This window comes from Pinus tabuliformis, chromosome 6 (genome assembly GCF_031772625.1).
Source record: "Pinus tabuliformis cultivar Carrire ecotype Pingquan chromosome 6, CPIR1, whole genome shotgun sequence".
Classification (NCBI taxonomy): domain Eukaryota; kingdom Viridiplantae; phylum Streptophyta; class Pinopsida; order Pinales; family Pinaceae; genus Pinus; species Pinus tabuliformis.
In genome coordinates, this window is record NC_142292.1 from 2,071,441,239 (window position 1) to 2,071,513,327 (window position 72,089).

General features: G+C 37.5%; 1 protein-coding gene across 1 annotated transcript; it reads left to right on the forward strand.

Moving 5' to 3' along the window:
- The first annotated feature begins 36,564 nt into the window (after positions 1 to 36,564).
- LOC149267534 (disease resistance protein UNI-like) lies at positions 36,565 to 37,977 on the forward strand. Its single transcript, XM_089412404.1, has one exon. It carries the CDS (start codon positions 36,565 to 36,567, stop codon positions 37,975 to 37,977), a length of 1,413 nt encoding a protein of 470 aa, XP_089268530.1.
- The last annotated feature ends 34,112 nt before the right edge of the window (positions 37,978 to 72,089 follow it).

The window sequence follows — 72,089 nt, forward strand, 5'->3', positions numbered from 1 at the left end:
TCATATTCGCATTATGTCTCTGCCATTCTGCACTGTTCTTCTAAGAAAAACGCCTCTGTCCATCATATTCGCATTATGTCTCTGCCATTCTGCACTGTTCTTCTAAGAAAAACGCCTCTGTCCATCATATTCGCATTATGTCTCTGCCATTCTGCATTGTTCTTCTAAGAAAAGCGCCTCTACTACCTGACAATTCACCTGATTATTCTCACCTGCAATACTGAATGTGCTTGAATGCCTCTGTCCTGCGTCTCTGCCAAGCCTGTGTTGCCTCTGTCAAGTTAGCTCTTTTTCTTACCGACGGTTACTGAAACAATAACAGCCTCTCAAATTAACTCCTCTGCAGAAGAAAAGTAAAAAAAAAAAAAACACACCGCATACCACAACGCCTCAAATTCTCAAAACCTCAACGCTTCCCGCGTAATTAGGGCGATTCCGTGCTCCTTTCTCGCTCGAATTCACTCTAAACCCTAACGCTCTCACCGGTCTGAGAGACTCCATACGCAGCTGGATTGGTGAACGCTGCCTGACAAAGAATTGTGGAGGACGCAGCTGGTATCATCGTTCTGAGTGTGCACTACATTAAAACTGGCTGGAATTGATAGTTACGCATATGTCTCTGGTTGTCCAAGAATTCTTAAATTTTCCATCTCTGGTTATAATTGAATTTTATACTTAATCTTGTCATACTCTGTTAAATTGCTCTGTTTTGAACGGTCACCCCCAATTTGGTATCAGAGCCTTGAAACGACCCTGTATAATTCTATAGACAGAACCTGAGACGAGCCAGGAGCCTTTGAAAAGCATCTTTGTTATACATTGTGCTGAGTAGATAAAAGCTCTATCAGTCAATTTCTGGAATAGAATTATATCATTCTATAATGGCCAAATTTTTAAGATCTTTCTCTACCATTGATAAAAGATCAATATCTGAAGTAGAAAATAGATCTGTTGAGTCTGAGATAAATGAACATGAACAAGTAGAAGACCCAGAAAGCTGGAACCCCCCTGCATTAGATACTAAAGAAGTCTATCCGGTTCCAATGATGTTTAAGCTTTCGAAGAAATATTATTTCAAAGAAGTCGAAGTAAAGATCAGAATTAAAGGTCCACATGTGCAGATAATAGGACTAAATGTATTCTCAGAAGAGGAAATAAAAAAGTTTAGGAAATATGTTAAGGAAGGAAGATTTGATTATTTACATTTTGGAGCTATAAGGATTGGGTTAGCTCCCCTATTTAGACATGGATTAAATACTCCCTGCATAGCAGAATTGTTTGATTCAAGGCACAATGAATATGATCATGCCAGAATAGGAACAATACTGGGAAATTTGATGTCTGGTTGTCAGTATGGAACAATTTATCCTGATTATGCTATTAGTCTGACAGACATTCATCTTAAAGAATGTTGGAAAGCCTTGATAGGAGTGCAAGGACTGTCTATGGCAGATGAGAGTGAATTCTTGTCTGTAATTGTTCAAACTTCCTTTCAGTTAACAAATACAGTACATCCTAAACTAAAACAGCCGGTGTTAAAAGACTGTGTGACAGTCGGGATAGGAAATGCACAGATTGAAGGTGTGCATTATGATAAAGAAACATTACCCGATCACTGGTACATCCAATATAAGTCTTTGGCTTCAGATAATGCAAGCAGTAAAATTAAAAGATTGGCTCTTGAAGATGGAGGGGTAAAAATCATTCCAAATCAGTCTATTTACCCTAGGATTCCCAAGCCAATAGTCTTGCCAGAGAAACATGTATTACCAGTAGAAAGTCCAGTCCAAAGTGGAAGAAGATCCTTTTACAGACAGTTGTCCATACCAGAAGAACAGTCGTCTACTTCCACAAGTACACCCCGGTCTGAAAAACAATTGTATATACCTGAAGAAAAACCATTTCTAGCTGTAAATAAAATGTTTAGAACTCATGTACATACTTATCCACCTATGGAAGAATATAGGTATGCAAATAAAAGATTTGTCAGAGGAGGAAAATGGCCACCAAAAACAAAATTCTGTGTCTCTTCATCAATGTCCAAACAGCCCGCTACAAGAGCAGATTGTGCACCTTTGCTAGAACATGATTCACAAGAGCCCAATGATTTGGAGCAAGTATATCAAGTAGGAAATTATTTGACTACTTGGTGTTCCCATGCTGAAGATGTTCTAGATAATTTAGGACAACAAGCAGAATTGATAAATGCCAATTTAAAATTGTTATATGAAGAGCAACAGGAAGAAAAAAGAGAAAGAGAGGAGAGAAGAAAGAGAAAAAGGGTAAGAAAATTCCTAAATTTCATGTAGATATGACAGCCCCAAATTACTGGGATTTAGAAGAAGAAGCACCAGAAACAAGTGATGGAGAAGGGACTTCCAGAGACACTGGAAAATTAACCAGTGGATCTTCGAGAACATTCAAAGCAGAAAAACCTTTTGAATCTAAAAAGGAAGTCATGACTTTAGAACAAGCTGCAATAAAATTTCCATCCTTTATTATGCCATCAATAAAAAATCAAAATAAAGCCCATATCCTGAAAGAAGCTGTTAAATACCCTAGAATTGAAGAAGATATGTTTGCTACAAATTCTAGTGGTTATGTGTTAGATCTCGATAACTCATCTAATCCAGGTGAGTCTATCAGAATCTGGATAGGAGCTTTATATCAGATGCAGGTCACAACAAGATTAGACAATGTGTCTATCATGATCCTAGCAGAAAAGAGGATGGCAGGAATGGTATTTGACTGGTGGATGGGAGGATCAGAAGCAGAGAGAATAGCTGTCATGGAAGCAGGATTAGCTACATTTGAAATGTTGTTGAAAACCCAGTTTATGCCAAAACCAAAAGATGAAAAGAAACAACTATTGACTGACCTTAGCCGCATGGAACTAAAAGATCTAAAATATTTAGATCAATTCGGTAAAGAATTTATGGCTAAAGTCTTTAAAGCTAATCTGTTCAATGATATTGCTCAAAAAGTTTCATTTTTGTCAAAATTACCAGGAAATTTAGGAGATCTGATCATGAAAGATCTTGAGGTTCAAATGAAAAGCTTAGAACAAGTCTATTGGGTTGATCTTCTGTTTAGAGTGTCAGAAAAGGTCAAATATTTGTGTTGGCAGAAGAAGGCACATGACATCACCCCAAGTTCAGATGTCTGTAAAACTGTATTACCATGGACGCCTTTTAAATCAAAGAAGAAGAAATACAAAAGGTATGGTAGATACAAACCCAAAAGAGTATCGAACCCGAAGAGACCTTTCAAAAAATTCAGATATTTGAAAAAGAGAACAGCCCCAAGAAACAACAATTGTTGTTTCATTTGTAAAAAGGAAGGACATTTTGCCAGAAAGTGTCTGCAGAAATCATCTAGTAAACTTAAAGCTTGTATAGATATTGAAGAGTTTCAAGATGATTGGTCTGTAGTAGAGTCAGATGAAGAAATTTCTGATGTATATATTCTTACAGAAATTTCAGAAAATGAAGAAGAAGAACCTGTACAGAAAATGAACATTTGTATGAATTGTTCTGAAGATGATTTTTCTAGTGAACAACACTATAGTGACATTCAAAGTTCTTCAACTGTTGTGTCATCAAATGAGACAGAAGATGATTCAGACTCAGAATCCAATTCTGACGAAGAATCAGAGGAAAAAGAAGAATTATCAGAGAAGCCAGATAAAGGTAAACAAATTGCATTACCTTTGCCTAAATTCAACTCTTTATGTCCATTTGAAAAGAAAATTGCACCAGCAACTAGTATACCTCTGCCAGAGATTACAAGAAATGAACAAAACACATTGCTGAAAAAGATTGTTAAAACAGAGAGCTTGATTTATATTCCAGTAGAAGTACAAGTCAGAAATGAATGGATTTCAGTAGATGCATTTGTAGACACTGGAGGATCAAATAATCTAGCTCGACCATCTTTGTTCAAACCTCTCTGGAAACCATTAAAGAATATACTAGTTTCAGAAACAATTGGAGGATCTGTCCAGCTCACACACTATGTAGACAATATTTCTTTAAAAGTTGGGGGGAGTATTGTAAAAATTTCAGCAATCCAGCACTATGACCCTTCAGCAAGTTTGATGTTAGGCATGCCGTTTATAAACTCTGTGCTTCCAGTAACTATCAGCCAAGATAAGCTGATAATAAATCTGAAGAAAAAAGCTATATCTGTGCCTAGGCTAAGTATTGCAAACTCTGAAGCTAGGCGCGAGAATAGCCAAAAGAAAGTAGGAACTAGAAGGCCGTCTAAAGATTCAAATGATTGGCAAGAGGTCCTACAAATTTATGAAGCTAGAGCAGAAAAGATAAACAAACAATCAGCATGCATTGAAGAAAATTGGTCTACAGAACAGAGAGATATATACCAGAGACTTCTAAAAAGTTGTTCGAACAACCCACAACAGTTTTGGGAAACTGAGAGTCCGATGCAGGAGATAGTCACCTTACATGACAATGGAGTAAAAGGAAAAGTGATTCCTTGCACACCATCTGATGAACAAGAAATGAGGAATCAAATTCAAGAACTACTAAAGATGCAGCTTATAGAAATCAGTGAATCTCATTATGCATGTTCTGCATTTTTAGTCAGAAACCATTCTGAGATAGTAAGAGGTAAACCACGGATGGTTATCAACTACAAACCTCTTAATGCCATTACTCAGAATTTTAATTACCCATTGCCAAGACCAGAAGTAATTATGCAAAAGATTCAGCATAGTAAGGTGTTCAGTAAATTTGATATGAAGTCAGGTTACTATCAGATACAGATTCAGCCAGAGGACAGACACAAAACAGCTTTCATATGTCCAGCAGGATTTTATCAGTGGAAAGTTGTTCCATTTGGGTTGAAGAACGCTCCAGCCTTCTTCCAAAGAAGGATGGATTATATTTTTGCTAAATATGATTTTATAGTTACATATATAGATGATATTTTGATTCATAGTCCAGATGTAAATACTCATTTGAAACATCTAGAAATTTTTCTTGAAGAAGTTAAAAAGCATGGCATAGTTTTGTCAGAAACAAAGATGTCCTTATTTCAGGATAGCATTGATTTTTTGGGGATAAATGTTGCAAATGGTTCTATTCAAATGCAACCCCATGTGTTAACAAAATTGACACAGTTTCCTGATGAACTGAAGGACAAAAAGGCAATCCAAAGGTTTATTGGAGTTCTGAATTACTTGCACAAATACATTCCAAATCTCTCAGAAAAGACAGCTCCTATAAGAAGACACAGCAGCGGAGGATGGTCAGATGAAGCTACTGAAGCAGTGAAGAAACTCAAAGAAGAATGTCAGCATTTGCCAAAGCTTCAACCACCAGGTGATGGTTTATTAATTTTACAAACTGATGCATCTCTTGATTTTTGGTCAGCTGTATTGTTAGAACAAAGAAGAAATAGTGAAGGAGAGATTGAAGAAAATTTGTGTGGATATGCTTCTGGGGAGTTTACAGCAAGTCAGAAAAACTACTTCATAGCTGAAAAGGAAACGCTAGCTATCTTCAACGGAATTCAGCGATTTGAGGTATATCTAACCCCGGTTAAGTTTTTAATCAGAACAGACTCCAAAAATTTTAAATATTTTCTGACAGCAAAGATTTCAAGACAACTCGCAAAGGGCAGAATTTTGGCCTGGCAAATCTGGTTTCAGCAATTTGAATTTGAAGTCGAGTGGATACCAGGCAACTCGAATTTCTTGACAGACGTTCTGACCAGAGACATGAGCAAAATGTTCATAACCTGTAAATATTCAGTTTTTGAGATTCCAGGTAAAGGCCCTACAGATGATAATTTTTCCACCTTTGTAGATAGATTTCGAATCTTAGAAAATTATGCAAGTTCTGTGACAGATGAAATCAAGAAAGTGGTTGGATTCAGACTAAGAAGGAATTGGTGGATCAGAAAATGCCAAGCATGGCAGTCAAAAAATCTAGGCATATCTTTAGGCCTTGATGAAAACTTGGTGAAAGTTTTTTCTTTACCAAATATGAAGGTTAAGCTTTTCTTCAGAAGCTTATCTGATTTATGGTCTAGTGTTTATACACACGAAATGATCTGGACACTCAGAGTTTTGAATTATTATCAGATCATAGGAAGTGTTGACTTTGCCCTTAGTATTTTTACAGGTGCCAAGATTTTGGATCTAGAAGAAATTCCCATAAAAGAAGAGATGGTAAAATATCTGCTTTCCTTAAGAATTCCAGATATATTTGAGGAACTAGAATCCTCTTTCCTTCAAAGGATTGATGAGAATTATGCAAATACTGATACTTTCCCTCAGTATGAAATATTTGAGAAATTTGCAGATTGGAGAATTCAAGAAGGAAAATGCAGAAAAATCCAAGTTACCAGGGTATCTCAATGCATACAAAGATCCCTCCAGTATTTGAAGACATATGCTTATCAGTGGGATTTTCATAGTCTAAGAATGAGAGACAGTATAGAACCAAATCCTTTTTCTCAAGTGTTCAGCCATGAAAGGATTGGTAATTCTGAAACTGGTAACAATCAAGAGTTAATCAAACAGCATGCTGAATGGTTCCATGAGTTTGGAAATTTGAGATTGGTAGAAAAAATTCAAATTCTTAATAAAATGGATAGCCTGCAAGGACAACCAAAAGCTTTAAAATTTGCAATTAATCAAAAGGCATTAATCACCATCTCAATTATATCTCCAAATTGGAACAATAATGTCATCCACATTATTAGTTTGATGATATCCAAAAGAATATGCACGTCAATGATTTTTGAGTTAGGATGGCAGCATAGAGACTGTTTGAGTGAAAACTGCAGATTATGGGTTCAACACTCTATTGAAAGTTCCACCAATATGTTTCAGATATTCAAATGGGAATCATTAGATGGAATAGAATTGGCAGTACAAAGATCACCAGCAGCACGAAATGCATTTAAAGATTCTTTTCTGGATATTGAAATAAGTGCTCTTCCTTTTTTGAACAAGTGGGAAAAACAGGAGTTGATGCATACACCACTACAACCAGGACTTCACAGAATCAAAACAAATATCATAAAGGGAGAATCGTCATCTGCAGCATCTCACCGTATGACAAGATCGCCAAAAGAAAAAGGAGAAATGACAGATGCACAAGATCCAAATGAAGGAATCGAAGAACAGTATGACCGACTTATGAATAGATACCATCGACAACTCATCGATGAGTACGAACCATCCGCTGGATCGTCAGAAGAAGATTTATGGGAGACTAGGAGTCCGATGGGACCATGGTAAAAGAGAATCTTATCAGCAATGTAATAATGTTGGTTACATGTTGTGACGAGAATCTTTTGTACAAAAGAAATATTGAGTAGACACCGTCGGTGGAAAAAGATACCGATGAAGTTTATTATCGTTGTTTGAGATTATACCGGCGCCAGAGACTTTGGAACGGTTTGTATGAGATTTTACATCCTGGTATTACTATGAGTGCGTGGACAAAAGGACTACGGTTTTGCATTTATGAGGATTTGAAGCTTACGGTGGTTAGCTTCTGCGTTAAGGTTGAAGCTTGAAGCACATGCAAAGCAGTGCTATAACAGGCGTATACATATATATCAATTGGTCAGCGTAGAAGGTGGATATGTGTAGCGGTCAGTCCATGAGGGAGCTGCGCCTTTGTGCATGGTAACGCTGGTCCATAACCATCGCCATATCAAAGTAAAGACGAAGGAAGCCTCTGTCTCTGCCCTCATTTATACAGGCTTGATTTTACACGTCAGAGATTGTGTGATAGGGGAGTCATAGCGTAACAGGGCCGAGGTCTGGACTCAGAAGCCGAACGATATAAACTGTGGGTTCGTTGGGTGATAACCGTTCACATCTATCGGTCTTGAAGGAAGCCACAACGTAACAAGGCGAGGTGAAAGGATATAAATTACTGTATATATATATATATATATATATTGCTGAGTCCGAGGATTCGGAAGACAGCGGATCTTTGGTTGGCGATTGCGACTTATACTTATGTTGACCGAACAGTATAAGGACCGGAGATGTATAGCTATCTATCCATAATAGTCTTTGTCATGATAAATCTACGCCTGTAACCATAGCCGGGGCGATTTATATATATAAATACGAGCCTGTCTATGATAAGTCAGTGCCATATATACATACGAGCCTTTGTTTAGAATAAAGGCCAGCCTATAACCAGCGCGATAGCAAAGAGGAAGAGAAATATATATTGTGGCATATATAATATGGATATACATATATATTGTTTGCGTAAGTCCACCAATTATATGTTTCTATAAAGAATTCCATGAAAAGCACCGTGTGTTAACAAATATGGTTTTTATAGCACTGTGTGATAGACAAGCTCGGGTTCTTTTTAAATCATGAGATTACAACGCCATGAAACAAGCTTTTATATGCATGGTGGTTGGAGGATCCTGGTAGGAGCGGCCTGGGCTGCATCAGATGGTGAAGTTAACAACATGAATTGTGCATTATGTAAGTGAGCTGAACTCATTCTTCACTAGCGTGCTGGTTCTACCTTCAGGAGTGCTCGAACTGTTTGTACTTCAACTGCAGATTGTGGAAGACATTCATTTTTTCTTGCAAAGGAGTGTTGTTTATGCATGAAAGAAATCAACCAGAAATGTGGCTTCATCCGTAATCTGCTCAACAACGAATAATACCATTTTTATGGGTATTCTCGGCTATATATTTATATAGAGGCTGATGTATATTTGTCTACTGAAAATTTATTCAATGCCCCGAGCGTTCGTTGGAAAGGTCGTTTCTTTTTGTGATGATTATTGCTCTTAATATGTGCACTGTATGTGCTGGACATTAAGTCTCTATTGCAGAGAAAGAAATCAGTTTTGTATATCGCTCATTGATTTATTTGTGTGCTGACCTAGAGTTGTATTGAATGCAACGAAAACTGTGATTTAAGCTGCCTGAATATGTTATGATGCTGCCTGAAATACGTTGAAGCTGTTGTTTTAAATAAGTATGTATGAGGCCTAAATGGTATACAATCCAATGGTATGGTGATTGGTTTCAAATACACTTTGAATAGTTCGAATTCCATTTGCAACCGAGATTCTGTGCTTCTGTTCCTATAGTTGGATCCAATTTGATTGCTGGTGCCATTCATATGTTTAATGCTTTGCTGAGGTTGACCGCTGTAAATTACAGTTCAAAGAATGCCCATGACATGGTGTTATAATTATTGAAGTTTTGATAACCATCATTTCTGAAGGAGTACTTGAAGGATCCAAACAAGTTTGCAGTTGCTGCTGCCCCAATTGTGGCATTGTATTTAAAACTCATTATAGTGCATTGATTCCTTGATTCCACTACTGCATAAAGATTTTGGTGAACTGATTGTAATCTTTTATATTGCACACTAATCATTTGCTGACATTTATAAAGGATATTGCTGTGTACTGTGAGTAGATATTACTTTTCTGCATTGAGTAGTAGTTGTGATCAGTTTTTTAAGGTGTAAATCAGACATTGAAGAAAAAATGGCCAGAACCAGTGAAGTATTACAGTTCCTTAAAACTCTGATATTATCTACTGTTGATGACACATTACAAATCAGCAAAGGATCTCTCTCAGAAATTCAGAAATGTCTACAAAATGCACAGGAAAAGATCGATTTTTTGCAGCTTGAATCACAGCTACAGTAAGAAGAGCTACATCAAAATAGACACCATTTTGAACTTGTTTTTGTTCAGAACAATGAAACAGACTCCCATAAACAGCGAGACAATATTGTTGAAGTTCATTCAGATCCAGTTCCCAATAAAGTAGGAGATGTACATGCAGATGCAGAAATTCAGTCTGCACCTCCCAAGCCCATCATCAGACCTTGGGAACAGCTTGTCCACAACAAGCACAGAACTGGTCTTGGATATCACAAGGACTTGTCCTTTCATATTCCAGAATACTCAAAGCCCATTCAATTTCAGAGTGTCGGATTCATTCATGACAGTTCACCTGCTCCTCATGACAGTTCAGCTTCAGCTGTTCCAGATTTTGCCCCTCTTCCACAACAACAACAACAGATTGTGAAATGCCAACACTGTGATCGAGTTGGCCATCTGAAAGATCATTGTTTTGATCTTCATCCATGTAAGCACTGTCATAAAACTAGCCATTCTTCACACAGATGCTTCAAAAACAAACGTCATGCAAGAACAAAGATTCTTCTTGGATGAATCGCTTCTTGGCAATGGGCATCAACAGCCAAGAATATATTCCAAACACATGTCAGAACTTGTTCCAGAATATTAAACAGTCTTGCAGTTGATTTTTCTCCATCTTCTCACCTTGTACCTGACAGGGGGGGAAATGATGGTCATCTACAAGCTTCAAAGCCACATCAAGCGAGCCTGAGCCACAACCTGCCACACCAGTTTCAGAGTTGTAGCCAGAGACAAAGATGCCTGAACATGCCTTCAGTTGGCAATCTGGGACACTTCCTCTAGCAGAAGACTTCAGCTTCTTGCCAGTTTTGGAAGAGTTCCGGGAACACAATTGAGAACACTTCCTCTAGCAGAAGACTCCAGCTTCTTACCAGTTTTGGAAGAGTTCCAGGAATTGCATTAAGCATTCCAGAGTTGTTGGTTATCCTTAAACCATCACAGGTTGAGACTTCCCTTTTCAGGTTGAAGTTTTACCTTTTATGCGAGGTGAGACCTCCCTTTTATGGTTGAAGGTTTCCCTCTTTAAAACAATAGGATCACTTCCTCTAGCAGAAAACTTTAGTTTCTTGCCAGTTTTGGAAGAGTTCCGGGAACTGCACTAAGCATTCCAGTGTTGGTGGTCATCCTTAAACCACCACCCTTTATACCAACATTTTATAGAGCACATTCAGCCTAGTGCTGCCATGCATTTTTTGCACATTTTGTATTACAGCTCTCTTCTTGGACTCATACATAACCCTTCGGATTAAGGGGGGGAATATTAGACACCTAATCCTCAATGGGTTAGTGTGGAAGTCGAATGGACAAAAGCAGTCCAAGAGACCTTGGGATCTGAAACCCAAGAGTCACATAATGTACTATAAATGTATATCTCATGTTAATAAAAAAAATGAATTGCATGTTTTATCTTTCATATCTCTCTTGCTGTCCATGTGAGTTTAACAACGATCATAAATTTGTTGGCTATGCATGTAAGACATTTCTCATTTTGGGAAGCTCGATCTACTGGATTTAAGTCCATTATTGATCTAGATTTAAACAAGAATGCAAAAAATTATAGATATAACCATACATATAGAGATGCAGCAGAAATAATACTTCATTTCATTACTCTAAAATAATGAAATTTGCTTACAAACATAAATGGAAATAAACTAGCTAGGGCGATGGTAGCTTATATCTGAGAAGAGATGTGGCGGCTACATGCCTTTGAACTGTGTTACAATGAGGCTTTAAGGCCTATTTATTGTTGAGAAATAATGGAAAACCCCACACCTCCAAAAACCTAACCCTAGAAGATGAAACGCCAAACTGTGGGCTCGTTTGGGTAAACTGGTACATCAACTTCCGGGGTCGTAACTTTGGTATACGATCTCTGTTTGAAACACACAATATCTCGTTAGAAATATCTATCTGAGAACTACACATTTGGGAAGAGCAACATCGGTCCATTGACCCATGTTTCTCCCATTTTTCCCAAAAAACATTGTTTAGGGCCTCAAAATGGCTCCAAAAGTTCACGACCCGAAAAACTGCTAAAAATAGTAAATTATGATACAATTAAGGAAACTGAAAAGCTGAAAGAAACAATGGTGGGGGTCCAAGTGGACTTGGCAAGTGCCCACCAATATCCACCTGGATCAATTGTTGAGCGGTCTTCTCTATCCTTTGATCTGCGATGTGATCCTCTATGTTGTGTTGTTCCTTCCTAATATCTCTACCTAAAAAAATCCTCATTGTTGTTCCCCTAAACTTGTTAGAATGATGCCAATAATCCTTCTTGTTGTATGAATGCAGATTCACCTTCCCTTTGATATAGCACTAGCCTGCTAGCTTAAAACGAAACAAAAAGCAGTGGAAAATAATTCTTGCAGCAAAGACAACGGAAAAGGAGGGGATAATGAAGATGCTAGGGGTGAGAGAAGAAATGTGCATACAGCCAAATGGAGAATAGAGAAAATAAGTTAAGCTAACAGGAGGATTGTGGGCAAGAGGAAAGCAGTGATCGATTGACTGCGTGCTTGGATATGGCTTGGGATCACATAGAGGGGAGAGAGAAGGTGATTAAGAGAGGAAAATGAGCTGCGAAGTAGGGAGGGGGCAACAAAGGAACATGGAGCTCGATAGGAAGAGATTTCAACAGGAAGAGTGATGGGAAATATTTGAGTGAAAATATGAGAGGGAGGCCCGAAATATAAACGAGAGAGGATTGCGAAAGGAGATCCAAATTGAAATGCATACATGGAGGAATGCAATTGGATGCAAATTGAAAATCTTAGATCTGGTGGAGTAGCTAATTATGTGCAGAGAGGTTCATGTGGAGTCACGGGACCTCCATGTTATGTTAGTTGAAAACAAATCATTTCATAGATATGTATTGATGTTGTATATCTCCATTGTATTGAAACACAGAGTATCATAGGGAGAAGATATTTTTGTCATGATTTTCATACAGAGTCAATAGGACTAAGGAATAGATGTGTGGAACACATCCTCAAATTCTCTTGTTTCCCCTTCATACCTGGACACTACCAAATTTTCATGGTGGTCTACGAAACTATTGTTTTCCCGCAATATATGTTTAAAACTGACATTTCCCAGACCTTCCAAATTTTTCCTTATTCTTTTGAAGATTCAATGCATGGCAGTGTTTGGAGGATTTCTTCTACTGACCATAGCTTCAATTATAATTGTTGAATCTCCCATTATTATTGGGTCCCTGATTTCCTTTTTTTTTATCTTAGTTCCCATTAGCAGGCTATAAGCCTCTACCTTGTTATTGGAGGTTTCCCCCAACCCCCACTCATAAGTCACTGGATTATTCCCCCTTGGCTCGAGGAGGATCCCTATGACAATGCCTATTCAAATTTCCATTCCATGTTATGAATTATTCCTTATTTAATCTAATTTTCCAGTTTTGAGTTGGAGGTCTTTTATTGGGACTGATATTCTAGTTACTTCTGATAGTTTCCTGGCTGATCCAATTCCTTTCTTCTTGTTGGAGGTTGCTACTGTCTATTGCTTTTAAACCTTTCATGTTTATAAATTTTGAATTGATTCCCCAAGTTTTTGACAGAACTCTTCCAATCTTTGGGACTTGGCCTTTGAAGATTCTTTTATTTCTTGATAGCCAAATCTGCCAACAAAGAAATGCGAGAGACTTTCCAAAAACCTTTTAATGGTTTCCTTGTTCTTCATTGAGTAAGGGTAATTTTTTTTCCATTCATTAAAGAAGTCATTAAAGGTTATGGAGAAGTTGAGTTCCGTTTCCAGAGGACTAGTAAGTTGCTTCTAGCACTCTCTAGTAAATGGGAAATCCAATAAGAGGTGTTGGATGGATTCTTCTTCATTTAGGCACATTGAGCACCATGAGGGGCCGGAAAATCCCTTTCTTTTAAGGTTATCAATAGTAAGGCTTATTCCTTTTAGGAGAGTCGAACTAAATATTTTAACATTTGGGAGGCTTTTTGTTTTCCATATAGATTTCCATGGAGCCCAATCTTGTTCATCTTGCTTATCCTAGAGAGAGTTATATCCAGAGTTAACTAAGTAGGTACCCCCACTAGGATCCTAGATGATTATGTCTTCATCCTCCAAATTTGTTGGGGCTGATCCTTTGAGATGGAGGACTAAGAGATTCCATTGGATTTTTAAATTTGGAGGAAGATTTGGAATGTGCCAGTCTTTCCATTTTCTATTTTCCCAATTAGAGATAGGATGTAGGGAGGTTAGCCTCTTCGCTTGCATCCATTATTTTATCTCTTGGAATCTTGGGTGAGATGATAAAGGTTCCTTCCCCATGATTCCATCTCCCCATACCTTGATACTTTTATCATTTCCAGGCATTTTTGAAGTGTACTTGATGATAGTAGGTATCATTTTTTTAACTAGCTTCCATACTTGCGAGCATGGCCTTATTGGGACATTTTCATCTAGCAAGTGAGTTCTTTGATGGTTCATATACTATAAAGCCAAAAAAAATTTCCACCAGTTGTCCTTTCCAATTATAATTCTCCATGTAATTTTGGCCCCTAGGGAAGAATTCATCAGTCTAGGCAGCCTTATAGATAAGCCTCCCTGCTCATATGGAAAAATTACTTGTTCCCATTTTACCAAGCTGAATTTTTTGGTCTCATTTTTCCCTCCCCACCATAGAAAACCTCTGATTATTAATTCCATTTGTTTGTGGATGCTTCCTGGAGCCAGAATAGTGGCACATTGGTAAAATTGGAAACACAGTGAACATGGCTTTGATTAGAGTCACCCTGATCGCAATGTTCAGCCACAATATTCCCCAACTTTGGATTTTTTCCTTCATATTTTCAGTTTGTGTGCTCCATAACTCAGCCTTTAGATTTTCTTTAGATATGGGAAGTCCAAGGTAAAAGAAGTGATTCCAATTTTCTTGTATGGGAATCTCAAGAATCTGAGATAGTCTTTGCATGGTGCGAGAGGGAGTGTTCCAACCATATATTATACATTTTTCATTATTTAAGAGACCACCAGAAACCTCCATGAAGTTATCAAGGATTTTTTTGAATCTTTGGGCAATAATGCATGAAGCTTCACCCATCAACAGAGTGTCATCTGCAAACAAGGAATGATTTATGCTTCTTACACCATGAGAGATGTGCAAACCAGTTAGTGTTTTTTCTCTCATTCTCTTTTCCAAAGCTCTACTTAACGAGTCTGCCATTATTTTATATAAGAAAGGTGAGAGAGGGAAGCCCTACCTCAACCCTCTAGAACTTTGAAAGAACTCGCTCGGTCTTCCATTTATCAATGGGGCTATCCATGGTCCCATAATGCAGGCACTGATTACCTCAATGTTTTCGTTTGAGAAACAAAATTTCATTAAGGCAACAATGAGGTAAGGAAGACTTACCCAGTCAAAGGCATTGGCCATATCCAATTTTATGATGAATCCCTATTCTTTTTTCAACATGCTTGAGTGTAGAGCTTCCTATACCACCAACACACTGTCTATAATATGTCTATTTGGAACAAAGCCTCCTTGGTTTCCCGAGATAATATTAGGGAGAAATTTCCTTAGTCGGTTGGCTATGGTCTTGATTATTATTTTATAAGAAGAGTTGCACAATGAAATTGGACGAAATGTGTTAAAAGTGGAAGGTATAGCATCTTTTGGAATTAATGCCAGATAGGAGGATTTGGTAAAACCTCCCATTTTTTTTTAATAAACACATTCCTTATCATTCTTACTAAATCTTTTTTTATTATCTGCCAGTGCTGCTTGTAAAATGAAATTGTGAATCCATCCGGACTCGGTGCCTTATCCGGATGAAGGCTCCAAACAACTACCTCTATTTCTTCTTCTGTGATTTCTTGCATAATTTCTGCATTTTTCTCATCATTTATCTTGTTTTGTACATGCTACAAGAAGGTATCGTAATCCGTTATTTCTCCATTTGCTATTAAGAGGTGTTTGAAATGTTTATGAGCTTCTTTTTTTAATTCAACTTCTCCTCTAATTTCCTATCCCTCTACTTGGATTTTGTCAATCTAATTTCTAGCTCTTTTGATTTTCATAGTATTATGAAAAAATGTTGTGTTTTTATCCCCTGCTTTTAACCAAAGGCTTCTTGACTTTAGTCTCACCACTTCCTCTTCTTTCCGGTTTTCTCTATATATTTCCCAAAAGAGGCCCTTTTCCTAGAGATGGTTCTCTTTATCCGACTCCTTGTTTTCTTTTGCCTCTTGAAGTTTCTCCATATTTTTTAGTAACTCAGCCTTTCTTTTCTTTGTTTTCTTTTCATTTTCTATGGCCCATATTTTCAGTTCCTTTCTCAAGTTTTTTAGCTTGGTTTCCCACACATAATAGGGGGACTGCAAGACCTTTGGAGACCACATTTCCACACTTCAATTTTTGAATTCTACGTTGCTGTTCCATATTAGGCAATATCTGAATGGTATTGGACCTTGATTTTCCATCAACCCCATAGTAATTACCATTGACTTGTGATTTGATGTCGTTGTATGAATTATTCTTGATCTTGCTGAATTATAGTTGGAGAAGATGTTGTCCTGAACCAAAATCCGATCTAATATTTCCTTTATATTGTTGCTTCCTACCCTTTTGTTGTTCCACATATACTTACCATTGTTGGGAGAGATGTCTATTAGATTTTTTTTTTTTTCCATAATGTTTTCAATGGCATCCCTTGAAGGGTCTGCATGGTAAATCCCTCCAAATTTCTCCTCTACATTTAGGACAAGATTGAGGTCCCCTCCTAAGATTATTTTTCTATTATGAGTTTCATTTAAGGTCTCTTGAACCATATTCCAACATTGTTCTTTTTCCCTGAAGTAGTTGGGGGCGTATATGTTGACAATGCAAAATTTCTCATTGGTGGTTATCTCTTTTAGATTTGTTCTAATCCAATGTTGTTCCTTTTTTGTTGTAGCAACTCCCATTTCCTTTTCCTCCATAATATGAAAATCCCCCCTAAGGCCCCTATAGCTTGTTGAGTTGTTCCCTCATAATGTTTTAGATTTTTGATCATTTTTTCTGAGTCCTAGCAACTAGTTTTGGTCCCATGAAGCATAAGAATATATGGGTTTTACTTTACTAAAATATATTTTGCTGCATTTACTTTAAATGGTGTCCCCAAACCATGACAATTCCAGGAGACCACAATCATTATTTATTTAGTTGATGGCTTGAGGGTCCTTTCCCTCTTTGATGATTTTGATTTTTCTCATTGTTCCTAGATCTTTTCCCAAAGAAGGAGTCCATGGGATGTTGCGTTCCTAAAGCCATCTCTTTTGCTACCACTTCATCTCTAAGATCTTTGTTACATTTTCTTCTTGCTTTCTTTTTTGTGATCTAAGATTTGAAGAGATTCCTTAGATTTATTTCTTGTCAAAATTCTATCAACTGGGGGGGAGGAGGGTTGCAAGGAGTAATAGGAACTAAGGGGGTGAGGATATGGGATGGGGAGAGATGAGGGGGGGCGGGGGCGATGAGGGAGGTATAGGAGGATTATCAAGAGGTTCAAAGGGGTTTGGATTGATGAAAGATGAGGAGATTAGGGGGGATTGGCTGAGGGGGGGATGATGGAGAAGGATCGGGGGAGGGGGAGCCCGGGGATGGCTTGAGGAGGAGAGGGGTTGTTTGTTTTCTGATTTTTTCTTTTTAATTTGTTCCCATTTTGCTTCGAACTCTTCTAAATTTTCACTTTCTTGTTTTTCTGGACATCTATTTGAAAAATGGTCGTATTCATGACATACCTTGCATTTGAACGGTATCTACTCATAGTCCAACTATTGTATGTGCATTGTTTGATCTACTTTGATATTTACTGCCTCCGAAAGGCCCTTCCCTAGGTCCACTTCGACACATATCCTTGCACATGCATGCATGTTCTCTTTTGGTTTGCATTTGTCAATATACTTCCCCACAACATTCCCGATGGCCTTGACAGATTCATCGCCCCAGCAATGTAGAGGAAGGTGAGGAAGTCTTACCCATACCGACACAGCATTGGGAACATCCATTTTAGGATCGAATTCAGGGGTCCATCTGTTTAGGTATAGGCCTCGCATGTCCATGAAGTATGGGCCGTTTTTGAAGATAAAATCTTGATCTTCCTTTGTTTCGAAATGAAAGGTATAATACCCTCTTCCAAAAAACTTATGGAGATTTTTCCACTTATTGAAGAGGACCAGTTCCTTACAACCCATTTCTGCACCAAACGAGGTGATGGCCATATTCTTGTAAACTGGCCAACCAATCCCCTTTCTACTAGAGACAGCACTGCCCTGCGGGGGAGAGACGAAGGTAAAGAGATCTCTGGGATGTCTTCGAGTTTATTCACAAACTTGGATATTAACAGTCTGGTTTTTGGAGGGCCAATGGCTGAGATCAAAGATGCAAAGGCATATGCATTTTGTTCTTTCTCATAGGACTATTTTCCTAGAGGAGGATCTCCATCCTTCGGTGGATCTGGTGGTTCCGTGAACGCAACAGGAGGCTGCTATTGTCTGTTCAAAATTCAAGGAAACGAAGGTCCTCAGGGCGCACCAGGGAGGAGCTCATGGGAGCGCACACAGCTCACATGGGTTAACTATGAAGAGCCCCGGATAATTTTATATCAAACTTTATATAAAGAAAAATAAAGTAATTAAAATTTTTTTCCTCTATTTTCATTTCCCTTGTGATGAATATTTGTAATTTATTTAATTTTTAAGATGCATTTAATATATATCATTTAAAAAATATTAATAATAGACAACAATTTAATTGAGTTATAAATCAAATATTTGGATATTCAGGTGGTTGAGTCTCTCTCTCTCTCTCTCTCTCTCTCTCTCTCTCTCTCTCTCTCTATATATATATATATATATATATATATATATATATATATATATATATATATATATATAGATATAGAGAGAGAGAGAGAGAGAGAGAGAGAGAGAGAGAGTTTTAATTCAAAGTATAACAGAGATTTCAATATTCAAGATGGAGTTGATATGTAACACACACACATATAGAGAGAGAGATGTTTTCTATTTCTAAATATGAGGGGACATGTACCAAAATTTTAATATGGAGGTTGTGAATCATAAATAAAATATTCAATGTGAACTATATATATATTATATAAAACAAGTGAAAATAAAAAAAAAAATCTTATTGTTAAAATTTTTTAGTAGTGTGTTGGTTAAAACCAACATAGATCCATCTTGTTAAAAACAATTTTGATGGAAGAAATGAGTATTGAGGATTTGTTTTAGTAAAAAAATTGAAAGAAGTATCAAAGAAACCATATTAATTCACTAATGGTGAGCCAAAATGGATCCAAAAAACCCTCTAAGTCTTCAAACATCAAAAACTATCATAAAGGATGAACCTTTAAAATGGTGAATTACACTATCAGGCCTGAAAAACATGAAGAAATAGTGAAAAACAGAGCTATCAGAGGCTTGAACAGCGATGCATAGGAGCCGTCGGATCTGGCCGATCAACGGTCTAGATCCGATTAGCATATTGCAATCGGCGATGGCAGGCGGAGGCTATCGGAGGCTACTATATGAACGTTGCAACAACGATCAACGCGAATCAATGAGGATCATCGATCAAGTGCACAGATCGACAACCCAGATTAATTCGCAATATCGCATCAGAGCGATACAAAGGAGTGGGGCCAATATAAATGCTTTTACGATAGCTGGACCCGATTGGGTTATAGATGAAATTTAATATATTTTGAGTTCCGAAAAACGGGTTTTTCTATGTATTTCGCATTTTCGTTAAATAAAGGAAATACAAAGGAAATGCACCTGATGCGATGAATCCGAACCCGAAAGGGTTTATAGATATAGCTGTATATTATTTGAAGTCCACCATAAAGCCATTTGTTGGTATTTTCAGTGTTTTAATGTATTTTGCAAATACAAAGGAAACCACGGTACATGGGCACTTGTGATTTGTGATAGCGATCAAAGGCGAACCTGATAGGAATCTAGGGTGGATTCAATTGTTTTTGAAGTCCGATAGAAAGAGTTTTTACAGGTTTTTTAGAGTTTTTAGTGTATTTCTCTGTGTAAACAAATAAAAACTATTTTGGGGATTTCAAAGGCGTCAATGGTCCCTTCCATTGCAAAACAGGTGGCCACCATCCTTGAAGATGTTTAGCAATGATTGCTTAACGCTCAGAGGGGATTTGAGTAGACAAAGGCTGGGAGCTAGAGAGCCCAAAAGAGGAAACGAACAGATAGCGTCGATTGGCTTAAAATCCATAGAATGACATAGACAGAGGCAAGCAGTGCTAAGACAGAGCAAAGACATAGACAGAGAGCGAGCGGGAGAGTCTGTGTACTCAGAGAGACTTTAGGGATTCAAGTGAACTCCTGCTATTTTGTATCTGTTGTGTTGAGACTCAAATTGAGCTCACTTTTAAAACTCTGCTTTTGAAGACATAATAGAGAGGTCACCACCGAAGGCTGGACCAGGATACGTAGCCCAAGAGATTTTGGTGAACTCCATATTAAACTTGTTGTGTTATGTGTTTTTGTCTGTTATGTTTCTCTAATTGCTCACTGTCTATATTATTGGCAATCTTATCGATCTGTTGCACTAAGTGATATAGGAAAATCCATGCACATGAGTCTATAATACCTTAAAATTAATCTAAGATCTCATCTTCAGATCAAGTGGCATCATAGCTTTTGGTTTTTAGTTTGTTAAGGTTAGACAAGCTTGCATTGGACCTTTTTGAATGCTAACTAGGTCAAAGCTCAAACTGGGAAAAGGAGAACTTGTTGAGGCCAACCCAGAAATTGGAAGAGTTTATCCTAGGAGGAGCATGGCAGAAGAAATTTCATTGGAATCAGAATCTCAGTTCATGGACAGTTTTATGGCCATGAGGGCCATGGAGGAAGAGATGTATCAGGAATTTAGGAAGGGTTGAGGTGAAAGCACCTCAACACCCAAACAAGACAAAGGAGTTAATGAAAATTTTCTAGATGCACCTTGAGAGGGCAAAGGGAAATGGGAAAAGCATCCTCCATCATCTCCTCAACCATCACCTTCATCATCCTCATCTCCTAGCCCTGATAAGAAAAAGAAGAAAACTTCTTTGATTAAATTAGGTGTAAAGTTTTATTGCCAATATATGATGGAGAATTAAATGCATAAAAGCTAGATAATTGGATTAGATAGATTGATGTATATTGCAGGGTGCAGAACATCGATTCAGAAAGGGTAAAGATTTAGCTGGCTAGCCTTCGCCTTGGAGGAACTACCCTAGTGTGGTGGGAAGGCAGGACACAAGCTGATTTGAAGAAGCATGGTAAAATTCTTTCTACCTGGAATGAATTTGTTTCTGCCATTAAAAAACAATTCTATCCACTAGCTTATATGCAGCAAGCAATGATGAGTTGGCAAACTCTTCACCAATTAAAGGGCCAAAGTGTACAAAGCTATACCTAGGAATTTAGAAAAAGAGCTTTAACTCTAGGCATTTCTCTAGACTCACCTGAAACTTTGTTGAAGTATATAGGTGGTCTGCATAGCTATTTGAGGCACACCATTCTCATGTTTAACCCCACTAGCCTAGATGATGTATCAGTTCAGGCTACACATCTAGAGGCTAGAGGCAAGAATGTGAACCCAGAGATTGGGGGATCATCAAAACCCTCTGCAAGCAAGAACAAGGAAAAGAAGAAGCTAAAATGGAAGGAGAGGAAGACAAACATTGTACAGAAAGACAAACCTTCATGCACTCACTGCAAGAAGGATGGGCACGATGATGAACACTGCTGGTCTTTGCATCCGGAGCTGAAACCCAAAAATTTTGGTGGTAAGAAGAAGAAGACTGCTACTACAATTCAGAAAGATTTGGGATCAGACTCGGGTGATGAAACAACAGTCACAGCCACAGGTATAAAAGGAAAAAATTTTGAAGCATCTACAAGTAATTATGGACAATCTATTGATAATGAAGAAAATGAGAGGAAAATACATGAGCTTTTTCATATTAGAGTTATTTCCAAGCACCAAAAGATTGATACTTTATTGATAGTGGATCACAAGCAAACTTGATTTCTTAAGCAATTGTAAAGAAGTTGGGACTACTAACCACACCTCACAAGAAGCCATATCCATTAGGTTGGGTATGTGATAAAGCAAAGCTACAATTGACTAGATAATGTAAAATTAGGTTTGCTATTGGGTCAACATTTGTAGATGAGGTTGAGTTAGATATAGTTCCCTTGGATATATGTGGTATTGTTTTAGGAAGTCCTTACTTGTATGATAGAAAAACCATTTTCTATAGAGCTGAAAATAAATATCAACTCACTAAAGATGGAATATAATATATTGTAAGATCTCATAAACTCAAAAATAACTATTCTCTCATAAACTCGAGGCAGATGAAAAGAATTGTAAGTTCATGCAAGCAATTTTTACTAATGGTTGTAAAGGAAAATAACCCTGATAAAACCAATGTATTTGAAGGCTGTGATGCTAAATAGAAAATCTGATTTAAATAAAGTTGTTTCAGAATATGATATCCTATTTCAAGAACCTAAAAGTCTGCCACCCAAAAGGGAAATAGTACATGATATTCATTTGCAACAAGATGCTCCATTGCCTAACATCGGAATGTACATGTTATCCACTTTAGAGAATGCAGAGATCAAGAAGCAGGTACAAGAGCTACTCGATAAAGGGTTCATAAGACCAAGCACATCACCATGCAGATCTCCAATCATGTTGGTGAGGAAGAAATATGGTTCGTGGAGGATGTGAATTGATTATAGAGCACTGAATAAAATAAAGATCAAGAATCATTATCCTCTTCCTCGCATTGATGATCTATTAGATCAGCTGAAAGAAGCAGTTTACTTTTCCAAGTTAGACTTGTGTAGTGGCTATCATCAAGTCAGAGTAGCAGAACAAGATGCATGGAAGACTGCTTTCAAAACAAAGCAAGGGTTGTATGAATGGCTAGTTATGCCTTTTGGCTTGACTAATGCTCTTGTCACTTTCATGAGTGTAGGTTTTAACCCCGTACAGAAATTACCTGCATACGATTTCTAAACCATAGAAAATAAATAAATGCGAGAGCATAACACATAAGATACATATACACAGAGATTTCCCCTGGATCCCAAAACCGGGTTTACCAGCTTGATTTTTCATTATATTCCTTTCAACAATACATATTTATACATGTCGAAGCATCCAATATGATGGACCGAAAACCATCACGTCCGAAACCATGGACCAAAAACCATCGCGTCCAAAACCATGTGTGAAAATCATGCACAAAATCATAGGTAGGTCCGCCCAACCTAACATAGGGTCCAAAACCAAAATTTTCCAGGGCGCTGTGCCAGACCCCATAGAGTGGGGTTACCTGCACCCCTCAAACCCCCTATGACTCCCCCCACTATGCAATCGATGCAACGAAAGGGGGCTCCACCCGCCTTCTAACCCCCCGGTTAACTACGTGGGCTAGTTGTGGAAAGAATATAACACAACCCAACAATGATTGTCATGAATGATGTACTCAGGCCTTTTATTGATGAATTTGTAATTGTATATTTAAATGACATTCTTGTTTTCAGTAAAACATGGGAAGAACATTTGAAGCATGTAAAGCAGACTTTAGATGTTTTGAAAAGAGAAAATCTCTATGTGAAGTTATCAAAATGTGAATTTGGCAAAACATCTTTAAATTATTTGGGTCATATTCTAGGGGGTTATGAATTGAAGATAAATCCCTCTAAGGTTGAAGTCATTGTGAACTGGCCTAAACCCAAATCTAATATAGAAGTTAGGAGTTTCCTAGGAGTAGCACAATATTGGAGAAAGTTTAGTTCTAACTTTTCCTTGATTGCAACTCCCTTACATGCTTTAACAGGATTGAACAAGGTGTTTCAATGGGAAGGAAAACAACAGAAAGCCTTCGACACCTTTAAAGAAAAAATTAGTACATACCAATACTAGCACTGATAGATCTTCAATGACCATTTGAGATTGAAACAGATGCCAGTGACTATGCCATGGGAGCTGTGTTGATGCAACATGGTAAACCCATATGCTATCATTCTAAGACATTTAATTCTATAGCAGTTAATTATCCTGCATATGATAAATAATTGTATGCTTTAGTACAGAGTGTGAAAAAGTGGAAACATTACTTAATGAGCAAAGAAACAATCATCCATATAGATCATCAACCACTTCAATATTTGCACTCACAAACCAAATTGCAGCAATCAAAACACTATAGGTGGATGGGTTTTCTACAGCAGTTTCATCTTATCATCAGATATAAGAAAGGCATACACAATAAGGTTGCAGATATGTTATCTAGACCAATCATAAATGCATCTACTATACTTAAGCATAACTCAGTAATGCATGAAAGCTACATTGAAAAATATGCTCAAGATGTAGATTTTAAAGATGTATATGAAACCTTAATTCATGGCAAACAAGTAGAAGAATTGGATTATTATGTTAAGGACCAACTCTTGTATCATTTGGGAAAGTTATGCATTCCACAAACTGAAAGAGTTAACATAATCCGAGAAGCACATACTTCTCTTATATCAGGTCATTTTGGTGTAAGTAAAACAACTGCACAGCTGCAAAGGTTCTATTATTGGCCAAGAATGCATGAAACAATTTCTAGATATATTAAAGGGTGTACCATGTGTGCTAAAATCAAGCCCAACAATAGAAAATTAGGCTTGTACGCTCCACTTCCAGTTCCTTCTCGTCCTTGGGAAAGTGTTTCCATGGACTTTGTTGGGGGATTGCCAAAATCTAGAAAAGTTCATCATTATTTATATGTTATTGTGGATAGGTTCAGCAAAATGTGTATTTTAATACCTTGTAACAAGCAGATTACAGTTGAACAAACAACGAAGTTGTTCTTTCAACATGTCTTGGTTCATTTTGGGTTACCCACTTCCATTGTATCTGATCGAGATTCCTGATTTGTTGGGAAATTTTGGTCAAGTCTGTGGGAATTGATGGATACCAGATTGACGAAGAGCACAACCTTTCATCCACAAACAGATGGCCAAACATAGGTGGTCAACAGGACAATGATCCAGTTGCTCGAGGGCTATTGCAGCAAGCATCCCAAGCTTTGGGATGAACATTTGTGTTATGTGCAACATGCTTACAACTGTGCCAAGCACTCTTCTACACAGAGATCTCCTTTTGAGACTTGTTTTGGTTTTACACCAAATTCTCCTTTGGATTTTGTCTTTGGTAAAGACATAGCAGTTGATGGACACAATGATGTGGACAAAGAAACCAAGTTCATTGAACAGATCCAAGAAATTCACCAGGCAGTGCAGGAACAGCTGGAAAGAAGCCAGACCAAGTACAAGGAAAGACATGGCAAGCATAATTGAACATAGCTTCCACGTTGGTGATCAAGTCTGGCTGTACATCAAAAAAGACAAAATGCAAGGTGAGGGTAAGAAGCTGAAGCCAATAAGGTATGGGCCTTTCAAGATACTTGAGAAAATTGGTGAAAACACTTTTCGCCTTGATTTTCCAGCTTACATGCATATGTATTCAGTTGTTAATGCAGAAAACTTGAGACTATTTGAACCTTCATTAATTGAAGATCCCGAAGAGCAAAGTCAGTTGCCTTCTATTGATGATCTACTATCTGAGTACCTCAATGAGTTGTAGGAAGACACAGCTCTGGACAGGAAGGTGAGAACTACGTGCGGAGGGGATGTTGAGTACCTCAGAATCAAACTCAAAGGTTCAAAACCAAGCAGTGCATGATGGATAGAGATTGGACAAGTGAGGAAGTTGTCTCTTCACTTAATTGATGCTTAAAAACCAACTTTTGGTGGTCCAAAAGATTTTTCAATGGGAAGGCGTGATCCAAAATGGATCCAAAAAACCCTCTAAGTCTTCAAACATCAAAAACTATCATAAAGGATGAACCTTTAAAAATTGTGGATTACGCTACCGAGCCTTAAAAACATGAAGAAACAGTGAAAAACATAGCTATCAGAGGCTTGAACAACGATGCACAGGAGCCATCGGATTTGGCTGATCAATGGTCCAGATTTGATCGGCATATCACAATCGGCAAAGGTGGGTGGAGGCTATTGGAGGCTACCATATGAACGTTGCGACAACGATCAGCGTGAGTCAACGAGGACCGTCGATCAAGCGCACAGATCGACGGCCCAGGTTAACTCGCAATATCGCATCGAAGCAATACAAAGGAGCGGAGCTGATACAAATGCAACTGCGATAGCCGGACCCGATGGGGTTATAGATGAAATTTAATATATTTTGAGTTCCGGAAAACAAGTTTTTATGTGTATTTCACATTTTCGTTAAATAAATGAAATACAAAGGAAATGCGCCCAATGCGATGAATTCGGACCCGAAAGGGTTTATAGATGCAACTGTATATTATTTGAAGTTCGCCATAAAGCCATTTGTCAGTATTTTCAGTGTTTTAATGTATTTTTCAAATACAAAGGAAACCATGGCACATGGGCACTTGCGATTTGCGATAGCAATCAAAGGTGGACCCGATAGGAATCTAGGGCAAATTCAATGATTTTTGAAGTCCGATAGAAAGAGTTTTTACGGGTTTTTTCAGAGTTTTTAGTGTATATCTCTCTGTAAACAAAGAACAATTATTTTGGGAATTTCAAAGGCATCGATGGTCCCTTCCGTTGCAAAACAGGTGGCCACCATCCCTAACGACATTTAGCAATGATTGCTTAACGCTTAGAGGGGATTTGAGCGGATAGAGGCCAGGAGCCAGAGAGCCCAGAAGAGGAAACGAACAGACAATACCAATTGGATTAAAAGCCAAAAAATGACAGAGACAAAGACAAGCAGTGCTGAGATAGAGCAAAGACAAAGACAAAGAGCGAGAGGGAGAGTCTATGTACTCAGAGAGACTTGAGGGATTCAAGTGAACTCCTGTTGTTTTGTATCTATTGTGTTGAGACTCAAATTGAGCTCACTTTTGTAAAAATCTACTCTTAAAGACATAATAGAGAGGTCACCACTAAAGGTTGGACCAGGAGACGTAGCCCAAGAGATTTGGGTGAACTCCATATTAAACTTGTTGTGTTATGTGTGTTTGTCTATTATGTTTCTCTAACTGCTCACTGTCTATATTATTTGCAGTCTTATCGATCCATTACACTAAGTGATATGGGAAAATCCATGAACATGAGTCTGTAATACCTTAAAAGTAATCTAATATCTCATTTTTAGATCAATTGGTTATCCTAAGATTGGGTATGGAATGTTAGGTAGGAATCTATTTTACAATCTTTAGGCATCTCCTCCCCTTATCAAATTCAATTTGCTAAACCAAACCAATCAAAAGGCTCCAATACAAACCATTAGAAATCTCCCCCACAAGGATTCATAAAATTCGAATTTTAATGATGCTTCCAAAGGAAATCTAGGACCTGCAAGTTTTGGGGTGTTTTTAGAGATCATAGGGGATCAATCCTTCATATTTATGATGGTTCATTAGGGATTGAGAACAATAATGCAACAAACACTTTGCCTTAAAATATGGATTATATGTAGTCATTAAATAAAACTATTTCAATTTCATCATAGAAGGGAACTCACAACTCATTATAGAAATGGTCAAAATATTGCGAATGGTTCCTCCTCATCCAAGGTTTCAATTAGATGGAGGCTGGAAAATGTATTGGAAAGAACAAAATATTTTCTTCTAGAATTACTAATAGAAATTTTGGGGCATGTTAGGTATATAAGGAACATGTTAGCTAATAGGATTTCCAATGAGGGGAGCAATTTCTAAAATCTTCCCCTTGATTCCCATTGGAATGATAGTATTGATGAGCGTCTTAAACTAAAATTCATCAACATAGCATTGCAGGACCTATCTCCCCATGACAGGTGATGATGGATTGCACTCAAGGATATTTTAAGGGATGGGATGTCCAGGATTTTGGGGAACATGTTCTAACCCCCACTTGGTGTCGAACTTTAAATCATCATGTGACATGCAATCAACTTTGGAGAGAAATGAAAATTGTAGTGTGGTGGCATCAGATGAAAAATGGTTTAGTACCAAGCCATAATTGCAAATGAGTAATGTAGCACTTGGGTACCCTCATGGCTAATCGTGCGAAGCGTATGAGAAAAAATGGAACTATTTGGAAGCTCCTAATGTGGAGACTTCTTGGGTTCTTAATCATTGGCTTCCTACACTTATGTTTTTGCAAGCATGAAAACATAGAAAATTCCTTGAGTTATCAACTCCATTTGTGTATTCAACTCATGTGGATCTTCCAGTCTGATAGACTTCTTAGCTCTAAGGATCAAATATCTAGTCATCAACCAAACCTTTGGTTGATGTTTTACTCCCACAAAACGATTTTGCGTTCATCTCATTTGGTGGACTATATATATAAAGTTTTCATCTATTACGTGTTGGCTTGAAGTTTGTATGTGATAAAAGAGCCATCCTTGGAGCTTCAAGTCCTAAGTTGGTCATTACACTTTTCTCCTTATTCCTGTAAATCATGCTATAGAAATTTTTACTTGTAAAAGTGGAATTTTCCATTCGTCTTAGAAGGGCTAAGGTTTTTAATTTTGTAGGACCTCTTCCTTTTACATTGATATTTTTTCCTCATAGGTTACTGCTTATTTCATTTCCCTTAGTTGTTTCCCATGTTAGTGTTGGGTTTGTGCCTCTCCTTGGAAGGTGGTCTCAGGATAAGAGCACCTCTTCTCTAATTGATCTTGTCTCTGCATCTTCATTTCTCTTGTCCCTCCCTTATATAAGATTGATTACTTTGTGTCTTTTATTTTGTTGGAGGTCTTCGATTTCTATTCAGAGACTATCCATGTTTCATTTATGCTATCGATTCAATTTGTCCCTAACAATAGGCTAGAACAAGTCTCCCTGGAGGTTCTATGGATAGAATAAACCACTACCTCCCCTCAATCTCAAGAGTTCAATGCTTCATATAGTGTTCTATTGTTGTTTATGTTAATTCAAATCCTCTAGAGATCATAACAGAAATTAGGGATGTTGAGAGAGAAGCACGGATAGAATGATTGTTTAAATCACTAATGCAAACATGGAAGTAGAAGGAGGGGGTAAAGTCCCTAACAAGGTAAATACTAGAACCTGACAAACTAGATACATGCAAATCATATATATATATATATTGGAAATTAAAATTATCATGGACAAAGTTCTACTGAAGTGCTTTGAAACTCAATAGGAAATTTTACATTGCATATGCAATCTAAGATGTTTCAAAAGGTACATAGAGAAAGGCTAATTACCTTTTCATCTTTGTTTTAAAGTTTAAATAGTTGTATGGACAAAGGATTTATTATTATTTTACTAGTATGGTTTCTCTAGTGGTGAACCAATGGAAACATCTATTTTTGTGTATTTTCATTTGTAAAGTAAGGTAAATATTACACTATTTACTAAAAAAAAAAAACATGAAAGACATGCTATAATTACAATTAAAGAATCTAGGAGAGCAATAATAATAACAGTAATAATGTAATATATAATAGCTTGGCTTAAAACATAATGTGTTGGAAGTCATATTATAGTATAATCATAATACAAAAATAAAAAATACCTATAACTTTTATATACACAATGGGAAACCTACTTATCAAAGCAGCAATAAGGACAACCATCTTTGGTTGCTTTCACCATTATTCAAGGAAAACCATGCCACCTAGAATTATCGTTGGTGATTAGTAGTGAGATAAAGTAGTTTTAAGACATACTCTGTGCCTCTTATATATTAATAATGTATATTACAATTTTGTACAATAAATATTAAAATTTGTATTATAACTTGAATTTAAAGCATTTAAATAAAACAAAAATTAATATTTTGATAGATTTAATTTTAAAATCCATAAAATTAAATCTTATAATAAATTAATTTAAATAACAACGAAAAATGAAAAAATCCATAGATTTAGAAATTCGAATCTTTCTGTTTTTCATTTAGAATAGAATTTAGAAAACTTTAATGATGCTAATTTAAAATAGAAAATTATTATTTTAATTGAAGTCATTTATTTTGTGGAATTTGCAAAAATGCAAATGATTCTCCGCGGAACCTTGATGGAAAAGAAAAGTATATGAACACTATTTTCATTATTTTGTGGAATTTGAAAAGGAAAAGAAAAGTATATGAACACCGCCATTGTTTTATAGTTTGGAAAAACGCAAAAGGAGAATGGATAATTATGAATTTTTCTTTTTATGGAAAAGAAGAATGGATAATTACGAATTTTTTTATAATATTATATAAACGAATAATCTTTTTAATGCATGGATTTTCCTCTCTAACATCATTGCACTGTATATCAGAATGAAGAATTTTTCGATAGCAGAACTTTCTCGTAATTTGTGAACAAATACTGAAACCTGATCGGGCCTTTTCCAGCTCTTGGGCTAAGCCGGCGGTCCACTTCGCCTGCAAAAAGGAAGGCAAACGTACCATGCAGAAACCTGATCGGGCCTTTTCCAGCTATTGGGCTAAGCCAGGCCCACTTCGCTTGCAAAAAGGAAGGCAAACGTACCATGCAGATTGGATAGAAGGCCATCTTTACTTTTCTGATTTCACCCATAATTAACATCAACATTCTTACGTTTTTATATAATTTTGTTAACACTTAATCATAGAGATTAGATGAATCACTGTAAATAGTGTAAATGAATAATAGAGAAAATGGAGAGTCATCGGGAGATGAAATTCAATCTCTCAATCCTTCATGTATATAATAATAAACAAACTAAATGAATAATATAATCTCATTTGAGGAGTTACCTCGGTATCAGAGCCAATTCTAATTTTAGTTTTCCTCCCTTTGTAACTCCCTCATGTTCTGCCTATTTTTGTACAACTGTCACCTTCTCTGCATCCTGTACACCTGTGCTGGTGATTTCTCTGTCTTATCCCTGCAAGATTCTGTGCATTATTGAATTCACTAGTTTAAATGTAGTGGGAGTGTTGAAGGGTCGATTTGTTGCATTAATGCATTGCTTTACCTACTGTGAACACTGGAGCTAGTTGCTGCGTGGAATGGTCATGTGATGCGAGGAAGTGTTGTCACTGTGTGCTGGAAGGGTGGCACAACTAGAAGCGTGGTGTTATGGCCAATACTGTGACTGCAACTGCATTTGAGTCTATTATTCCCTGGAGCATGGTGTTGGACTGAGTATGCTCTGAGTTTGGTAAAAGATCAAACGACCCTCCATTATATCAATATTTGGACACTGCTGGAAAACACTGCATACTGCTAGTACAAATTATTTATTTGCATTGAATGATTGTGTCGCTGGTCTGATATCAAAACGCTGTATACACTCATATTTCAATATGAATATTTTGAAAGTCTGCATATAAATTCCTGTTCCTCAGCTCCACTCCCATAGCTCCCGTTGTCACAGCATCAAAGACTGTTGGGGTATTTTTCAAACTAGTTGCAAATTCATTGCTACAGTTCCGCACACAAAAGTTCGAGGTGGGGTGTATGTATATGGTTTGAAGTGCATTCAACTCCTTTGAAAATGGCGGTAGTATTAAAATTCGTTGAGATTTTTGAATGGTGATAATAGAATGGGAATTTTGGATGGTATTTTTTTCGGATATATATTATATGGTTTATATGTTGAAACCATCATATAATATATTTGTGAGTGGAGGAATATATGCTACATTAAAAAGTATTAATATAGTGAATTCTCTTCCACCTAAACAGATGATATCCAGAAAGGTTGTGTTTATTTTGGAATTCAAAAGCAGATATTTTTTTTTTTTGGGAATGCATTCACTAATATATATTGTTGGAGAAGTTCTCTCTGGGAAAGAAAACTATCCATAATGGTCAAGAAAAATTAAACACACTCTCATTTTTAATGAGCTGTGGAAAGGAGTGTGTGTCGGAGATAGAGACAAAGAACCAGAACAACCTACCTCAGACAAGGAATTCTCCATTTGGAAAAATAAGAACAACAAGGCTTATGCATTGATTGCAACATCAGTAAATGAAGAGGTGATTCGTCATATTTCGTCATTTTCAAATGCTTTCGAAGCCTTACAGAAACTGAAGGAACACTATGACTCACACTCTGCACTTGAAGCTGTTCAACTCACGATTAAATTGTTCAACCTTGAGTTAAAAAATGAGTATCCTCTTGCTCTTGCATCAGAAGTAAAATCTATTATGCATGATATCAAAGTCACTAATGTTAACTAGACATTCCTCTGATAGCTTTTCTCAAGGCACTTTATCCCACCTACTCAAATTATCTTGAATCATTGCAAACAAATGGAAACCTCAAAGATATTACCTTTGACTCCCTTGTGAAAAAATTTGTTGAAACAGAGAAAGCTTTTGGGAAGAAGACAACTCCTTAGTCTTCTAAAGAGGTTATGTGTCTTGCACATAGAGAGAAGAATCTTGCTCAAGATTCTTTCAAAGGAAGAGGTGGTTGAAGAGGAAGAAGAAGAAGAAATTTTAGAGGCAGGGGGGGCAGACACTCTCAAGGAGAAAATTCAAATTTACATTGCATACGTTGCAAAAGAGATGGATCACATGATGCATCCACATGCAAGTTGTCTTGGGACAAAATTGAGCAGGAAAGAAACCAACCCAAAGGTAAAACTAATGACAAAGAGAAAGGTAAAGCATCTGAATTCGCTCACTATGTTGTGGCACACTATAATATTGGAATAAATGAAGACTTATTAAATGTTTCACTTACTTCTTAGAAAAATGATTGGTTGCTTGATTCAGGAATAGCTTGCCACATGAGTTTTAGAATAGATTTTTTTGAAGAATTTACTGACAATGTTGATGGAGCAGTATACTTTGCAGACAAATCAAAACACAGGCCATCAGGGCTTGGCACAATCAGGCTTAAATTGCCTAGTTTTTTAGACTTTCTTCTACATCATATTTTATATCCGCCACAACTGAGGAGAAACTTGTTGTCCTTAGTCCACATCCGCCAGCAAGGACACTCCATTCACATGTTTGATGGCAAGGTTGAGGTAAGAAAAGCATCAGACCACTCACTTTTCATGACAGGGATAGAAGAAGAAAGGTTTCCTCAAGCTGCAGGGTACCTCTTCTCGTGCACAAAATTCTTATAAATTATCATTATGATGAAGGTACATTTCCATCAAGTTTATTATGGCATGCTATATTTGGACACTTGAACTATGACAACCTCTTCTTGTTGTAGAAAATGATTTTACTGGTTTGCCTATAATTCCTAGGAAACTTAAGCAATGTGATGCTTGCATTCTAGGAAAGCATAGCAAACAGTCTTTTCATGATTCACATTCTAGAGCACATAGAAAACTTGAACTCATTCATTCAGATTTATGTGGTCCAATGCCTATTCCTTCTGCAAATGGAAATAAATATATGATGACATTTATTGATGACTACACCAGAATGTGTTGGGTTTATTTATTGAAGAACAAATCTGATGCTTTTCAAACATTCAAGAACTTTCATACATGGATTGAAAATGATGCACAATCTCATATTGGCTCTATTCGCACTGATAATGGAAAATAATACACTTCAAATGAATTTGAAAACTATCTTTACCAACATGGGATTAAACATCAAACAATTGTGCCTTGTAATCCCCAACGGAACAGAGTAGCTAAAAGAATGAATAGGACAATCTTAAATATAGTGCGCTCCATGATGTTTTTCAAAAATGTAAAATTAATGTTTTGGGCTGATGCAGTTCTATGTGCTATATATGTAAAGAATAGATGTCCATCTAATGCTATTAGAAACAAGACTCCTTATGAAATGTGGTATGTACACATTCCTTCGGTAAAGCATCTTAGGGTCTTTGGTTCCACAAGTTATGCTTTGATACCAAAGGTACATAGAAACAAACTTGGTGTAAGAAGTCGTAAGTGTATCTTCCTGGGGTATTCAAACACCTCCAAAGCATACCGTCTCTATGATTAAGTCAATAAAAAATTTGTCGTATCTAGAGATGTAATCTTTCTTGAATCATCCAAAACTGACAATGTTGTTGAGCGGCAATGTGATCGCTTGGATAGATTCACAAATGAAAAATCATTTCAAGAATTTGATAATCAGATTCCACATCTTGAAGGGGGGATTCCTATACTAGATCAATCTGTGGAATCTTCTTCTGAAGCACTCCCTCCCCCGCCTGAAACTCCAACAATGGATGATACTTTGAGTGATGTGATTGACAGAATTGAGAGACACAACCTTGATTCAGTCCCAACTCAATCAACTGAGCAACCTAGACCATCTCAGAAAGGTCCCCCAAAGTGGCTGACAAAGACACTTGAAAGTGTTCATCCTAATGAGGTTGGAAATACAGGAACTACAAATTCAACCCGTTAAAATGGAGGTGATGTAGATGACTCTGATTCACCTGTTGATATGGATGTTTCTTATGATTGTGAATTGAATTTGTCCACAGATTTTGAACCAACTTCCTTCAAAGAAGCTGCTTCTCATGATGAATGGAAAGAAGCAATGCAAAAGGAGTATGATGCCTTGATAAAGAATGGCACTTGGAAGCTGGTTGATCCTCCATTTGGGAACCAAACCAATTGGTTGCAAGTGGGTCTACAAGAACAAGTATAAAGTTCATGGCTCACTTGACAAGCACAAAGCCAGGCTTGTGAAAAAAGGATTTGCACAGAAGGAAGGGGTCGATTATGAGGAGACTTTTCCCCCCACAGCAAAATGGGCTACCATCCGGAAACTCTTTGCCCTAGCAGCTCAAAATGGTTGGAAATTCCATCAAATGGATGTAAAACCTGCTTTCTTGAATGGAAATCTAAAAGATAATGTTTTTATGTCCCAACCTGAAGGATTTGTTGTGAAAGGACATGAACATAAAGTATGCAAACTTGTGAAATCCTTGGATGGCCTCAACAAGTACCGTGAGTCTAGTATGAAAAACTAACTGAGCATCTTCTGAAACTCACTTTCAAACATTATGATCTTGATGATGCAACTTTGTTTGTCAAGAAAGTTGGCAAAACAGTTGTATATCTTGTGGTATATGTAGATGATATTTTGATGACAGGGAACAATGAGAGCTACATTGCATCCATAAAGAAGGAATTCAGAAAAGGTTTTGAAATGATGGATTTGGGCTATGTTCATTTCTATCTTGGTATTGAAGTAACTCAACATCCAAAGTCCATATTACTTTCTCAAAAGAAGTACATTGGAGATTTGTTAAACAGGTTTGGCATGGCTGAATGAAATTCTCTTATTACTCTAATGGAACAAAACTTAAAGCTCACATCCTTCGAAGGAAAGGAATTTGAGGATGCAACAAAGTATAGACAGCTTGTAGGAAGTCTCAACTACCTGACTACTACTAGACCAGACATTTCGTTTGTTGTTGGAATCCTCTCCAAGTTTATGCAAAAGCCTTGTGAGGGACATTGGTATGTTGCAAAAAGATTTCTAAAGTACTTGAAGGGAACTCAAGACTTTGGACTCAAGTATATACAGGTGGGCAACTTCAGCTTGATTGGATACTTGGATTCAGACTTCGATGGAGACAAAGAAACTGGGGTATCTACTTCTGTTTATTCTATGAGTCTTGGATCAAGTGTTGTCTCGTGGAGATCATGCAAACAATTAGTTCCAGCAGATTCCACAACAAAGGTAGAATATGTGGCAACAGCTGAGGCAACAAAAGAAATTTTGTGGCTCAGAAAAATTCTGGAAGATTTGCAAGTAAAACAAGTACATTCGACTCCACTCATGATTGACAATACCTCGGCAATAAAGTTGGCCAAGAACCCAAAGTTCCATGATCGAACGAAGCACATCAATACAAAATATCATTTGATTCGACATCATTTTGAGGCCAAAACAATCCATCTTTGCCATTGTTCTACTAATGAGCAGATTGCAGACATCTTCACCAAAGCACTTGGAAGAGAAAAGCTTGAAAGATTCAGAACAATGCTTGGCCTCACCAACATCCCTTGAGATTGGGGTGGATGTTGACACCTAATCATAAGGATTGGGTGAACAACTATAAATAGTGTAAATAATAATAGAAAAAATGGAGAGTCATCAGGAGATGAAACTCAACAGTAACTCCCTCATGTATATAATAATGAACAGCCTAAATGAATAATATAATCTCATTTGAGGAGTTACCTCCTAGCTTGATAAATTTGTATCTGTAGGTCACATTCCCCACAATTAATCCCCATTCTTGCTTCCCTCCCTCCTATTTTTTATTCATTTTCTTCATTGTTCGTTGTTTTCATTTTCTCCTCCACTCCGAACAACGACAATGGCACTCGATTTTGTGAGAGGAATCACAGAAAATGCCATAAACACCCTCATTATTTCTCCTCTCATGCAACAAATAGATTATGTGATTCACTTGGATCACAACCGTTGCCTCCTCCAACAACAGTTAAGGCATATGAAGGGCCTCTTGCGCGATGTTAGCTATCAATTGGAAAATCAGCAATAGAGTCCCCCTCACTTGCTTAGAAGCTGCGTGGAAAGGATGGAAGGTGAAGTTAAAAAGGCTAGAGAATTGATCGAAAGTTCACAACGTCCACATCAGTGCCTTCGTATTGACTGTGCCTTTATTTTCAATTTTAGACTCTCTACACAAATCAGAGAGTGAACAACTTTTAGTGGACTCTTTGATGAGATACACACAAATTTTTTAGTGCTCTGCAGTGCTCAACAAATTGCCTCCTTTACACCACGATAGGTAGAGGTGCAGATTGAAAGGTGGTTCACAGAAGCTCCCCACGTTCGAAGAATCAGTGTGTACGACACCAATGGCATTGGAAAAACAACATTGCTCAGAAAAATCTACAGTGTATAGTGCCCACAAAGAGGTTAGTGGCATTTTTGATGTTGTCATTTGGGTTACCGTCGCTCAATTTCCAATTCTCGAGTTGCAGAATACTATTGCCTCTAAAGTCAATCTAGACCTAGCCGGCACAGATGTTGATGCGTGGAAGATGCAATTGTCTGCACATTTGAATACCAAGAATTTTTTTATAGTTTTAGAGGACATGTGGAGCAGACTGGATCTGGAGCTACTGGGCGTGGAATTTAATGATGACAGAGCCAACAAACTCATATTCTCTACTCACAATAGAAGTCTGGTTGAAGAAATTAAGGCGGAAGAGTGCTTGAAATTAGAAGCCATGCCCATCAACAAAACATGGGATTTGTTTTCCAAAGTGGATTTCAAAGAAGCAAGAGACCATAATATTTCTAAGGGGTTAGAGAATATTGCCAAACAAGTATCCAGCGAGTGTAAAGGCTTACCCCTCCTCATTAATGTAATAGCCTCATCCATGATTGTTAAGAGCAATGTAAATGAGTGGAGGCATGCTCTGAGGAAGATGCAGAGTCTAGATTTCGTTTCTCCAATTGCTCATCATCCTCGAATTGATCAAGATCTGTTTCAGATATTGAGATGGAGTTATGACTATTTTCCAAATGCCAATTTGAAGAAATGTTCTCTGTATTGTGCCATGTTTCCTCAAGATACTACTTTTCAAGTGAATCCACTCGTGCATATGTGGATTGCAGAAAGTCTCATTAAGTCCAAAGACACCGGGCATAGGTATGTTAAGTTTCTTGAAGATCATTGCTTATTTCAAGTGAAACATCAAGAAAATGTAATTACAGTTCACGATGTTGTGCGGGATATGGCAATACACATTGGAGAAACTGAGGAGAACTTTGTGTTTAGGGCAGGCCAAATGCTTCAACGATTCCCTGACACAGGGATTGACAATTGCAAAAGAATATCAGTTCTGGGCAATGGTATTAACTCTCTCCCCACACAGGAATTGAGATGTCAAAAATTGGTGACCTTATTCCTAGGAAAATTGGAATTGAAAGAAATCCCGGAATTGAAAGAAATTCTTGAAAAATTTCTACACAGTCTCACTTTTCTTAAGGAATTAAAATCATTTCCATTATCATTATGGGAGCTGAGACAGCTCAAATTCATCAATCTAAGTTGGATTGAAATTGCAAATCTTCATGAAGGTATAGGTAATCTTTCTTCTCTTCAATTTTTGAACATTAATCATTGTATCAAGCTAAAATTGTTGCCCTCTCAAATAGGAAAACTTGGAAACATGAAATATTTCAATTTTAGCAATTGTTATAACCTAAAGGTCATTCCCAAAGAGATTACAAAGCTTCCAAACTATGAAATTGTCCAATAATGAATGAATTCAACCAGGCTTTCAACGAAATCTACCATGTCTATTCTTTCCGTCATTTAATCTTGAGCATGTTATTCAGATCATTTGATCATCATGTTAGAAAAATTTACAAAATTTACGCAGAGAGAATTTTCATGGAGGGCAGAGGGCTATGACTCTCGTGAAGCTACTTTCGCGCAGCTCACCTTTGTGCACCGTGGAGGTAATTTCGTAGAGGTATATGACATTCACAAAGCTGATTTTACGGACTTGGATTTCGCGAAGCTATTACATAGAATTAAAAAAAAAATTATTCATGGCAAACACAAAGGGTAAAAGGATGTAATGTTGGAGCAACACTAAAACTTAGGATTAACTTCTAAATCTTGAAAATACATTCACATGAGACTGCGGCTCATTCACAAGGAAAAACAAAAGTTTACAATGATTTATATTCACGCCGAATAACACACAGTAGAACACAGTAACTGTTGTTTTTCACGCGCCCACCAAAATTTGCTCCACCATTTTCTCCTCAGAGACTTGCGCTCTCTTTTTTTCCAACTCTCTTACTCTCTAACATATCAAAATGAATTTTTACATTCATATTTAACTCAACATACAATTTTACATTTAATTCATGATAGAGCAAAATAATTAATATGATGTTGTTGTTGAGTGTAATCAGAATCGCGCAGGTGTTTGTCGAGTGTGGGCAATAGTCGCTGAATGAATGCTTGCCCATATCTATTTACCAAAGTACATTAGATTCTTTAAATTCCTTGTTTTGTTTCGGAATGGTTCATGCTTGGCTTCAGTCCTTCCATCTTCAAATAGAGACGCAACCTGCAAAAATACGTCTGACAAGTATGGCTGCTATCAAGCTGTTTATTGCAGTGGTTGGGATTATTATTTCCAACACTCCCCCTTAATCAAAATTGTTGCCATTGACAATTCACAAATATTTTCTGAGATAAACAAAACTTTCACCTGCTAATGGTTTTGTGAAAATATCATCAAATTGTTCCTATGACCTGCAGTGTTGCAACACAATTTCAACATGGTTAATCAAATCTACAATAAAATGATATTTAGCATCAATATGCTTGGTCCTTTTGTGGAAGACAAAATTCTTTGACAATGAAATTGATGAGGTGTTGTCACAGAAAGTAGTTGTCGCTCCCTCTTGGTCATGACGAAGATCCCTCAACATCCTTCTCATCTAAACTACCTGACACGCTGTTGTTGTTGCTGTGACATATTCAGCTTCTGCGGTTGACAGTGACACTATTCATTGCTTCTTGGAGGCCCATGAAATGACTCTGGAACCCAAATGAAAAACATATCCTGATGTGCTCTTTCTGTCATCGACATTGCCTACCCAATCACTGTTAGTGTAACCAACCAACCTGAAATCACTTGTTGCTGTGTACAAAACACCATACTGTTTTGTCCCATTGACATACCTTAGAATCCTTTTCGTTGCTTACCAATGTGTCTCCTTAGGTATCTCCATGAACCTTGACACCAAACTTACTGCATACATTATATCCAGCCTAGTGGTGGTCAAATACATCAAGCTGCCTATCATGCTTTTGTATAATGTCAGATTGACATTTCTTCTACAATCTTCTTTTCTCAACTTCAATCCTATGACAGTTGGAGTTGGTGCGGACTTGTTGTTCTGCATTTTAAACCTCTCCAAAATGTCTGCCACATACTTTTCTTGAGAGATAAACTATTTTAAAAACCCTAAGTTAGTCATTTCAAATTCACTCTTCATGACTTGTTTGAGATCAGCAATGAGGAAATCATCACCGCCTGTAAAAATCAAATCATCTACATATAATATGACAATGAAAATCTTACTTTCACTCTCTTTGATGTAGAGAGTAAGCTCACCGTCACATTTTTCGAAATCATTGTCCAACAAGTAGGCATCTATCCTGCTATACCATGCGCACGGTGCTTGTTTCAATCCATAAAGAGCTTTCCTCAACCGATACACTTTGTCTTCTTGGTATTCAACCTCATAATGAGGTGTTTGTGCAACATAAACTTCCGCTTTCAGCACTCCATTCAAGAACGTTGATTTTACATCCATCTGATACATTGTCCATTTATGTTGCACGACAATTTCTACAACTGCGCGCATTATCTCCATCCGCGCAACTAGCGCGAACGTCTCTGTGTAATCTATTCCATATTGTTTCTTGTATCCTTTGACAACTAGTCTTACTTTGTGCCTTTCAATCTTTCCCTCAATGTTGCTTTTGGTCTTATAGACCCATTTCACTCCAATGACATATTTTCCTTTTGGAAGGCTCACTAACTCCCATGTGTCATTCCTTTCTATTGCTTCTATTTCTTCCTCCATTGTCGCAACCCACGTTTCTTCTTTGATTGCATCTTCAAAGTGGATTGGGTCATCTACATGACAAAATAATGCAAATAATGAATTCAGACCTGCGCTAGTATCAACTTCATCTTGCTCATAAATTTCATTTAAATTTCTGAACTTTGGTCTTCTTGTGCTTGCTGAAGATGGGCTTGACATGTCACTTGGTGTCGCGCTTCCTGATGTGCTTAGAGAAGCACTTGCTTGGCTGCGCGAAACTACCCTATTGTTTGTTGATGGCATTGCTCGCTGCCTACTTTGTTGCGCTTGAATAGGAGTAGAGGGAGTCACTATTGAGGAATTACTTGCTTCTGTTAATTCCTCTTTGTCCTCATGTGGTATGCATGCTTTGACATTAACTATCTTTTCTAAATTTCTATCCCATGCTTCCTCTTCTATGAATTGCACATCTCTGTTGATTATGACCTTCTTGGTTAATGGGTTGTAGAGTTTATATGCCTTGGATTCATCACTGTATCCAACAAATATACATTTCTCCCCCTTGATGTCCAACTTCTTCCTCAACTCATCCGAGACATGTGCATAAGCTACACATCCAAAAACTCTCATGTGAGTGACACTATGCTTTCTTCCACTCCATACCTCTTCAAGAACTATGTTCTGGACACTTTTGGTTGCACATCTATTCAAGATATACGCTGCACAAGCGACAACTTCAACCCAATAGTCATTTGGCAAATGCTTTGCCTTCAACATACTCCTTGCCATTTCCATAATGGTCCTATTCTTTATTTCTGCCACACTTTTTTGCTGCGGTGTATATCTTGTTGTAAATTACTTGTGAATTTCATGCTCCCTGCAAAATCGAAAGAAGTCATTTGAGATATATTTGCCACCTCAAATTTGCTTCTCAATAAGAGCCTTGTATTGGCGAAAGCACTCAAACACTTAGGAGATAGACCCATGTTTTCCTTGTGTAGTCATCTATGAAGGTCAATACATAGTGGTTGCCACCAATTGATGGTGTCTGCATTGGTCCACATAAATCTGAGTGAACAATCTCCAAAGGTGCCTTTGCCCTTACTAATTTTCCTGCTGGAAATGTCTCTCTATGTTGCTTGCCCAAGATACATTTTTCACATATGTTGTTTGGTTTTTCTATGAGTGGTAAACCCTTCACCATGTCTTTCATATGCAATGAATTCAAACCTCCAAAGTTGAGATGTCCAAATCTCAAGTGCCATAACCAGTTTTCATGTTTTACCTTTGCTTGAAAGTTTATTTGTGTGACAACTGCCTCTTTTCTTCCATCTTCTTGTGAGTTCATAGATAGTTGTGCATGTGCACGTTCTTTCTGCAAATCTGATATTATTTTTAGGGGAAACATTCTAGTGTTTGTCATTTGAACCTTTGCAATTAGTTGTCTGCTTGGAGGCCTATCCAAAATTGTGCACACATCATTTTTGAAAAAGACATTGTAGCCTTTCTGCATAAGTTGTCCAACGCTCATGAGATTATGTTTCAGATCAGGGACAAAGTAAACATTTGAGATGTATTTATTCTCCCCCTTCTTTGTTAGGATATTAACTCTTCTGTTTCCCATGATAGAGACTTTGCTATCAATCCCTAATCTCACTTCAGATTTCACACTCTCATCTAGATTAGAAAAAATTTCTATGTTTCCTGACATGTGGTTGCTACACCCTGAATTTGGTGCCAACAGTGGCATGCATGCATCCTACCCATTCCTCAGCTGCTAGATCTCCGTTTGAAACAAATTTTTGGCCCTCCAAAACTTCTACAGGAAGTTTCCTGTAGACACAGAGCTTCCTGTAGAAAGTTCGGCCTTCCTGTAGAAAGTCTGCACTTTCCTGTAGAAAATCCGCGTCTTCCTGTAGAAAGACTGTGCCTTCCTGTAGAAAGACTGTGCCTTCCTGTAGAAAGACAGCAGCTTCCTGTAGAAGATTCAAACCATGATAAAATTGCACATACCTTGAAAAACATGGGTGCTCTTGGAGGAGGTACTGATGAGGTTCCTTGACAGCATGATAAGGACCCTTGGCTGTGATTGGAGAGGCTTCTTCTCCTCCATAGAACATCTGCAACCTGCATGCAATTTTCATATTGTGCTTATTATTTTTTCTCTTTTTTTTTCTTCTCTTTTTTTTTGGAAAGATAACAGGGGCGCCCCCAAAGAGGTTTTCACCCTTGCTACCTGCCCTGAGCGCCTCAGAGAGGTTTTCACTCAAGGATCTTTTTCAACCTTTTCTCTCTTTTTTTTTTTTTTTTTGAAAAAGCAATAGGAGCGCCTCAATGAGGTTTTCACCCCTACTACCTGCCTTGGGCGCCTCAGAGAGGTTTTCACCCAAGGATCTTTATTTTTTCTTTTTTTTTTCTCTTTTTTTTTTTTTTTGATCTTCTTTCAGGGTGTGCCAGAGGCAGAGGCAGAACCCTTCTCTATGACCAATACAGATTTCTCCATAGTTTTGATAAACTCTTGTCTTGAGAGAGGTCTCATGTAGATCTTCAATCGATGCCCATTGACAAGCATGGGAATGGCTTCCTCATCAATGGTTCGAATGAGGACAGATCCATTGTCATGGCATTTCTCCACTGTATATGGTCCTAGCCATCTGGTTCTCAGCTTCCCCTTGAAATCTTTGTATCTGGAATCATACAACAAAGCCCAATCTCCCGGCTGAAATTGCTTGTCATGGAGATGTTGGTCATGCCACACCTTCCTCTGAAGTTGAACCACTTCTGAGTGAAGGAGGGCCTGCATGCGGTGCTCGTCCAGGCCATTCAGCTGCAGCAGCCTTTCTTGTTGTGCATGGCTGAGATCTAGGTCCAGCTGAGCTGCCATCCTCAAAGTGTTATACTCAAACTCAATGGACAGCAAAGCTTTCTTCCCATAGACCAGCTCATATGGTGTGAAACCGGTGGTGGTCTTCCAAGTGGTGTTGTAGGCCCATGTGGCCTCAACTAGGCGATCTGCCCAATCTTTTCTTCTACTGCTCACCACTTTGGTCAAGATCCCTTCTAATGCTCTGTTGGTGACTTCCACCTGCCCATTTGCTTGAGGATGATAGGGAGTGGAAGTCCTATGCTTGATCTTGTGATGAGCTAGGAGATCTTCAACCAAGTTGGATGTGAACTGGCTCCCTTGATCGGTGACCAGCTCTCTTGGGTAGCCAAACTTATAGAAGATGTTCTCTCTTAGGAACTCGACCACCTTCTCTTCTGTTGCTGCTTTGATTGCTTTGGTCTCTGCCCACTTTGTCAAATAGTCAGTACACACAATGATGTAGGATCTTTGCCTCGAAGAGGGATTGATTGGACCCACAAAGTCCATGCCCCACTTCTCAAATGGCTCAAGAGTCACTTGAGGTTGGAGAGGCATCTCATCCTTTTGGGCCGGTTTCCCCATTCTTTGGCATTGGTCACACTGACTGACATATCTTCTGACATCTTGATGAAGTGTGGGCCAATAGTAGCCTGCCTGCAGGATCTTGAAGGCAGTTCTCTTTGCTGCAAAATGCCCTCCACAAGGCCCATCATGACAAGTGAGGAGGATATCAAAGACTTCCTCCTCCCTTACACAACACCTTAGGATCTGATCGGGGCCAAGCTTGAACAGGTTGCCCCCGATCCAAGTAAATGAGGCACTTTTTCTGATGATTCTGCTCTTCCCTTTTGAAGAGAGGTGCGGAGGGAACTGTGATGAAACAAGATAGTTTTCTATATTAGCAAACCATGGAGAGAGTACTGAGATAGCAAACAGATGCTCATCAGGCATCTGGTCATCCACCGTCCCATCTTCATCTGTAGACAAATCCAATCTAGACAAGAAGTCAGCAACAACATTTTCTCTACCTGGTTTATCAACAATGGTTAGATCAAACTGCTGCAATAAAAGTAACCATCTAATGATACGAGCATTCACATCTGGTTTATTCATTAAATATCTAATAGCTGCATGGTCAGTATGTACAAAGGTCTGGTAACCAGTAATATAATGTCGGAACTTGTTCAATGCATGGACCACAGCCAAGAATTCCTTCTCGGTTACAGTGTAATTCAGCTCAACTTTGGACAAGTTTTTGCTAACAAAGTAAATGGCATATGGAAGTTTCTGCTCAACTTGTCCTAAAGCTGCACCTATGGCTTTGTTCGAGGCATCAGTGTGGATGTGGAAAGGTAGGGCCCAGTTTGGACCTCTCAAGATTGGTGCTGACACCAACTTGTCCTTCAACTCATTTAAAGCCCTCTGACAATCGTCAGTCCATTTAAACTCCACATCTTTTGCCAACAAACCAAACAATGGCGAGGCTAGCTTGCTGAAATCTTTAATGAATCTCCGGTAGTATCCTGCTAATCCCAAGAAACTCCGGACATCCCTTACCTTTTGAGGAGGTGGAACCCTCTTGATGAGAGCAATTTTGTTAGGATCCACCTGCAATCCTTGGGAAGAAATGGTATGGCCTAGCACGGTCCCTTCAGTCATCAGGAATTCACATTTTTCAGGACTGAGGGACAGGTTCATCTCGGTGCATTTGGTGAGGACTTTCCCTAGGTTGGACAATGCTTCCTGGAAGTTGGCCCCATATGGAGTAAAGTCATCCATGTATATTTCCACTGCATCATGGACCAGCTCCGAGAAGATGCTTAAGACAGCTCTCTGAAAGGTAGCAGGAGCATTGCATAGCCCAAAGGGAAGGACTCGATAGGCAAAGGTACCCCAAGGACAAGTGAAGGTGGTCTTATCTTGGTCTTTCGGGCTGATTTGGATTTGATTGTACCCACTAAACCCATCCAGGAAAGCAGGGAAAATTTTAAGAACCCCCCCTAAATTTATAAATATAATAAATGGGCGAATCTCCATGGTATATAGGAAAAATGGAAGGCGATTTTATCAATAATATAATATGTATATATAATTTTTTGGCGAATCTCTCACCAGGCATGGCGAATATTTTACTCAATTATAAAATCTTGTAAGATCTTGGCGAGTCTTTCACTAAATAATAAACTTTGTAAAGTCCTAGTGAATCTTAGCTACATGCTGGTTTAATTCCCCTATTTAAATAGACTACATTCTAGGTGAATACCATGGGTCAATACCATGTGTCATTTTGGTGAATACCATGGGTCAATACCATGTGCCATTTTTATTTTTATTAATTCTAATATTAGGGTTAATAATGGTTTTTTGCATGGTATTAATAACAATCTAGTCCATGGTATTTGTCCCATAGTATTTTGGCCATAGGTTTCACCTAAATATAACCCAGTTTTTGAGTGTTCGTAAATATAAGGTGACTTATGGAGTAAATATAAAAAAATGTTTTATTTGTTTACCATACCTCTCTTTTATTTATATTTTTAATAATTTACCATACCTCTTTTACAAATATGGTATTTGGCCCATAGGATTCACTTAAATAAAACCTCTTTCTTGAGCCTTCATAAATAGAACGAGGGTTATGGACTAAATAAAAAAGAGGTTTTATTTATTTACGATACGTTTAGTTTATTTATATTTTTATTTATTTACCATACCTTTTGAGTAAGTATAAAAAGACGTTTTATTTATTTACCATACCTCCACTTTACTTATATTTTTATTTGTTTACACCCTTACATGTATATAAGGTGACTTATGGAGTAAATATAAAAAATGTTATATTTATTTACCATACCTCTCATTTATTTATATTTTTATTAACTTACCATACCTCTTTTATAAATATGGTATTTGGCCCATAGGATTCGCTTAAATAAAACCTATTCTTGAAAATGGGCGAATGGATTCACTTAAATAAAACCTATTCTTGAAAATGGGCGAATGGAAGGTTGTAAGTCCTAATTTCAAGGGCTAAATTTACCTTTTTTACCCTCTCCCTTAAAATAAGGTGGGCTATTTGAGGTGATTTGTAAAAATGTACTATGATACAAAATATTCGCCCACTAAAAATTTAAAACCCCTTAATTTCGCCAAAGGGCGAACATTCGCCCCTAAAATTATCCTTGCAGGAAAGAGAAGAACTTCTTTCCTGCCAGTCCATCCAACACTTGATCTATGAAAGGTAGAGGGAAATGGTATTTCTTGGTAGCTTTGTTCAGCTCACGGTAATCCACACAGATTCTCCACTTCCCATTCTTCTTGGGAACCAACACTAGAGGGGACACCCATTCACTATCTGAGATGGGGTAGATGAATCCGGCATCCAACAGTTTTTGCAATTCTTCCTTGACAATGTCCTTAAGGGCAGGATTCATTCTCCTCTGCGATTGCCTAACCGGTTTACAGTCCTCTTTGATATATATGTGATGAGTACAGACCGAAGGATGGAATCCTTTCATCTCCTTATAGCTCCAAGCAAAAGCATCTAGGTGGTTGGCCAACAGACTACACAGCTCCTTTTCCTGGGAAGGAGATAAGGAGGAGCTGATTTTCAATGCTCTCTCAGGGCCGAACTCCACGTTCTTGACTCTGGGAGTGACAGGGTTGGTTGTACAGAGATCCACTAAGGTGCTAGCTTGGGCATCCTCCACCAATTCCTCTAAGGGTAGTGCACTGGTAGGTCGGTTTTGGATCAAGTCCTCGATCAAGTCATCCTCGGTTGGGGGGTTTCTTCTAGTGGTATCTAGGGTACACAGAGGTGCTGAATACACCTCGTCTTCTTCTCCTTCCTCCAACCAGAGTGGTAAGTCATGCTCTAAAGAAGGTTGGGCAGGAGGGTATAGGACTAGTTGCTTGGACATGGGACCATTTTTGATGGTCATGTTTCCTGCCCGACAACTGATGTAAGCATCTGCAGTAGCTAACCAAGGCCTTCCAAAAATGAGAGGATATCCAGTAAGCTTGGCCTTTGGTTGCAGAACCAAGAAGTCTGCAGGGTATTCCCAAGAATCAATGGAGACGATGACATCCTCCACAATCCCTTCGGGAGTCACGGTGGAGCGATCTGCTAATTGCAGTACTGTTGAGGTCTTCCTCAAGGAACCCTGAAGATTGAGTTTAAGCATGGTATCCCTGGTCATCACATTGATGGCCGCCCCCAGATCAATCAAGGTGTGGGGGATAATGGTGCCATTGATGTGAACATCTACTACAGGACTTCCAGGATCTAGGTACTTTGGGCAGATGACTTGTCCTAGCATAAGGTCAGACAGTTGTCCTATGACATTGAGATGCCCCTTGCATCCCCTGCTGATAAGGTCTAGATCCTTGAGGCCTCCTCTGGTTGAGGTAATAGAGAGGCTCTATGGAAGCTTCGGTCCCTTGGTACATGGCTTTAAAACCTAGTAAGGTTGGACACTGATTTGTGGGATGGTCCTCCTCACAAACGAAACACACTTCAACCGAATGCAATGGACATTCGTTCTTAGGGTGCCTCCTTGTGCACCTAGGAAAGAAGACAGCCAAGGCTCTCTCAGCCTCTTCTTTCTTTTGCTGAATCCTGAATGTATCAAGCTGCATGGCAATGGTTTGTCTCACCTCGCTCTTAAGATCTTCTAATTGGTTCGCAAGCTCATGTTTGGAGAAAGGGAGACTAGTGGAGAGGTGGTTTCCTCTACCTCGTTTCCGAGTTGCCCTGGAGTGGTTTCTAAATACAGTCTTGATGTCCTCATAAGGCAGTTGGTAAATGTCCCCCCCAGCTAACATGTGAAGGGTATCTAAGAGGTCTTCAGGGACTCCTCGGAGTAGGAAAAACTTCAGGGATTCAGGGTCAAGTGTGCACCTGGCCCGCTTATAGCTTAGTTGGAACCTCTCCTCATAATCCTCTAAGGACTCATCATTTCCCATGGACATCCGAAAGATTTCCCCCTTTGTCTCCTTGGACCTACAGTAATCCCGGTACTTGGTGTTGAAAGCTTGCTGCATCTGAGCCCAAGTAGTGATACTATTCCCAGGTAAACCCATGAACCAGCGTAGTGCTGCATCCTTGAGAGTGGAAGGGAAAAGTTTCAACTTTTGCTCGTCTTCAATATAGTCATAGGTTCTACAAAGGACAACAAACTCAAACAGGAAGGTATCTGGATCTTCAGTGGTCAACCCATGGAAGTGAGGTAATGCGGAGGGGCTAATGTTTTTCATTTTCATCTCTCCATTGGTCTCTCGGATGGGGAAGGCACCTTCTATTCTCTCATCTTCTATTCTATTGTCAGCCATAGCTTCAGATGGATTGGTCTCTAACTCTTCTTCTACTATAGGGTCTTTGGATATCTCAGGTTGTTCACCTATAGGTTCCTCTGGGTCACTGTCACCAAAGAAGAGAGAAGGGTGACTCAGTGATGTGGTGGGGGTGTTTGGTAGGAATTTGCCTGATCTATCTCGGTTCCTACGAGGCATGAAATGGAAAAGACTTTCTTTTTCTTTTTGCTTGCTTTTGCTTTGCTTTTCTTTTGGTACCTGCAAAACTGAGACAGATTGATCTACATCTAACTATAAAAGATGCAAAATTAACTGAAAGCAGGAAAGAACTAATCTACTTTGCTCAAATGAAATTGCAGAAAGGAAATGCTAATCTATGAAAGCAAGAAATGCTAGTCTATGAAAGCAGGAAATGCTAATCTATGAAAGCAGGAAATGCTATGCTACTTTTGCAGAATGGAAATGAAGTAAACTACTAGCAGAAGGCAAGAGTAAGAAAGTAGAAGAAAAGCAACAATTACTAATACTCTGACGCTTCCCCGGAAACGGTGCCAAAAAGATGGTGAGCTCCAGTATTGTAGCAATAATGCTACAACTCCTGGGGCTTCCTGTCTCTTAATTATATCAACCCGGTAGTTCGTACAAACTTGGAAGCGACGGTGCTGTATGCACAAGTACTAGCTCTTGTCGCAGCTGTCACTTGGTAAGCTGGCACAAGTCCGCTAGGGCTCAAGCCAACTTCTATAGGTTCACATAAGAAGCTTTATCAATGATGGACAAAAGCTAGCTCAAAGAAGACTACTCTACTTGGCAAAAATGAACTGAAAGCAAATCAAAACATGGAAACCCTAGGAAACCCTAATTTAACTAGTCTAACCTCTATGATGCAAAGAATGTGAAGGAAACTTCTACCAATGATGCCATTACCTCTAATAAGTGAAAATGCATGAATCTAATCTACTTGCATCTTAAAAGACATGTTTTTGTATTTTTTCTTTAAGTGGATGGAGTGTTTGTGATTTTGTGCTTATTAGGGTTTGGTTGTGCAGATGTGATGCAGAAGGAAGGAAAGCTTGGGAAAGGTTGGGGAGGCTAGGAGAGGTCCCCAGAGATCCTTAGCATCAGTCCACAGAGGTTCCTCACGTTCAGAGGCTCAGCAACCGAGTGAGTGGCCTCCTACAGGATGTCTGCAGGGGATTCTACAGGAAACACAGGGGTTTCTACAGGAAGTCTACAAATTGCTACAGGATGGCCTACCGTGGGTGTTTGAAGTGATGGTGGAGTGATGGAATGGTAGGGGGAGATGTGTAAGGTAGGAATAAGGCTGGTGATGGCTCGGGAGTGGAGAAGTAGGTTGGAGAATGAGTGTATGAAGTGGGTTGATGGATGAAAGGTTATAACAACGAAATGTCTAAAGGATGGAGTTACCTGAGGAGTGGAGGAGTTTAGGAGATAATAGAGCAGAGCAGAGGTCGAGGATATGGTTGTATGCATGATCAAGACGAAGAAGGAGGTAATAGAATGATGAAAAGCAGTGTAAATGAAACAAATGGCTTATGACTGTCACCAAGATGAAAATTCATTAACCTAAGCTACCTGAACTCAATGAACAGCAAGATAAAGCGTGTAGAGGTATGTGCATGAAGCAGTGATGAAGGTGTATGGTGCAAGAGTGAAGTGCATGGAAAGATCTATCATAAACGAGACTATGTTGCAGCATGTATAAAGTGAAGAACTGCGTATTTTTGTGGCTGGTATAGGCTGCACTCCAATCTCCAAATAGAGATGGCAGTGGAGACTTTCTCAACCCTTTTTGCTGGAGCTCCAATGTATTATCAACCTGCTAATCTAACTAAACAACCGAAAGCAATTCAACCATAAACTAGTCCTATCTATGCTCATGAAAACGACTAAATTACCAAACTGTGAATTCGAATTGCATGTGAAAATAACCAAACTCAAAGTGCTGGAACGAAATGCAATCACATTACAACACTGAGGAGATCTATTGCTCTCAGGTTGGGCCCTAACCTGAGAGCTATAGCTCCTTGAGAAAACTCAGAACTAGATCAAAATCTGCCTTCTTTATTCATAATCTGATGTCATGCCAAATTGGCTTACAAAAAGGAACAAAAGACCGAGCTGTGCTCAAGAATTACAATAGTAATGCGAAAGTTTCAACAACCTAACAAAGGCTACGGCCTCCATACTTATGCAAAACGATCATCCAACAGGTGTCCTTGATTTTAGGAGCTCGGCTGTCCAACTGAAGTTTAACTTGCTGATCTTGTAGGACAGTCATAATTGTTGTTCCTGTAGAACAGTTGTAATTGCTGTTCCTGTAGAACAGTTGGCTGCTTCTAAGCTCGGTGGGGAGATGGATTGGAGCTCGGAGCTATGGTGGGAATCACGAGGAGGGTCCCAAGACTGTGGACATCCTCTCCTAAAAACCAGCAGTGCCACCTCATTGTCTCCTTGTCTCCTTTTCACGTGGTCTTTTCTCCCTTTTAATGCAAAAGCCTGAAATCATAATGCATTAGTCATGTAGATAAAGTGTCTACCCTTCTTCCTACAAACAACACGAATAAACTAAGAAATGCATGCATAAGCAGTAAAAAGTGAATGGTTTGAGCAAAACAAGTAGGCCAAATGAGCCCGAATTATACCAAAAAATGGGGCTCATCACCCTTCTCTCCTGCAAGTTTATCAGTCAAGTAGACCTTCAACTTTGATACCAGTTGTTAGAAAATTATATATTACAGAGCAATGGAACACATTAAATATTGCAGAAATATAAACACAAAAAATGCATAAAGCAAGAGAGACACAGATATACGTGGTTCACCCAGTTTGGGCTACGTCCACGGATAAACAGCTAGTCCTTCCTTTTATATTATCCAGCAAACTGAAGAGATACAACCTACAACAAATTCGTTGTAATTCCCTCTTCACTCTCAATCTCCTCTCTCTTCCTCACTCAAAATACAGATATACATAGACACAATACAATTCCCTCATATATAGCGAGGGATTGCCTTCTAGGGAAAAAAAGCCTACATTAAACATAACTTCTACCATCATATCTCCACCTAATGAACGACCCAGACTGACTATGAAATTACAACATTTTACAAGGCAATGTTACATCTATTTTTAGCTTCAGGGGCGTTGCCCCCGATCCCCCCTCGTGACACCCCCCGCGCTTGGGGCTAGTCGTGGAAAGAATATAACACACACCCAACAGTGTCATGTGTAACAAGGCACCACAAGAAATTTTTGGTATGAATCATATTCAAAATATTTTGATGAGATCCTCTCTCTTTAGTGAAATAGAGAACATAAACTCTAGAAATGACATTATATGTAGGACTTCTAAGCTAAGTATATTTTTATTCACAAAAGGAAATTGAGTGTGTTTGTTTTATAACTTTGAAAGGATTCTCCTTACCTGGTGTTCACTACTTTATTTGCATTATTTAAAAAAAAAATTCCATGGATGTCACAATAACAAAGGCAAGATTAGTTGGATGGGGAATTGGTGACACAGTTCCCTGTATAGCGTTGAGAATGATTTCTTTTTGTTATCAAATGGGAAGAAGTGTCAAAGAACAAAAACATGCCAGTTCCTTTACTATTTGTTTTCATTTTGTAACATTGTGCCCATGATGTTATTTTGTGTAGGGATATTATAGTTGAGTAGGCTAATATTGTGTTTGCAAATAGTAACAAATTAAGGGCTTTTTGTAGTTTTAGTTCAAGCAAAAGTCCCACGTTAGTTGCAAAACACATAAGTTATTATTCTCCCCTTATATCTATCACAAATAGTTCATGTGGCTCCTACATTGCAGTAAAATGTGAAGTTATGTACATAGCTCCTTTTCCTTGTGTTCCTATAGATATTTGTGAAGCAGGTGATGCTTACATGGTTGGAATTTTATATGTAATTTTGAGAGGGTCTGTTATAGAGATTTTTGTGCCTTACAGCTCTAAGCATGAAATGTCCATAAACCAAGGGATCCTAAGTCCCTAAAAGTGTTGTTCCAGCTCCTAAAGAAACAAGGTCAACAAATTATAGCTTCTCCCATAAGTTCTCCACCAAAAACTGCTCAGAACTAGTCAAATCAGGATCATTTCAGCTGCTCCACTAGCTAGCTGCGTTGCAAAGCACCCAAATACACTGGTTAGGTGCGTTGCAACGCACTTGAATGCACTACCAAGGTGCGTTGAGCGGGAAATGACAAGTGGCAGAGTCATTCCACGAGGTGGAGAGACAATGGAAGCTTCCAGAATCTTCTCCAATGACACTTGCCTCACTCAATTCGATCAGTGATGAGTAAGAGGCTCTCAGTCTCCAAGTGGAAGCAAGAACTAACAGAGAGAGGCCACTAATCAATTCATGAGCTGACTCATATAGATTTCTTCATGCAAGTCCCCATGCAAGAAGGTGGATTTAACATCCATCTGATGGACTTCCCATTTGAAAGAGGCAACAAGGGAAGGAACAAGGTGATCGATTTCATTTTGGAAATAGGGGAGAAGGTTTCAGTATATTCAATGCCTTCAACTTGTGAAAAACCTTTAACGGCAAGACAAGCATTATGTTTATCAACTTTTCCATCTGGTCCAAACTTGGTACTGTAAAGCCATTTGCATCTAACAAGTTTTCGTCCCTTTGGAAGAGGAACACAATCCCATATATAATTTGCCAATAATGAACGATATTCTTCATTCATACTTGCGTCCCAATCTAGATGGCCTGGAGCTTCTACAAAGGTGTCAGGATCATAATTCATTGGCTAGTAAAGAAGAGGTTCTATCAAACTGAGAATGTGTATGACGTTGATCTGTAGGATCACTTGCAAGAGCACCTGCTGCATCCCGAGTAGCGCAGACCCATTTTGGAAGTTGAGGAGCTGAAGGAGGATCCCGAGAAGGTGGGGGATGATTTTCATCCTCGTTGTCATCATTTGAAGAAGGAATATTTTCAAAAGTAGAAGGGATAGAGAGAGGTGGCACATCCAACGAACTAGGCTTGTAGGACGATATATTTTCAGCAAACTTTACATCTCTTCTAATAATAACATTTTTACATTTAGGTTGAAGAAGTCTATATCCTTTGACATCTTTAGATTATCCAACAAAAATACATTTTTTACTCTTAGGTTCTAAGGATTGATGTTTCTCATATGGAATATGGGTCCATGCTTCACTTCCAAAAACACGAAAGTGACTTACATCTGGTTTAATTAAGCTCCATGCTTCTTCTCGAGCAATATTCCTTAAAACCTTAGTAGGAGTGTGATTTACTATGTAGGAATTTACAGGGCAAGTTCCTTAGATAGAACACCAAAGGACACTGCTCATAAACATATCATAGATCAATACACCAATATTCTTGATGTGGTTAAAACCCTCAAAGAGGGAAACAATCCACGACCTGAGCCAACGCGGCCACTTCAGGAAATTTATTAATGTACAAGAAAGAAAATTTACATAAGCTTCTCTCATGAACGGTCACCTAACAAATGACCCTTCATGCTCTTTAAATAGAGATCATGGACCAATCAGGTGCTAATCCACGGATCAAGTGTTGGTAACATCAAGAAGAGAATGAACCGTTGGATCACTTCATGTCTAGAACATATCATGACCGTCAGATTGTAAGTTACAAAAAGTACATACTAAAGAAACACACTTTGCCTAACTATACACTAGACCAAGTTGTACTTAATTATTTCCTATGTGTAAGAATATCCTAACAAAATTATACTTTGGTTTGAAATAATAATTGTTGTATTAGATTTAGGTTATTTAGTGTATTTGTGTTAAGTTGGTAATACATAATTAAAATAACAATTGAAATATTGAGATGATGAAAGTTCAATGAGATATAATTTAGCACTTATTTTACCAATGAAAAATTTAAAACCATTGTGAAGAAATATTGATTTTTTAGAATGGGCAATTTCTACTAAGAAGAAATGTTAGATACAAATTATTTTTGCCTCATTTTAGGTGTCCTATATAGTTTGATGAAGGGAATTTATCAATTTTTTTTTTTTTTTCTTTTCCTATGTTTGATATGGTGGCATTCAAAATGTATGATGTATTCTTATTCCCATTTGTATTCCCTGTTATTGGTGATTATCATATTTAGGAAATTATCTATAATTCTTGTAAGAAAACTTCTTATTAATCTGCATCAAGTTGAACTCGGCCCAAAGGATGAAAAATTATAAGATTCTTACTATTGTTGTATATTGGTTGCTTCAATAGTAGGTTTTGGATGACACTATTTGCTTAAAGTGATCTTTGCTTAATGTACCACAACCAGTTGCCATAAGTTCTTTCATAGTGCATCACATTCTACATATACATGTGTGGAGTAACTAAGAAACAATATAGTGCCCATCTCCATGGAGTCTCATAGTTTGTCTATACATATCAAACAAGCCATGGTGCCATATGCACACTTTTCTTAGCAATGAGAAATGAGGTCTTCTTGTCACCTACAAAATAAGATGTGGAAGCTATTCAAAGGATGGTTCTTATATTGCCAACAATGGAAACTTTTATAATTCTACATCATCTAATGGACCCTCAGATGCATGGAGCTTTTGTATGTACTCTCTGGTATGGTATTCTCCTAATGTTACATTTACATATACTCTCTAGTATGGACATCATTTGGAAATCATTTACCTAGGTTTTATCTTTTCATCATTATTTAATAGTAAACCAAAAAACATAGTCAATGACCCAAAAAAAAAACAAATTAAATATTTTTAATATTTAACCAAAAAAATCTAGTCCACAAATAAAAAAGTGTTGTTTAGTGAAATTGGGACAGTTGGGATTTGAAAAACATTTAATTCATTAGAAATATAATTAATATTATAATAATAATTTTTACAATTTAATTAAAATCAAATGTAAAAACAAAGTATCTCATTACAAACATTTTTCTTTCCAATTTTTACGTAATATAATAAAATATTAAATTATAGAAAAAAATTTATATTTTCCATAAAAACATGTGAGTAAACAGGAGTACCTTGATGGCTTGTCCTTCACGTTCGCTTCCCCACTATGACATCGTAAGCCATGGCTGAGTTGGTCCTCTTGTAGAAGCTAGTTGATCCCTCTACAAATCTCATGATTCTGGTACTGTGTCGATTATCCATGGACACAAAGCTTCTGATTTGTTTCCTTTTATGATGATGATGCTTGTGCTCATGATTCACGCTATTACTTTTCTCCACATGTCTTAGGATTGAGACCTGACAACATCTTTTTATTTACCTCTTATTCCTCTCTTTTTTCTTATACAAATACTTAAATTATGATGAAAAGTAACCGATGGAAAATATATTATTTACCAAAGTATCAAATATTTTTAAAGATTTTAATTTTAAATGATTTAAAAATAATAAAAAAATCACTACACCTATTTAAAAATCATGCATGAATATAGCAACAATATCTAGCAATAATAACATAAAATATACCAGGAAGTTATCCATATTGAAATAATTATTTTTGCAACGTTAAATATTATAAATTGCATTGGTCAATGCTATGACAACCTTGTTTTATCAACATTTAATGAAATGATTGATTTTATCAATAATGTCGATGTGTGAGTTTGCTATGTTGTTGGTACATACAACAACAACCATTGAACTATCTAAATGTGATACTTATTCATGTGTCTCGTAGCCCTTAAGCAAATATGAGCATTTTCAGCTTGTGGAAAAAGAAAAAAAGAGTTGTTGAGGATCCCACCACAAATTGAAAATATTAAAAGAGAAATATTATTTATATTTTTCAAATTTTAATTTATGATGTAATCATGGTTGTTATCTAAAGTTTTGATATCACTTTGATGGCTAGACAAGAAAACCATACAATAATATAATAGATCGAATTGTTACTTTGTAAATCAAATTAAGTAAATTAATTATTGAAAATAAATCATTAAATAAACTCAAAATTATTAATAATTATGTTAATAGATGTTTATATTTTTTAATAGGGATTTCAGAATTATAAAAAATTATTAGGTGGATGGTAGGGATTTAAACTCCATAGAATAATGTAGAATATTATTAGTAGTATGCACAAATAAAAAGTTGAGATTTACCTCCAAAATAGCTATGTTCCTTTTTTTTCCTTTCAATTAAATAAATTAATTAAAGAAAATGCCACATTAACAAGTGTTATGGTTTTTTGGGGCATATGCTATTGATAAGCCATTGTATTGTAACAAAGCCTATTTGCAAAGTAAAGTGGGAGTGGATTTACATAGTTAAGAATCTTATTACATGTTTTTATAAATGTATAATAATAATTGTTATTTAAAATTAATTTATTATTAATGAAATATTATGTCTGGGTGAAATTTATGACCCAAAGAACATTGCTCCCTGATAAGAAAACTTCCAAGGGAAAATACATAAAAAATGAGTTGACTACAAAATTTGAGTGGAACCCTAGCAACTTTTTACTAATATTGTCTTAAACACAAGCTTCTTCTAAAACATTACCTTCATGACAAGGATCTTTGGTTGCACCTAGAGAAGTGAAGTGCACTCTACCACTGAATATGAGTGAGTTATATAACATAACATAACATTAATAAACAAAAATAAAGATTGCTAATGTAAAATTGGATAAAACACTACCACAATAGAAAATGAAGAAAGAAAATAAAAAAGAAAAAAGTACAAAAAAATCCACAATAATAAAAGAATATCTCAACTTGGATCTTTCAAGCATTGAGAAGTTTGCATTTTGTTTTTTTTAATCCCATTTTATGGTTAATAGATCCAAAGTTAATATGGATCTATGTTGGTGACAAAACAAGTGCTCCATCGCCGTGCAATTAAAGGAAGAAAAAAAGATGCATAAAAAGATTTATGGTTGTTTTGTCGATAGAAAGTAAAATGTCATGTGCTCTTTTTCTTCCTGGAATGTAATCATCACCAGTAGAAGAAGCACAAAGATATTAGAAAAGTAGTAATCTAATCACAAATCGATCTCTTTGTTTTCATTGTCTAAAATGTTTTAGAGAATACCTTATTTTAAATTATTTGAAATGTTCCCAATGTTTTGAGTGGACACTCATATTATGAGGGGAAATTAACATTATAATTATATCCAAAAAAAAGTCATCAACCAAAAATTTATAGAGTCAAAAGGGAAAAAAAAACTAATATCATGCAGCCAATAATTAAACACGAGCTACGTGGTTGCAATGTGGCTACTTTTTCTGTATAGATGTACATTTTGCACAAGTAATGACATTGCCACCAAATGAATTTGGTTAAACTCTAACTTTTATGTAATTAATTTAATTATTTGACACCATTATATTCCTACAACCATACTACTTGAAATAAATAACCTCCTTACTGCACACTAAAGTTGACTCAAAAATATTTCACTGTTTTTTTTTTGGGTGATTTTGTATTTGGGGGTTTGCAATGTGGATTGATGGCTTTGAATCTAAATTCCTATAAAAGCTTCTTTAAATAATAATTTTAATGAGATGCATTTCATCTCGTTTTTTGATATTTTTCATTTTCTTCTTGCATTTTGTTATAATTACTGCATCTATTTTTTCAATGTTGGTAATGATTTTTTTTCCTTTATTAGGCTTATAGCGGCTACAAATTCTAAGAGAGGTTTTCCTTGGAAGGGTACCTGCAGTGTAATTGATTAGGATGGAATTTGAAAATTTTATGAGTTCCGCGTTTTACTAAAATTACAAGCTACACTAAATAAACATGGGAAAATATATTTTTACTCACGAAAATTGCAAAGGTTTAATTTTTTTTAAATATGATATAGGAACTTGATGTTATTTATTATTTAACATTTTTTAATCTGCGAACAGTAAGCTGGTTTCATGGAAATGGAGTTTGAAGGCCATGACGATTTGTTTTATTAAATAAAAGAACTTCTATTCATGTGGGAAGTTGTATTTAGAGTTTCTATAGACTTCAAATTACAGGGTGGGTTTTCCATTTTTCCTTCCAACATGATAAACTGAAGCAATTGTAATCATATGACCTGTCACCATTTATGCTCTGAATTACAACTAGTATACTCATATTCCCATTGTTTTAAACACTAATCCCATGTTCCTAATAACCAGTATACAAGCATCCATCCATTATTAGAGACAATAATCCAGATGTTTAATGATCTGGGTTTTATACATATTCCAGAAAATGGAGACACTGGTCCAAGCACCTAATTGCAACTTTATACATATATACACATTGTTTAAGACACTGTTCAAATATCTATTGATTTGGACTTTATACATGTATTTATAAAGGAGATACATTTATGCTTCGAAATAGGATATATGTGCTTTTCAAAATGTAAAATAGCACAAGAATTAGGACAAAAGGCATGGGATAATGGTAATTTTAAAAATTTAAAACAATACTGAATTTGGGATAATGGTAATTTTAAAAATTTAAAACAATACTGAATTTGGAAATTTCACCTCTGGAATTTGGGTTGTAGCCAATACCTCCGAGAAAGGGCAGAGATGAAGATCTCTATGGATGGCGACAATGGCAGTTTTAATGTAGTCAAGCTATTCTAAAAAATGGCTTATTCTGCATGTTGGTACTTCATGTTCGCGCTAAAGTTCTAGAAAAAATTACACTACTATGGTGCACAGGTGTCTCTTCAAAGAAAATATCAGGTGTAAAAATATGAGGTCAGCTATAAAGTGTGAGGTCATATGTAGGGATTTAAGATTGAAAATGTGAGGTCATATGGTGCAAGATGTCAAGCTTAAACTAAAAAGGTAGACAAATGTGAGGTTATATGGATTGACATGAAAAGATCTACTCCTATTCCTAGATACAATATTTGATGGCAACGTCTCCATCATTACATCATCATATTTATAAGAATTTTCATCATTATTAGGAGGAATATTATCCTCACTATGATAATTTTGAACATAGTTAGGAAATTCATCACCATCATTGATTGAAAAATATTCATTACCATCCTCAGTTGCAGGAAATTTTTCACTACCATCATCCGTGCTTTTGAAACACTGACTAAGAATATATTCTTCATCATCTTCTTCCTGCCCTTCATCAATGATACCCTCACAGTCCTTAGAATTAAGACTAAGTGGAAAATTTGACTCTCCATTTATTGGAAATTCTTCATCCCGTGATTTGTTAGTGTTTCTCTCATAGTCCTTAAGATTAGGACTACATGGAAAATGTTACTCTTTATTTACTGGAAATTATTCAACCTGCCCTTCATCACTGCTATCCTCATAGTCCTTAGGACTATGACTAAGTGGAAAATGTGACTCTATTTACTAAAAATTCTTCAGCCTACCCTTCGTCACTACCTCTCTCATAGTCCTTAGGATTAAGATTAAGTGGAAAATGTGACTCTCTATTCATTGGAAATTCGTCATCCTACCTTTCGTCACTACTGATCTCCTAGACCTTAGGATTAGGACTAAGTGGAAAATGTGACTCTCGATTTATTGGAAATTCTTCATCCCGACCTTAATCACTGCTGCTCTCATAGTCCATAAGATTAGGACTAAGCGAAAAATGTGACTCTCTATTTATTTGAAATTATTCATCCCGCCCTTCGTCAGTGCTGCACTCATAGTCCTTAGGATTAAAACTACGTGGAATATTTGACTCTATATTCATAGTGAAATATTTTTTGTTATATTAATCAATATGAATAGAGTTGTTACATGACGAAGATGTTGATGCTTCACAAAGAGAAACTTCACTATCGTAAGAATCCATGACTTTCAAAAATATGATGTTGAATGATACAAATTCACTTTCTCCTAATGATAATATATAGATTAAATAATGAAAAATTCACTCCAAAATCACCTCCCCCCACCCAAAAGAAAAAAAATTGCCGAAAATTTTCCCTCCAAAAATTTTGTTTGAAGTATTTCCCTCCAAAATTTTCTTCTAGAATTCATTTGAAAAATTTCTACTAAAATTCTCTCTTGAAAATTTTGACCCTAATTTCCATTCAAATTTTCCACATAATTTTCGTTTAATACATTGCTTCAAAGTTAAACTAAATATTTTACTTCAATTATATAACATTTACTAGACAATCGATTTTTTTTTTTTATTATATCTTTTATCCCACATATAACATAAATTACTGTATCGTCAAAATATTAACTGCATATTAAGTTTTTCTAATTTTATTTTTAATACCACACTCAAGAAGTGATAAAACAATTCCATAATTTCTGCTATATAATAAATTTCATTATCACTATTTCTCACATCACATAACGACGTCTCAAGGTTTCGTCAAAAAGCTTGAAGTGATTTTTTGGAGCAACTACATTGTCATCGAGAACACATTCAACAATAGACTGTCGCATTTTAAGCGTTATTTTCCCTTCCAAGAATTTGGGGAAAATAGTTTTTATATGCCGACAAATCATTTTTTTTTTAATTTATTTTCTTTGTCTTGGAGGGCAGCTCAATTTATTGATTTGAAATTTAGGAAAATTTTGAAACTAGGTAGACTTAAGTTCAAATCTCACTGAGTGCAGATCTTAAACCCCCATATGTTTACTAGTAGTTACATGTCGGTTGGGTTTTTATGTTCATCCAGGATACCAAACAAAAAACCCATTCCATTAATTTTTTTTTTAACATTTAGTTAACGAAAGATAGATTATTTTTCCAAAAAAAAATTCACATGGGCTAGGCTCGCTCGATTGTTCCCTGGCAGGCAGGGGAGTGTTGTGTTTCTGGTAGGAACAACGGGCCCGATTGTGCGTGTGCCTGCCCACTATGCCTCTGAAGGGCACGTCCACGGCTGGGTGTGCTCGTCCAAGGCACAAGATGGTTGGGTGCACCTGCCCACGGCACAATGGACATGCAAGGCACACCTGTTGTGTTGCGGGTCGGTACACCCATGAACGAGCGAGCCCTCCCAAGGCACAAGAGTCCTATGGCTTGGGAAGGAGCTCCCAGCCATGGGCGTGCCTGCCCACAACTCAACAGACATGCCTTGCATTCCCACTGTGCTGCGGGTAGACAGGTCCATGACCGGGATTGCTTGCCCAAAGCACATGCTCTCTTATGCCTTGGGCATGTGTACCTAGCCGTGGGTGTACCTACCCGTGGCACAATGGGCAGGCCCTCCTATGCTTTGGGTAGGCGATCCCACCCGGGGCACAAAGTCCCCTGTCAGGGAGGGGGCCGTTGTGCCCCCGACGGGCGTGCCCACCAGCAGCGCAATGCCCCTTAGCAGGGAGGGGGCCGATGTTCCCTAGGCGGGCATGCCCATTGCCAACATAGCCTGCTTGCCCTGGGGACAATTATGTGAATAAGCCCCTTAGTAGGTAGGGGTTCGGTGTGCTACGAGAGAGCACACCCATGGCCAGGCATGCCCACCCGCGACACACGACACCCAAGGCACAGGGAGTCCTGTGTCACAGGTGGGCATGCCCACAGTCAGGTGTGCCCGCCTAGGGCACAGTGGCCCCTTGGCAGGTAGGGGGACGTTGTGCCCCTGGACGACACGCTCGGTCGTGGGAATTCTCTCTCTCACCACAACGAGCATGCCACTGTTTGTGCCTTAGGCAATGTGATCGACCATGGGCATGCCCACCTGCGGCATAGCGGGCGGGCATGCCCACAACCATGCGTACTTGCCCAAGGAATAACAACCCCATGGGCGGGGGCTATTGTGCCTTGGGGGGGCGTGCCCAACCATAGAATCAACCCCCTTCCTACCAGGGGGTCATTGTTCCTTGCATAGGCACGTTTGGCCATGGGTGTGCCCTCCTGCAGCACAACTTACGTGCTCACCCATGACACAATGGGCATGTGGGAAGACATGCCCATAGTCGAGTATGCCCACCCAAGGAACATGAGTCGCACATGAGTCATGTGCCTTTTATAATGTATACATATTATTTTTTATTTCATTAAACATGAAGAAGGATGCAAATGGAGCACTAGATAGTTTCAGGAGCTTTATTGAAAAAATAAAATGGAAAGGTTGAGAAAGAAGTGTCTTAGTAATGTTGAACTTGATCCTAGTCTTACTCATTTCTTTTGGAATGGGCTCAAGACTATCCAATATCAAATAATACAAGGTGATTGTGAAGAGATTTTAAAACTCATACCTAAAAGGGATTATTCCCTAGTTATTGCAGATATTCCTCATGGTATCAATATCCCAAACATTGAATATGATAGTGACCTTTATACTTATCAAGCTTTTAGTAAAGCAGTTGCCAGATTTCTAGAAGTCACAACATCAACATTTTGGAGATTTGTGACATTTCATTCAGACACATAATTTTCAATGTTATTGACAAGCTTCAAGGGAAAAGCGAACTCAAGGATTCAACTTACATGGTAAGACATTGAAATTGTATGTTTGATTAATGTTAAAAAAATCATTTATGTACAAGTTAATTGAACTTTTACTATTTTATGTTATAGACAAAAATCAAATCTTATTAACCACAGAGATCAGCCAATTATAAGTGATTGTGAGTTCATCCGTGTTGAATGTTGGACAAAAGATGCTAGCTATAAGTCTATGCTTCTGAATGAGGTAGAGGGGAAGAGTCATAGCCAAGTACTGGTTCATGATGTTGTTGTAAAAAAATAACATACATAGATAAAGAAGCAAAAGGAGAGATAGTTAACATTTATAAAAAACCACAGTCATTGATTAACTATCTTATAGATATATGTTCAAATGAAGAAGATTGAGTTTTGGATTTATTCTCAAGCTTAGGTAAGTTTTATTATATAAAATTGATTTTCAATATCTTTTTTTTTTCTTTATGCGTTTATACTAGTTTACTTAATTATTTCTTTTGTACTTGATGATTAGGTATAACATGTTGAAAATGCAACAAGATGATGGAGCTTAGTGAAAATAATTCGCCTTCACTAAGTGGGCCCGCAGGCTATTTTTCGTGCAAAGTCTATTTTTAGACATATGGATCATGGTCTATGAGTTGCAGGATGCTATTTGTGGATGATTGGTCATGTTGGTAAAAATAGATGGACTTCTATTTTTAGACATATGGGCGGAGTCTATTTTTAGATTGCCAGTCTAAAAATAGAATAGTCAAATATTATTAGCTCTTAATAATATTTGGACTATAAACATTATCTTATCCTCTTAGAGCACTTCAGTTTGAGCTACGGATGTGGCACATGCAACTGCCAGAAGGAAATATGATTTTCCTATGGGTTAGTTGAGTTATTGCATGATGGACTTCAGTTAGAACTCAAGTGATTGAGTTTGGTGGAGTTGATTGAGGAGTTGATGGAGTTGTGTTCAGTTTGACTTAGTTGAACTAGTTGTATTTAGTCTAACTGACAAATACACTAGTGATGAGTGATGTGAATTAATTACTAATTAATTCACTAATTATTAACTCATAAATCAACTAAAGAATACATCAATTAACTCAGTGCATGGACAGTTTAGTGGAGACAGGTGTTAGAGGTGAGTCAAAGGGCAAGACAGCTGTCAGTTGTGACTATAGTTGTGCATGAGATTTGCACAATCAATGGATTGAGTATTGCCAATGAGGATTGCGTGGTTTAGCCAAGGGAAATACGAGTTTGGATCAGCCATTCTCATCCATTCTCATGCAGGATTGCACAGTGGAGGCAGGCAGACAGCGGAGGAGATTTGAACCTGTGATTGATTCAGATCTGAGCTAGTTTGTGTGTAACAGGTGGAGATAGTACTGAGTACTTGCGAGGAGTATTGTACTATGTACTGTTACATGTTCTCAATCAATATAATATACAAATAGTTGGGGGTTTTCAGCTGTATGCTTTCCCCGTGATATATTATGCTGATATGTGTGATTGATGCTTCAATGTGTGCATGCGGTTGTTTCTGAATACTGCAAATTGATGATCAATAGTAGAGGAGGTTATGTATTATGCATGCATTCCACAAATAGTATATAATCAGGATAATCTCTGTGAATAAGTGTTATATTATTCAAAATTTCTACATGGTATCAGAGTAGAGTTGATCATCAGATCTATTATTCAAAAAGTGATTACATTTTATTTCTTCAGGCAGAATCTGTAATCGGGCCAGGTAGCCTCTGGATTCATCCTTCTTTTGGAAGGTGAGATATTCGGTATAAGCCCATACAGTCGATCTCTGTACGAGAAATACTTTGTTCTCACAAATTTTAGATCATAAGTGGTTTAGTTTTGAGCTGGTGGAATTGGAATTTGTAGCAGTGTTTTCTTGGTGTCGAAGTTGAAATGTATTTCAACGGATTGCGATTGGAGTATGCTCTTGAAGGCATCTTGAATTATATTGCATGGAAAGATAGGATGGAGGCGGTGTTAGATGACAGTGGGTTGAAGGAGTTCATAGAGGCTAAGGTCCCAAAGCTTACTGATGCTGCTCACGTTGAGGCTTGGCAAAAGAAGACAGCAAAGTGTCGAAGGATTCTGTTGGAGGTCATGAAGGATCACATTGTATCCAACCTGCATGGAAAGGCTTCTCCATACTTAATGTGGAAAGCGTTGACAGATTTATTCCAAAGCAAGAGCGACCAGAGGAAGTTGGCGCTCAAGGATAAACTCAGAAACATTAAGTGTGAGAAAGGAGACAGTATGCCCAAGTATCTCACGAAGTTCACCCAGTGCTGGGATGAGTTGGGAAGTGTGGGGGTGACTGTCGATGATGAGGACTTGGTGAGCTTGGCTCTCCTTGGTCTTCTGAAGAGTTGGCATTCCTATCAGGACTCTGTCAATGGTCAGGAGAAATTGCCAGGATGGGAGAGACTTTGATCTGATCTTGTGCAAGAGGAGATCAGAAGGAATACCAGGGACGGATCTTCATCAAAGGCATCTGATGAAGAAAATTGTGCTTTGGCTGCCAAAGCAAAGAAGGGGAAGGAGAAGATTTCTCTTTCCGAATCCAGTTCTTCCAATGATGGGAAGAAGGTTGAAAAATAGAAAGTGTGATGCCTTTTTTGTCATGAGGTGGGCCATTATGCTGCAAATTTTCCACGAAGGAAATCCAAGAAGGGATCTGGGGAAGGATCTGAAGGTGAGGCACTTGCTTCACAGTTTGAGTTGGATTTCACACTTTTTGCATGCATGATTTCATCCATGGTGGGAAGTGGTTGGTTTCTTGATAGTGGAGCTTCTTTCCACATGACCGGTGACAAGAGTTTGGTCAGTACTTTGGAGGAGAAAGATCTCCAGATACTCATAGTGATGGGTAAAGATGAGAAGTATAGTGTCTCAGGTGTAGGCACAGTTATTTTTTAGAGGGAGCATGGAGCTCGCCTTACCTTGACTGATGTCAAGTATATACCAGGACTGAAGAGAAACTTGGTGTCGATCGCGATGCTGGAAGGCAGAGGCTATGATGTAGTCTTCAGTAAGGGAAATGTTTTCCTTAGACACATCATCACTAGACAGGTGAAGCAGATTGGTTCATGGGTCAAGAACCTGTATGCTCTTGAGGTTCAAGATGCATGCAACGCCTTGAGAAGCGAGGCAACTGATGGAGACTTGGTGGTTGAGAGGGAGCGTATATTACCTCTCAACATGCAGAGCCAGAAGAAGTGTCAGACAATTGTGGAGGAGCCACGATTGGTGCAACAGCTTCAGGAGGTTGTGGAGTAGCCACAACAAGGGAAGCTGAGAGGAGATCGAGTAGAGGCATCTACTCATGTAGAGACCTCCAGTAAGGCCAAACTTCGAGCCAGGTGGGCTGAGGAATCACATGCAACCATACCTCTAGGTTGGAGGTGGGGTGATGTGGATTGATCGTCCCAAGGAGGAGGGGCAGGATCCTTGAGGTACCCAACCTCTTGGATGAGACCTTGCTACAGGAGCCCCGATGTGGAGTAGTAGGAGTTGACTGATTGGGTAGAGACAGATGCGGATGGAGCGGCAGAGAGAGTGACAGTGAAGGGAATCCCAGGACAGCGCATAGCTATCAGGCTACAACAATGTGAGAGGCACAAGTGTTTTGCACAGTGCTAGGTGGCATAGAGAGGTGTGCAATGGTGCGAGATGCATGGAGATGTTGCAGTAGCGCAGATGTCAGAGAGGGAGCAGTTGTCAGCAGCAGGTAGAGCTTCAGCATCAGAGTATGTTCCTAGCCCAACAGAGTGGTCAGTTGGGAGTGCTTTTGTTCCAAGTGTTGTTGGAGCAAGTGGACCGGGCAAATGTGTTGCATGCAGAACATTCGAGAGGCAGGATAGGGGTTGCAGATAATCCATATCTTGTTGAGAGGGAGTGTTGAAAATGCAACAAGATGATGGAGCTTAGTGAAAAGAAGTCGCCTTCACTAAGTGGGCCCGCAAACTATTTTTGGCGCAAAGTCTATTTTTAGACTATGTCTATTTTTAGACATATGGATCATGGTCTATGAGTTGCAGGATGCTATTTGTGGATGATTGGTCATGTTGGTAAAAATAGATGGACTTCTATTTTTAGACATATGGGCAGAGTCTATTTTTAGACTGTCAGTCTAAAAATAGAACAGTCGAATATTATTAGCTCTTAATAATATTTGGACAATAAACATTATCTTATCCTCGACTTAGTCACCGGAGAATCCACAGTAAGAACGATTTTCTGCCAACGTTTCGAATCCCAACCGGGATCCATCATCAGGACAACTTGAATGCTTTGATAGAAGAAGAGCAGACTATAAGGGTTTAAATAGGGAAAGAAGGGAAGAGAAGGTCGGCTCTCAATTTTTGAGAAGTCGGCTCCCTCATGATTAAATTGATTAATTAATTTTAATTTTTAATTTTAATTTTTTTTTTTATTTGATTATTATAACTTTAATTATTATTATCAATATAATAATTAGTAATAAGTACTTATTAATTATATATTATTATTGAAATTAATTAAAATGATTATAATTATTTTTAATTATTATTATTATTAATATAGAAATATTAATTGAAATGATCGATTATTCTTACTTCAACTATTATTATTATAATATTTGTAATATCAAATAAGGTCAAAACAGAGATCATTTGTTTCCTTTGGACAGAACGCATAGCGTTAATGAAACTGCGCATTTTGAACATTTGCCAATTGACGGAACGCATTCTACGCAGAAATATATTTGCAGCCCGGTTGTAAACAATCCAAACTGCGACCATAAAGACCTGACTGCGCTAGAGCAAGTTCAAGCCGACTGCAGCTCGACCGTTAGTCCAAATGGTGACCTTAAAAACGCAGCCGTCTTATCAGAAAACATGACTGCGCAGGAACAGGTTCAAGCGGATTGCAGCTCGATTAATAAACCAGGTGGTAACCTTAAATGCACAGTTTCCTATACCTGAATGAAACTGCCCATGAAAACGGTCTTAGTAGCTGAAAAAGCTGTCCAAGGAACCCGGTTAACAATACGGCCCTTCAGTTGGAGCAAGGTTCGTTGGATAGAGATGTGAGTGTAGCTATTGGGGACAAAATCGATACTGATTTGGAACGTGTTTTAAGTGCGCCCATTCAACTTGACTCCGTTGATTCGGGGGGTAGAAACTCTCATGCGGTGGTTGGTTTCTCGAATAAGGATGCGTTGGATCGAAATTTAATGGCTTCTTTTGTCAACACATCAAAAAGAAAAGTCGTAAATTTGTCTTCCCATGGTTTAGTACCTGAGATCATTAATGTCCTCAGAAAAGGTCTTGGATTTGCTGTTGCCCCGAAAAACCTTCCTATTGAGAAAATGATTTGTAATATAGAAGATGGGATTAACAACCTTCCCTTGGAAGATAAGGAAGCATTAAGACAAGAGTGCTCCCTTATTATGAGAAAGGCCAAAGCTCCCAAAAGTAATTTGAGTAAAACAGAACAAAAGGCCTTCAAATCCCTGCGAAACAATGAAGAAATTGTGGTTCTCAAGGTAGATAAAGGAGGAGCAGCAGTGATCCTAGATAAAGAAGATTATATATGCAAAATGAATGAACACCTCAATTGTGGTAGTTACAAGAAGCTGAACAAGAACCCGATCCCCAGGATTATGAAAGAGGTGAAAAAGGCAATTTTGGAATCCAACCTTGATGAAAAATTAAAAAAGAGATTAATTCCCTCTAGTGAATGCATCCCTAGGATTTATGGGCTACCCAAGATCCATAAAGAAGGAGTCCCTCTCAGACCAATTGTCAATACAATTGGATCCCCAACCTATGAGCTCGCTAAATACGTTGCAAAAATCCTGAGACCCCTTGTCGGAAACACTGATTCTTTCATCAAGGACTCCCATGACTTTGTGAAGCTCATTAAGAATGAGAAATTAGAGCGTGAGGACCTCCTTGTCAGCTTTGACATTGTGTCCCTATTACCAAGATCCCTCTTGAAGAAGCCATTCAGGTTATAAAAGAGGTTATTGATCCAGGGACTGCAAGTTTGGTCGAAATCTGCTTGCGATCAACAGTTTTCACCTTCCAAGGAACATACTATGAGCAAACATCTGGAGTGGCAATGGGATCCCCCCTTTCACCGATCGTGGCCAACCTATACATGGAATATTTTGAAAAGAAGGCCCTGGATTCTTACCCTCTGAAGCCAGCATGGTGGAAGCGATTCGTCGATGATACTAATATAAAATGGACTCATGGTAAAGCAGAGCTTGACAAGTTCTTTATTCACCTAAATTCCATCTCCTCAGAAATAAAATTCACTATGGAGCTTGAAGAAAACATGAGCATTCCTTTTTTAGACATCCTCATCATGAGAAAAGATGATGGATCCATAGGGCACAAAGTCTTCAGAAAGTCTACCCATACAGAGAACTACCTCCACGCTAACTCCCACCATCATCCAGCCCAGAAACTTGGTGTTCTAAACACTCTTGCTATCAGGGCCCTTCGAATTTCTGACGCTGATCATTTGGATGAAGAAAAGAAGCATTTAGTCTCAACCTTTAAAGGTTTAGGCTACAAAGAAAATGAGATTAAGAAAGCAATTCAGAAAGCCGAGAAAAGGATGTTATCTCATGAACCTAAAGCCCGAGATCAACCTGAGGGTGGTAGGGTTTTTCTTCCTTACATTCATGGAGTTACAGATAAGATTGCGAAAGTCCTAAGAAGGAAAAACATTAGCACGCAATTCTCAGCCCCTGGAACAATTAGGCAAAGTATCAGATCGGTTAAGGATAATATTGATAAACATCAACTTAAAGGGGTCTATAAAATCGATTGCTCATGTGGGAAAAGCTACATTGGTGAAACGGGTCGCTCCCTGCAGACAAGACTCAAGGAACATGGAGCTGATATTAAAAATGAAAGGTCTCGTTCTTCCGCCCTTGCAGAACACTCGTCGAAAACTAAGCACCATGTCTTCTTGGAAAACGCCTCCATTATCGCTAAAGAAGAGCAACACCATAAACGAAAGATCAGAGAAGCTCTTGAAATTATCAAACACCCGCATAATCTCAACAGAGACAGTGGTATGGAGATCAGTGGAAGCTGGTTTCCCCTGATCAAAGAAAAATTAACCCAATATCAATATAATAATAATAATAATAATAATTAATAATTCTCCATTAAACTTTACAATATTAATTAATTAGGTTTTTAATTTAATCACCCTTATTAATTTCATATTATAAAAATATCTATTTTAATATAATAATAATAATCATTAAATTTTTATTCTTTCAAATAATTATAAAAGTTATTAATAAGTCAATAATAATCAATATAATTAATTATTATATTAATTATTATATTAATATAATTAATTATTATATTAATAATAATTAATCATATTAATTAATAATAATTAATATAATAATTAATTATATTATTTTAATTATAGTTATAATCATATTAATTAATATAATAATAAATTATATTAATATAGTAATCAATTATATTAATTAATAATAATTAATTATATTAAGTAATAATAATCAATTATATTAACTAATAATAATTAATAATAAATAATTAATATAATTAATTACTATATTAATATAATTAATTTTATATTAATCATTATACTAATAATTAATTATTATATTAAATAAATAATAATAATTTAAAATAAATTATTATAATCATTTCAATTAATTTGAATAATAATATACCTTATTTGATATTACAAATATTATAATAATAATAGTTGAAGTAATAATAATCGATCATTTCAATTAATGTTTCTATATTAATAATAATAATAATTAAAAATAATTATAATCATTTTAATTCATTTCAATAATAATATATAATTAATAAGTACTTATTACTAATTATTATATTGATAATAATAATTAAAGTTATAATAAAAAAAAAAATTAAAATTAATTAATCAATTTAATCATGAGGGAGCCGACTTCTCAAAAATTGAGAGCCGACCTTCCCTTCCCTTCTTTTCCCTCCTCATTTCTATTTAAACCCTAATAGTCTGCTCTTCTTCTATCAAAGCATTCAAGTTGTCCTGATGATGGATCCCGGTTGGGATTCGAAACGTTGGCAGAAAATCGTTCTTACTGTGGATTCTCCGGTGACTAAGTCGAAAATAATAAACCACAGAGGTCTTAAATCCAGAATTATCTTATCCTCTTGGAGCACTTCAGTTTGAGCTACGAATGTGGCACATGCAACTGCCAGAAGGAAATACGCTTTTCCTATGGGTTAGTTGAGCTATTGCATGATGGACTTCAGTTAGAACTCAAGTGATTGAGTTTGGTGGAGTTGATTGAGGAGTTGTGTTCAGTTTGACTTAGTTGAACTAGTTGTATTTAGTCTAACTGACAAATACAATAGTGATGAGTGATGTGAATTAATTATTAATTAATTCACTAATTATTAACTCATAAATCAACTAAAGAATACATCAGTTAACTCAGTGCATGGACAGTTCAGTGGAGACAGGTGTTAGAGGTGAGTCAAAGGGCAAGACAACTGTCAGTTGTGACTATAGTTGTGCATGAGATTTGCACAATCAATGGATTGAGTATTGCCAATGAGGATTGTGTGGTTCAGCCAAGGGAAATACGAGTTTGGATCAACCATTCTCATCCATTCTCATGCAGGATTGCACAGTGGAGGCAGGCAGACAGCGAAGGAGATTTGAACCTGTGATTGATTCAGATCTGAGCTAGTTTGTGTGTAACAGGTGGAGATAGTACTGAGTACTTGCGAGGAGTATTGTACTATGTATTGTTATATGTTCTCAATCAATATAATATACATATAGTTGGGGGTTTTCAGCTGTATGCTTTCCCCGTGATATACTATGTTGATATGTGCAATTGGTGCTTCAATGTGCACATGCGATTGTTTCTGAATACTGTAAATTGATGATCAATAGTAGAGGAGGTTATGTATTATGCATGCATTCCGCAAATAGTTTATAATCATGATAATGTCTATGAATAAGTGTTATATTATTCAAAATTTCTACATAACACTAGCATGCTGCCTACAAAAAGGAAGAAATTACATTGCCATTGAAAAAGGCTCGTATAGTGTAAATTTATTCAGAAAAGAATTAATGCTCTTCAATTTCTTCTAGATGCAATGCAAGAAGTTGGTTTGAGAAAAGAGGATTTTAATGAATCACATGTGGC

Excerpts from the sequence above, each read along its gene's own strand:
- LOC149267534 (XM_089412404.1), top strand. The coding sequence starts at position 36,565 with ATGGCATTGGAAAAACAACATTGCTCAGAAAAATCTACAGTGTATAGT.